General features: G+C 38.2%; 3 protein-coding genes and 1 long non-coding RNA gene across 9 annotated transcripts; all 4 read right to left on the bottom strand.

The window, feature by feature from the left end:
- Positions 1-18,982: 18,982 nt before the first annotated feature.
- Positions 18,983-24,057, bottom strand: LOC128530562 (E3 ubiquitin/ISG15 ligase TRIM25-like). The gene is made up of 2 exons (XM_053504586.1): positions 23,900-24,057; positions 18,983-20,211 (listed from the first exon to the last, which is right to left on the bottom strand). The coding sequence occupies exon 2, from the start codon at positions 19,949-19,951 to the stop codon at positions 19,322-19,324; it is 630 nt and encodes a 209-aa protein (XP_053360561.1). The 5' UTR covers positions 19,952-20,211; positions 23,900-24,057; the 3' UTR covers positions 18,983-19,321.
- Positions 24,058-25,602: 1,545 nt separating this feature from the next.
- LOC128530545 (E3 ubiquitin/ISG15 ligase TRIM25-like) lies at positions 25,603-37,067 on the bottom strand. 3 transcript variants are annotated; one of them, XM_053504557.1, is made up of 10 exons: positions 36,379-37,067; positions 36,165-36,260; positions 31,444-31,677; positions 31,185-31,344; positions 29,638-29,697; positions 29,365-29,391; positions 29,160-29,222; positions 28,205-28,270; positions 26,791-26,826; positions 25,603-26,044 (listed from the first exon to the last, which is right to left on the bottom strand). In XM_053504557.1, coding segments are annotated over exons 1-10 (1,335 nt in total). In that variant the 5' UTR covers positions 36,970-37,067; the 3' UTR covers positions 25,603-26,042. The 3 variants fall into 3 exon arrangements, with proteins under 3 accessions (XP_053360532.1, XP_053360540.1, XP_053360548.1); XM_053504565.1 differs by having other exon boundaries at positions 36,165-36,254; XM_053504573.1 differs by lacking the exon at positions 28,205-28,270.
- A 1,163-nt stretch (positions 37,068-38,230) lies between these two features.
- Positions 38,231-39,986, bottom strand: LOC128530577 (uncharacterized). Its single transcript, XR_008361135.1, has 2 exons — positions 39,441-39,986; positions 38,231-38,729 (listed from the first exon to the last, which is right to left on the bottom strand). It is a non-coding gene; the product is annotated as an uncharacterized LOC128530577 (long non-coding RNA).
- A 2,018-nt stretch (positions 39,987-42,004) lies between these two features.
- LOC128530521 (E3 ubiquitin/ISG15 ligase TRIM25-like) lies at positions 42,005-61,193 on the bottom strand. 4 transcript variants are annotated; one of them, XM_053504520.1, is made up of 14 exons: positions 60,404-61,193; positions 58,934-59,029; positions 56,893-57,126; positions 52,962-53,121; positions 51,171-51,221; positions 50,974-51,036; positions 50,415-50,483; positions 47,675-47,755; positions 47,466-47,546; positions 46,678-46,758; positions 45,500-45,580; positions 44,629-44,691; positions 43,600-43,665; positions 42,005-42,413 (listed from the first exon to the last, which is right to left on the bottom strand). In XM_053504520.1, coding segments are annotated over exons 1-14 (1,719 nt in total). In that variant the 5' UTR covers positions 60,995-61,193; the 3' UTR covers positions 42,005-42,411. The 4 variants fall into 4 exon arrangements, with proteins under 4 accessions (XP_053360495.1, XP_053360512.1, XP_053360520.1 ...); XM_053504537.1 differs by lacking the exon at positions 44,629-44,691; XM_053504545.1 differs by lacking the exon at positions 46,678-46,758.
- Between the last annotated feature and the right edge of the window lie 2,943 nt (positions 61,194-64,136).

Below are 64,136 nucleotides of genomic sequence, written 5' to 3'. Positions count from 1 at the left end.
GCATGTAAAGGGAAAAAAGCAGTGGACCTAAAACTGAACGCTGTGGAACACCAAACTCCGCTAGAGAACATTCAGAATAATCACCATTTAAGTCTACATACTGATACCGATCAAATAGGATCTGAGCCAGGAGAGGGCTGTACCCTTAATTCCTACTACATTTTCTAATCTGTGAAGAAGAATACTATGATCAATGGTGTCAAAAGCTGCATCGAGGTCGAATAACACAAGTATAATGACGGAACCCTGATCAGAGGCCACTAGGAGGTCATTTACTACTTTAACGAGTGCTGTCTCTGTACTATGATGAGGCCTAAATCCTGACTGTTCATGTAAGCTATTTCTATGTAGATATGAGCATAGCTGCTCCGCTACTATCTTTTCCAGAATCCTAAAGATAAAAGGGAGGTTTGATATTGGCCTGTAATTGGACAGCTGACAGGGGTCAAGGTCAGGTTTCTTAATAATCGGTTTAATAACTGCTAATTTAAAAGATTTTGGAACATAACCAATGCTGAGTGAAGAATTAATTACTGTATTCTCAACAGGGGTTCTGTTATTGCTGGTACTATCTGTTTAAGAAAATGTGTCGGTATAGGATCTAATATACAGGTTGATGAATTTGCAGAAGAGATGAGTGAAATTAATTCATTCTCTTAAAGCGGAGTAAAGTATTCTAGGTTCTGATCTGACATGGCTAGATTAACATCTGCATCAATTACATTGTTTGGTTTCAAAGCCTCAATTTTATGCCTAATATTTACAATTTTATTATTAAAAAAGTTCATGAAGTCCTCACTATTACACGATGTTGTTGTGGAGATTTCTGCAGTGGTCTTATTTCTGGTTAATTTGGCTACAGCATTAAATAAAAATCTAGGATTATTTTTCTTATTTTCTATAAGAGTGGAGAGATACGTTGATCTAGCTACACTAAGAGCTTTTCTATAGATCAGGATACTCTTCTTCCAAGCTATTTGAAATACTAACAATTCAGTTTGACTCCATTTACGTTCTAATTTCCGAGCGGTCTGTTTTAAAGTGCACGTGTGATCGTTATACCAGGGAGCGAGTTTCTTATCTATAATAATTTTTCTTTTAACTGGAGCTACATTATCCATGTCGACTCTACATATTCAGTCACCTGATCGAGTTCTGTGGGGTCAGACGGTGGTCTAATCAAAGTTGGTAGTTCTGGGAGATTACTGATAAAACTCTATTTGGTAGTTGATGTGAATGTACGTTTAAAATGGTAGCGCAGCGCTGTGCGTACGTTATTACTATGACACACTTGAATTGAGACAAGATAGTGATCTGAGATAACTTCAGACAAGGGACTTGTAAATAAATTTCTTATACTTAATTCCAACAATATTATCAAATCTAAAGTGTGACCTGCTTTATGAGTGGGTCCTACTACACACTGATTTACTCCTACTGAGTCCAGTATAGACATAAATGCTCTACGCACAGGGTCTTCCGGATTCTCAAAATTAATATTAAAATCTCTGTCAATTAACGCTTTGTCTACAGAAATGACTAGGTTTAAAAGGAGATCTGCAAATTCACTAAGAAATTCAGAGTACGGCGGAGTACAGAGTAAATATTTGTAGCTATAACTATAGAGAAATTCAAATGAGTTAAATTTGTGTTCATGTTTTTGTATAATGGTCAAGTTATCATGGTGAATAACTGCGACGCCTCCTCCTCTACCAGTTAACCAAGGCTGGTGTATGTAGCTGTATCCAGGAGGACTTGCTTAATTTAAAGCTACATACTCGTCCTTTTTAATCCAGGTTTCAGTTAAACATAATATATCAAACTCCTGGTCTGTGATAGTTTAATTAATAATAACTGCTTTAGATGCGAGAGATCTAATATTTAACAGTCCTAGCTTCAGATTAGAGGTACCGGCTGCGCATTCCGTATGATCCAAGTTTGTGGTGTCTATGTTAATTAAATTACTAAAACTGACTTTCTTAGTCTTTCTAAATTTTTGTTTAGCTCGGGGAACAGACACAGTCTCAATATAGTGAACCCTAAGTGACGACTCTATGCAGCTAGCAGACGGTTGGTTTAGCCTGTCTGTCTGCTCCCTGGCCTGGGCTCTGGATTGCCACCAATTAACTAGGCCTCTTCTGAGACTATGAGCTATACTGCAGGAAATGAGAGCAGCACCTTCCCGAGTGGGATAGACACTGTCTCGCCCTAACAGGCCAGCTTTGCCCTCAAAGATCTTCCAATTATCTATGAAGCCCACGTTGTTTTCTGAGCACCACCTGGATATCCAGCGGTTCAGCGACCATAATCTGCTGTAAGCTATGTCACCACGTCTCATTGGGATGGGACCAGAGCATATTACTTTATCGGACATCGCCTTCGCTAATTTAAACACCTCTGTAAAGTTATTCTCGCTAACCCCTGACTCACGAAGGCGTATATCGTTAGCTCCAGTGCTCAGGCTCTCGGGATACACCTAAACACTGCCGCTGGTGCCCCTAAAGGTCTAGCTAATTTCACGTGCCTCATTATAGAGTCTCCTATAACCAGAGCTCTTTCAGGTTTTTCAGTGGGTGCATCACTGAGGAGAGCAAACCTGTTGGACACGTGAAGCGCAGAAGAGGTGTGCTCTGGTGGGCTAGCCTTAGCGTTAGCTTTGGCTGAACAAGTATGCCGCCGAGTCGTCACCCACTCGCCCCGCTGTGAGGGCTCTACTGCCGGAGTCGGGGGCAGGTTATCTCTGCCTTTGGCACCCAGACTGAGTCGGAGTTTAGTTGTTTTGAGCTAAATTCCGTTTGTTGTTCTTAAAAAAGAAGAAAAGCGCAAAAAAATGGGGGGAAAAAAAGGCGAAACCAAATAGTATGTGTCACGATCAGGGTGTAATGGCGGATGTTGTTCGCCGTGGGCGCATAAAGCAGACATAAAGGCAGAGGTGTTGTTTAACCAAAAAAATCTTTTAATAATGGTAGTATAAATAATAAAGACACAAAACAAACAAAGAAACAAACAAACTCAAACAATACTTAACATGGGGTTAAACATGGGCTCTCTGGCAGGACACAGACTAAAGGACACCAACAGGCTCTAATACCTGTTACACTATGTTTAAGCTCTGTAGTGAAACACAGGCTGAAGGACGCCCAGCAAACGCCCTGTGGCGAAACACAGGCTGAACGACTCCAAGCAAACGCCCTGTGGCAAAACACAGGCGGAAGGACGAAACACTTGACAGGACACACAAACTATGCGTGGAGCTGAAACAGGACGAAACATGACGAGACTAGATACCCAACGAGACGAGAGACAAGGAGAGAAGGAGAGACAAGAGACTGGACTAGGGCTAAAGACATGGCAATCAGCTAGACATGACTATTAGCTAAACATGATTAAGAGCACTTAACCATGGCAGTCAGCTACACATACATCTAGCTAAGCATGTCTTTAGCCTGACATGCACTAAGCTACACTTACCTAATAGCTAATCACACACTAAGGACTCGGGACACAGCAACACAGAGACAAGGGATACCCAGTGGCTAGGCTAGGGGACACTCAAAGGCTAGGCTCACCGGAAAACTAGGGAGGCAGGATACACAGAAATTAGAGACACAGGGAGACCAAATCAAATTTAAATTCAAATTTTATTTGTCACATACACAGTCATACACAGTACGATATGCAGTGAAATGCTTGTACGACCGCCAGTGACCTTAAAAAGAAAATAAAAACTATATATAAGGAATAAATATTAATAAAAAGAAATACGAAAGAAAATAAATTTAACTAGTAAAATAAACTGTACAAATAAGGGCATAATAAAAATATTACAAAATATAGAAATATGGGAATATAGGGGGGAGGGAGGAAAGTATATATAAAAATTTTAAAGTGGCAATGGCTGTGCAAATATGCATGAAAAGTGACTTATGAAAGTGTCATGTGCAATTGTTTAAGATATATTAATATGTATTGCATGAATATGTCCATGATTGTCCAGTCAATGTCATTTTTCTAAAATATTACTTCTGTGTGGTGGTGTGATTGAGAGACCTTATTGCCTGCGGGAAGAAGCTCCTCCTCAGTCTCTCTGTGTTGGCCTTCAGGGAGCGGAATCGCTTCCCAGACCGCAACAGAGAGCTCGTCTGTCCTGCATGGTGCTGTTTCCAAACCAGGTCGTGATGTTTCCCGTCAGGATGCTCTCTATGGTACAGGAGTAGAAATTCCTGAGCACCTTAGAGGGCAGTCTAAAGTCTCTCAAGCATCTGAGGTGGTAGAGACACTGCTGGGCCTTTTTCACCACGGTGTTGATGTGACAGGACCATGACAGGTCCTGCGTGATCACCGAGGTATCGGAAGCTGTCCACTCTCTCCACTGGGCTCCTGTTGATGATGGGGGTCTGGTAGTCCTCTGGCACCAGTTCTCCAGATTTACAATCTCCTCTAGGTAGGCCGACTCATCATTGTTGGTTATCAGGCCCACCACGACAGTTTCGTCAGCAAACTTGATGATGGCGATGGACTTGGTAGTGGCCACGCAGTCGTGGGTGTACAAAGAGTACAGCAGGGGGCTCAGAACACAACCCTGGGGGGCCTCCAGTGTTAAAAGTGAGTAAGGCTGAGACATGTCCGCCCTTTGTGTCTCTAGACTTTCCGGCATACTTAATGCCGGAAAGGCTAGAGACACAAAGGGGCTATGGCTAGAAGCATGGCAGTTAGCTCAATATTGATTTTAGTTAAACATGCTCCTAGCCAAACACACACCTAGCTACTTACCTACTCTAGCTAAACACACAAGAAGACAGGGGGACAACAACCACAATACTTAAAAGGCACATTAACACCACCACACTTGGCATGACTGAGTCAGCTCCACTAACTTAGATACACACAGAACATTTACAGAAAACACTGACAACCTGAGAGCCCAAGTCAACACAACTTAAATCAAAATATAAACTGAACAAAAAAAACAAAACAAAATGCCCACATAAATGACAGCAGTGTAACTAATAATGCTCGACCAGTTTCCCAGACTAAACAGCTATTTATAGATGGACTAATGGCTACCTCGGCTCAGGTGGGCACTCGCCTGACCGAGGTGCCTTCTGGGAAAATGAGTCAGCCAACAAAAACTACAACGGACAAACAGCGACCTCTAATGGTGGTCCCTTACAGTATGAAGAGGTAAAAACTAGTTGTTATTTATATTATTATTGTATAAACGAAAAAGCTAAATAATTTAAATGCTGATACAAACGCAAAACTTTCGCGGCAACGATACGATAGGTGTGCAGCCGATTCGGCGCCCCGGAGCAGTTACACAGCGATCAGGGGCGAAATTTCGAGGCGGAGGTGTTTGCGGTAGTGTGCGAGTGCCTTGGGGTGAAAAAGACCCGCACCACGCCCCTTCATCCTCAAAGTGACAGCCTCGTGGAACGCTTCAATCGGACTCTCACCACACAACTCGCAGTGCTTACCAGCCATCGGCAAAAGGACTGGGACGAAAATTTGCCTCTCGTGCTCTGGGCGTACTGCACAGCAGTGCAGGAGTCGTCACAGCTAACGCCAGCTGCCTTAATGTTCGGCTGCGAGATACGCACTACCGTGGATCTTGTGTTTGGGCCACCTCCCCAACCAGATTTCCCCACGAAGCCTGGGCTGGATTACTTTTGTGCCTTGAAGGACAAACTGTTCCGGGTCCACGAGTTGGTGCGTAACCACTTGGCGGACACCGGTGTCAAGCAGCGCCATGTCTATGAAACTCACAGCCGGGGGCGAGATTTTGCTACTGGAGAGCAGGTATGGGTGTATACCCCCGGAAGGAAGAGGGGGCTCCCGCCGTAGGCACATAGCAATGCCTTGCAGGAGGCATTCCTATGTGTTCACCCTGTTAGCGAAGTTTATTTAGGTTGGTGGCTTCGGCCATGTTTGTGTGTTGAGTAGGTGTGTTATCTCGTGCTAACCATGCTCTAGTTCATGCTTAAAGCTGAATGGTGTGGTTCTCGAGTGAATGTGTTTCCCATGCTAAAAAAATAAAGTACTCCCAGCCATTTGCATTGGGAGTTCACTTGTCTCTCCAAGATCCTTCTAGCGGTAAAAATGCTACAATATAAAAGCAGATATATCACTTTCTTCAGCTGAATATTTTTTATGTCTGTGAGGCAGGATACCCTATGGTATACACTATAGGGTTTTGGTTCAATTTGTGACGTGCTCAAGTTCACAGAAATTAATACAGAATAGCGAACCTGTTGCTTTCATTATTGGACAAAACGTTTTGCCATCATTGTAAGTGCACTTAAATAAAAGTAGAGACTTATAAAGGTTATGTAGCTCATACATTTTTTTTAAATAGTTTTTGCACAAGGTGTTTACCTGCCATGCGGAAGGTCCAGGCTCGATTACCAGTCAGTGCCCAAACCCCCCTGCCACTGGATGCAGTGCCGGTCACAAGCTGGGGTAAACTGGGAGGGTTGCGTCAGGAACAGCACCTGGCATAAAACCTGTGCCAAGTTGTGCGGACTGGATATTCCGCTGTGGTGACCCCTTGCAGCAGCAGCCGAAAGACCAACAACAATCTGACAATAACTGTGGCACACCCATTTTTTCTGATCGCACCCAGAGTCTGTTTTCTGGCTACACTAGTGTTACAAATGATGATATCTATAAGATATATGATAAGAAATGCCTACATTTAATATAAATTCTAAATTTGTACTGTAATTTTAGTACTGTGATTATGAATTCATTTAATGTTTTACTTAAATTTATCTGCTACCACATGAGCTGCCGCTCATTAATCCTTAAAGGATTGAACCAAGTCATGTTGTTATGTTGGATGGTGTTATATGTTGGATGAATTATATTGCTATTGGATGGTGGACTATTGTATATAAAAAGGACAATGTTTTTGCTTTCATTAAATTGAAATGTAAATATTATTCTAAGGTTGGATACAAATACTGCAATGTTAAGAAACCAAGATTGTTACAATGTTCATTCAAAAATGTTATGTCAACATTATTTTCACTGACAAATACAACCAAAGAAAAACAGTTGTCCAATGTCCATTTCAGAAGCATCAAATTATTGATCTGCATCAAGCAAAGAAAACATCACAATAATTGCAATTGGATTAATAATTATCTAATGCATTATTAAACTTGAAAGGATAGTGCTAAACTATCAATTTGACAGAAAGAATGTGATTAAGGAAAAAAACACCTTAGCATCATAAAACCTCCTCTAGCAACATAACGTACATTTTGTGGTTGTATGACACTGAAGCATTATCTACCCTTAAGCATAGTGTTTCTGTAAGTATACAGGACACATTAAGGATATGTGTTAAGCCCACAAGGTAGTATTTATTTTGTTACATTTTTTTTTTATGGGGGGGGATGTGTCAGTTTAGAGATGGTTAACAGAAAGACACACACACCTCATTATTTATGGCTTTAAGGTAACCTCTCTGACATCCCTCACGACCTTTTCTTAATGTATGGAAGTTGATTCATGTCAACTGAACAACTTCTTGTTGGTTTGAAATGTTTTGATATTTACTATGCTATGATAGATATCTTTGGCTAAAACAGGCTTTTTTATAGCCTACAGTGGTTGAACAGATATACATAACCTGTTTGTTGACATTTCAGAAGCATACAATCATTGTCCTGCATCAAGCAAAAAAAAACCCCCAAAAAAAAACATCACAATAATTGGAATTGGGTTAATAATCTAATGATTAAACCTTAAAGGATAGTGCCAAACCATCAATTTTACCATCAAAGAAATTATGAACGATCATGATCAGAAAAGTGCTTGGTGAAGTGAACACCTTAGCATCATAAAACATGTGCCTCCTCTGGAACATGTGAAGTCAGTGCATCTTTTGTGGTTGTATGACATTGTGAGGAAAGCATAGTGTTTCTGTAAATATACAGGAAAGATTAGGGATATATTTTAAGCCCACAAGGTGATTTTTGGTGATTCTGGTCTAGGCACAACTTAACACTTAATACTAAAATACCAAATGAAAGTGAGACATGCACCTCTGACAATCTGTAAAGGATCTTTTGAAAGAGTCAGCAAGTTCAGGGGTCTTGAATTTTGCAGCAAGTTGCTCCACCTTGGCATCACCCTCTGTTTGGTAAAAAATAACAACTTTTGTACAGACAATGTGGAAAAAATGAAGAAATAGCACAATTGCTTTGAAAGTTCTAACCTGCATAATCAGTAGCCATCCACACAAGTGCATTTGCAGACATGTTCATTGGCTTCAGCTCAATGTCCTTGGTAATGTTGTGGTTAGCACACACCTTTAAGACCCGGTCACGTCTCATTAGGACACGGTAAAGCTTTTTTACTGGGTGGAAGAGAATCTTCAGATCACCGACTCCACGCTCTTTCCACTGGCATATATCACGATCCCATCTAAATAGTTTTGCCCTCTGCTTAAAAAGAATCTCCTCATCTTCTTCACCAGATTTCACTTTGACCTAAGAATTTGAAATACCTGAACTTAGTGTTGTTTTAAATATAGCAAAAATAGCTAAACCCATGCCTATTACGCCAAGGGAAATAAAAACATTAAGATGATATTTGGTGCTCCATTTGATTGTAACAGGGCAAATTTGATTTGTTATTTGGACAAAATCCTTTCTAATTCTTAGACTGCACACCAAAAATTATATTGCTTATTTCATGTGGTTTTAAGTTCAACAAAAATCATTCCTGCACAAAATGAATTCAAGCAAGCAAACAAACAGGATTTCCTGCATATAAACATGTATCATCAAAACAAATGTGGTTTAAGGTATAAAATAACTAAGTAGAACCTACTTTAGGTAAAGAAGCAACAGGCTTAAAGTTAACATTTTGTCTGTTCCCCTCCTTGTCTTCTTCCTCGTTGTAGGAAGGTGTTGTTTTTGTTCTAAAGACTGCTGCCCTAGCAGTTGGCAAAAAGATGTTAGGGACTAAAGACAAACAATCAAACAAACAAACAAAGAAGGAAAGAAGGATGTTAGGCACAAAGATAAAAAGTAAGGAACAAAAAAACAAAGAACAAATAAAAATGTATGTTCTTACTTAACCTTGAGAAACCTCAAGGTGTCTTCCTACAGTATTACTATCTCAGGGAGTTTTTCCTTGCCACTGTCCTCGGGTTGCTCATCAGGGACAGTCTTGTCATTTTAATGTACTGTATACACATTCACACTTAATACAAACTTAATTCTTTTGATTGTGTAAAGCTGCTTTGTGACAATGTCAATTGTTAAAAGAGCTATACGAATAAAAGTGAATAGAATTGAACTTAAAGCTTATTTACATCATGGCTTAAAATATACACGACCCGGCCAAAAAAAAAAAAAAAAAACCCTCACCATTTCTACAATGAAATTTTAAAATGCTGGAATTGGGTTAAGATCCTTTAAGACATTATCAAAACCTGGAAGGATAGTGCTCCCAAGGTCAAATTGACCCTATTCAATGGGCATTATTCAAATTGACCCTATTTGATGAAATCTTAGTGTGTGCGACTTATGTACTAAATTATATAATGTGTATACGGGTCATTGATGGATAAGACTTAAAAAAAAAAAAAAGCCTTAAAAAAAGTCATCTGGGGCGACCGTAATATATCTCAGAATTCACATTTTTATGTATCATTAAGACTAGTTGAACTCGTATCAGTAAGTAGATAAACTGATGAAGAAAGATAAACTTTGGTGCCCTTTCATTTTATGAAAACCATTATTTCACAAGTTTATTCTATAATATCAGAGTCTCCTTCATTATCCAGTTAAAATAAATGCTTATCCCTATAAAAGGAATGGAAAATGGCTGAATTTAGAAAAAAAAGATAAAATATACAAATAATTATACTTAAACAATTAACTCTATGTATATAATTGATGTATAGAATATGAAAACTACAAATATAGGACATATATCTATCATTTAAAACACTCAGCAGTGGTCGCCCAACATGATACTCGGTCGCCCCATATGCTGTTTTTAAGTTTACTCAAGTATAACAGGCTAACGGTTAGCCTCAGAAACCAAACTAGCTTCTTCTAGTGACAAAGCACTATCAAATTTATCATCAAAATATAGATTTGTGGAAAAAAATTATAATTTACAGTTTTGGGGTGGTCGCCCCACATGATGACCAAAAGTGACTACGACATCAAAGCCGTTAAAAAACAGCTTTTTCTTACTATATGAGAGAGACTGATTTACTATACAGTTGTTTCCAGGGGGTCTTCACTTGTGTCTGGCGGATGCAGTATCCCATCCTTGAGATGTTTTTTAAAATAAAGGTCCCAAAATTGTGGTTTGTTGATGGTCGCCCCGGATGAAATGGATAGAATCAACATAATTCGGACAACATTTGTTTGTATATCATGATAAAAATATATGTGCAAATGCTTTATAGTTTTGTCAATGGATGTTAAACATGTTTAAAATTGTGCCAACTAGGAAAAGGGATATATTTAAGTTGATTTAAAGTGTTTTTAAACCAGTTGTCCTAACTAAAGTCAAGGCCGGACGGTCGCCCCATATGGTGTTTTGGCACTTCGGATAGCAGAAAAATGATGAAAAACTTAAAAATTTGGAGAAGTTAGAGTGGTTTAGTAGGTAAAGAAGATATAACAAGTAGATGAGAAATTTTTATGTATTTTTTAGTTTTTTTCTGCAAAATAAAATTAACCCGGACAGAAAAAGGGGGCGTCACGTCATTGACCCATACACTGATTATCCACAAAATTCAAACCATTAACATTAAACTGCTTAGGTTTTGTGTCCCCTTGTGCCACTCAGGCAGCTCTGAACCTTTAACACCTCTTGGAGTGTGAGGTGGTGTCTATCACCAGTACATTGGCCACAGATGCAATTGGGTACTGTGGGGTGCAGGGTGGGGGCTTAGTGTATTGGACTGGTCTTAGTCACATTGAGATCTGCGGAGTTTGGAGGCCCAGTACACAGTGAGCTGTGGTGTAAAGGGTGTTCAGGTTTCTTTCTGTGATAGCCATCATTACTAGTTGGCTGCATGGCTTTTCTTTTCCCTTCTCTCCACAGGCATGAACAAATCTTGTGTGCCCATTATCACTGTCACAAGTTTATTAGTGCATAATTGCTAGTCAATGTTAATATCAAAATTTTATTGCAGCTTGGTAAATGTGACTAAAACCCAAAGTGTATATTTTATTTATTGTACTCGGTTAACTACAGAAAAAAATAAAAAACACTGGCCACACTAATATTGTTTGACTAATATATTGACAGACTTTTGCTTTGATTTTGAAATTGCGGTTGCACATGTTCATAAGCTTATGCAATGTCAATTTATTTCCATCTAGATTTGCATTCATTCCTCACCAAGATCTTGTATTGGTGATGGGAGAGTTAGACCACTGTGTAAAGTCTTCTTCAGCACGTCGCAATGACTCAATGGGGCTAACGTCTGAACTCTGTGGTGTCAAATCCATGTGTGGAAATTATGTCTCATGCTTCCTGCACCATTTGTTTACTATTTGAACCCCATGAATCCCATTTTCATCCTGGAATATGCCCTTGGCATAAAAAAAAAACACTAATGGAAAAACCTGGTCATCCATTATAATCAGATAATCAACTAACCTTAATGTGTGGTCACATAACATTGCTGAGCCTAGCCCTGACCAAGAGAAGCGACAGATCATAACACTGCCCCCCACAGGCTTGTACAGTAGGCAATATTTATGATGGGTGCATTACCAATAAGTGTATTTCTTAAGACTTATACAACTGTTCATCCCTTAAGTGCTCTAATTTTCAATATTAATTATAGCCACACACACACACACACACGAGAAGTGATCTCCAATCGCAGTCATTCAATCAGTTAGGGTTAATTTACTTGTTGCAGCTGATAATCACTGCAGTAATTATCTAATGGAAGGCTCTTACCCATTTTCTTAGTTAAATCCATATGCTGATTTTTACTGGCCGAGCTGTGTGTTATTTTGGAATTACTCAGAAAACTAAAAAAACAAAGAAGTAACGATTCAAGTAATGAAGTACTTGAACCAATTGCACCCTGATGTGAGGTTTGTGGCTTCTCTCAGGGATCTTAGTTTGAGTCTAATCGATAAGTTAGGATTTAGTATTTCTTTTTGTCTTTTTTTGTTCGTTCGTTTGCTTTGTGCATGTTTTGTTGTAAATGTGTTACAATATTCTAAGGATATTGCATCATGAAATGTTTTTAAAAAAACAAGTTTCTGTAAGGGTTTCTTGGTTCACTTTCTATGTTACTCAGTCTAGAATATGATGTGCAGGCACACCCAACTCATTTTGGGTTCTGCAAGTCTTCACTTTATAGAGCCAGAAATAACTACATGTTTAGTTTAGCTGATATCTGTGTAATAAAAAAATTGAAAACCTTTTTAAATTCTGAAAAATGTCCTAACACCCCTGTTCATGTGTAAAACTAAGGAAACTTTTAAAATCATACCTTTCTCGTTAAAGGAAAATCCTCCAGACTTCATTGCTAAGTCTTCAAATGTTAACTTACTTAGGGAAGCAAAGGCAAAAGCAGAAAGGGAATCTGTGGAAAAGGAATAGAGACATGAAAACAAAACTCAAAGTCAAATGGCCAATTCTTGAAGAAGCATAGCAAGTTTGATAAACCATGCTTGTACAGTACCTCAAAATTAATTTTGTGAGAGTCAGCATTAAGTCAAAAGTTATTAAAGAGTTTTAATAATAATAATAATAATAATAATAATAATTCATATGCAAACATTTTTTTTCTCCTAACAATATATAGAGCATCTTAATATCATGGAAAGATTTTTTTTTTATTTCTATTATTTTTTTATGAAACTCATATTCTAGATTTATTATACATAAATTGCAAGATATTTTGATTATTCACAATGCCTCAGTTACATTATTAATAGTAATTAAATAGTATTAAATTAATATTATTAATATATTAGAATTAATAAAACTAATATTTATTTTGGCTTAAATACTATCAGCATAAAAAGTTTACTTTTTTACCATGAAGAAGCAAAAAAAAAAACTACTTTTTCGAATTATGGCATTAGAACAATGAATAAATAAATTACTTGATTAATAAAAAAGCTTGACCTTGATATGATTAAAGTAAGGTCATATCTGTAAAGTAGGAACTGATTTTATTTGTTAGCTATTATATGCTGTATTTATACATTTGATTTTACATTTATTTGCTTATTGTGTTGAATGTAATTTGGGACAATATGTAAAAATTAAGGAATAAAAGTTTACCTTCAGTTGATATTTTCTTCAAGTCATCATACAAAAATGTTTCTACTTTCTCTTTTAGTTGAGAGACAGACTTTAGTACTTTCTCAAAAGTTAAAGGGCTGTGTGCTAGGGTTGGGAAAACTGCACATCCGGGATCAGCCAAGACAGACTCGAAACTCTACACAGACATAGGTAGATAATAAAAACTATAGAATACTTGGATGACATACGTACAAGGCAAATAGAACTGGATCATCATTGACCTTAAAGGGACCTGGCAACATGCATATGAACCTGATTAACATTAAATTCTTAATACATATGGTTTCATATGATGTTGGCCCCGCCCCCTTTGCAGCTATAACAGCTTCAACTCTTCTGGGTAAGCTTTCCACAAGGTTTAAGAGACTGTTTATGGGAGTCTTAGACCATTCTTCTAGAAGCACATTTGAGAGGTCAGTAATGTTGGACGAATCTCAAATAATCTCAAAGAGATTTTATCGAGTTAAGGTCAGGACTCAGACTGGTAAATTCTTCCACACCAAACTTAGTCATCCATGTCTTTATGGACCATACTTTGTGCACTGGTGGGGATGGCCTCTTCCTGTTCCAACATGACTGCGCACCAGTACACAAAGCAAGGTCCATAAAGACATAGATAAATGAATTTGGTGTGGAAGAACATAACTGGTAGGTCCTGATCTTAACCCAATATAACACCTCTAAATAGAGTGGAGATTGCGAGCCAGGCCTTCTCATCCAACATCAGTGGCTGACCTCACAAATTAAAATCTATACACAGTGAGGTCAATAAGTATTTGATTACCCTGTGATTTCTTAGTTCTCTTACTTAGAAATCATGGAGGGGTCTACAATTTTCAGCATAAGTGCATTTCCACTGTGAGAGACAACATCTAAAAAGAAAAAGTCCTGTGGTCAGATGAGACCAAAGTATAACTTTTTGGTCTTAACTGGGGCTGGAAGCATCATGCTCTTGGGGTGCGTTTTCTGCACAGGGGACAGAACGACTGCACTCTATTAAGGAGAGGATGAACGGGACCATGTATTGTAACATATTGGGCAAAAACCTCCTTCCCTCAGTCAGAGCATTAAAAATGGGTCGTGGTTGGGTCTTCCAACATGACAATGACCCAAAGCACACAGCCTGGAAAACCAAGGAGTGGCTCCGTAAGAAGCATATGGATTGTTTAAACGCAAAATAACTGGCCTTTGAGGGTCAGAAATTTGGCTGTTAAGCAAGTGATCAAATACACAGTAATTCACAAATGAATTGTTAAAAAAAAATCATACAATGTGTTTTCAGGATTTTTCTTTTTAGATTTTGTCTCTCACAGTGAAAATGCACCTATGCTGAAAATTGTAGACCCCTCCAGGATTTCTAAGTAAGAGAACTTGTAAAATCACAGGGTGATCAAATACTTATTGACCTCACTGTAAATACACATTTTAATTAGAATCTACTTTTTGGCGTTGTGGCCTAGGTGATGTTACCTGGAGGTACTGGATGGGATCTTCTGTCTGTGAAAGCAACTCCAACTCATCATCTCTCTTCTTCTGGTCTGCAATCTCCTGCTCCAGTTTCTTCATGACTTCTTCAGCTCGATTCACTGCAGCTTTCTCCTGAGTTCTGATCAGCTCTGTTGCCTCAGACCATCTTCCCTCAATGAATATACTCAGCACAGCAAAGATCCTCCCAGTTTCCAGTACTGCTGTTTGTGCTGAGTGCTGTTAGGGGACAAACAGAGAGAGGGTGGTTTTAAATTAGTAGTTTTACTAAAACTCCACTCCGTGAGTGAATACATTGTATTGTATTAGAGTGAGATGAGTAACCATAAAAGGTCAACGTAAATCTTCACTCAGCATTGGATATGTTCCAAAATCTTTTAAATTAGCAGTTACCAAACCAATAATTAAGAAACCTGACCTCGACCCCTGTCAGCTGTCCAGTTACAGACCAATATCAAACCTCCCCTTTATCTCTAAGATCCTGAAAAAGATAGTAGCGGAGCAGCTATGCTCATATATACATAGAAATGGCATACATGAACTGTATCAGTCAGGATTTAGGCCTCATCACAGTACAGAGACAGCGCTCGTTAAAGTAGTAAATGACATTCTATTGGCCTCTGATCAGGGTTGTGTAACTATGCTTGTATTACTTGACCTCAGTGCAGCTTTTGACACTGTTGATCACGCTATTCTTCTTCACAGATTAGAAAATGTAGTGGGAATTAAGGGTACAGCCCTCTCCTGGCTCAGATCCTATCTGACCCATCGTTATCAGTATGTAGACTTAAATGGTGATTATTCTGCATGTTCTCTAGTGGAGTTTGGCGTTCCGCAGGGTTCAGTTTTAGGTCCACTGCTTTTTTCCCTTTACATGCTTCCTCTGGGCAACATAATCCGTAAGCATGGTATTAGTTTTCATTGTTATGATGACGATACACAGTTATATGTCTCAGCAAAACCTGATGAGAAAAAACAGCTTACTAAAATTGAGCAATGTGTGCAGGACATAAGAAATTGGATGCTAATTAACTTCCTTCTGCTAAATCCGGATAAGACAGAAGTTCTAGTCATAGGACCGCATACAGCTAGGAGTAAAATTTTAGATCACACCGTAACTTTAGATGGCCTTTCTGTTCCATCAAATGCAACAGTGAAAGACCTTGGTGTGATTATTGATTCCAGCCTTTCAATTGAAGCACATGTAGATAATATTACCAGGATAGCATTCTTTCACCTCAGAAATATTGCCAGAATGAGAAATTTATTGTCGCTAAACGACGCAGAAAAACTAGTTCATGCTTTTATCACCTCTAGGTTGGACTATTGTAATGCCTTACTGTCTGGTTGTTCAGCTAGATGCATAAATAAGCTTCAGCTAGTCCAGAATGCAGCAGCGAGAGTCCTCACCAGAACCAGAAGATATGAGCACATCACCCCTATCTTATCTTCACTCCATTGGCTCCCTGTGAAATTTCGCATTGATTTTAAAATACTACTCTTGACATATAAAGCATTAAATGGTCTCGCGCCGCAGTACCTGAGCGAACTGCTAGTGTCTTACGATCCGCCACGCCTACTTTGATCAAAGGATGCAGGCTGCTTGTCAGTACCGCGTATTATGAAAAATACAGCTGGGGGCAGAGCTTTTTCTTACAAAGCCCCAAAGTTATGGAATAGTCTTCCAAATAGTGTTCGGGACTCAGACACAGTCTCAGTGTTTAGGTCCAGGCTAAAAACCTATTTATTTAGCCAAGCATTTTTATAAATAGATTTTCCATAGGTAAAGGAGCAGATCTGGGGGACTCATGGACGTAGAGTATTATGGTGAACTGGTACAGTATGTTTGGATGCTGTCCTCCTCACTCTCATTGATCACTCAGGTTTGCTGACGGTGAGGTGATTGTTTGCTTTACATGTCAGGAAGCCCTCATATTTGTGTTTCCTTCTGGCTCTCCCTTTTAGTTATGCTGTCATAGTTAGTCCTGCCGGAGTCTCTGCTTGCACTCTACAGTTAATATACATTCACATTATACATTGTGTGACTGTGACCATACCTAACTGCCATCTCTCCTCTTCTTCTCTTTCCCCCCCTCTTTCTTTTTCCTCTCTCCTCCTGTCCCCCCCTTTCACTCTTTCTCTCTTTCTCTGTCGAGCTACACATGTCGTTCCTGAGCTGCCAGTGATCCAGACTCCCTCTGCCCTCCGGACCTGTCTAACCCATCCTGGTGCCCCGCTTCTGGCTGAAGATCTCGTCACATGGATGCCCCGTGTGTCTCACTGGGATGCGTCTGGTGTCTGGGAATGATTCTCTCTACCTAGAAAATGGTTCTAGCCTTGACTGGTGTTGGCAACTGTTTCTCTGGGGACTTGACAGTTCGATAGTTCATGACTGGAACTTCTTACAAGTCTACCTGGGTCTTCAATAACTACCTGGACTCCATATTAACATCAATTAACATCAGCTATTATAGCTGAACTGCCTCCCACCCTACACACTGTATAAATGCAGATCATTTACTGCTTTCTGTTTCACCCAAATGAGGATGGGTTCCCTGTTGAGTCTGGTTCCTCTCAAGGTTTCTTCCTATTACCATCTCAGGGAGTTTTTCCTTGCCACTGTCGCCCTCGGCTTGCTCACCAGGGACAAACTGACCATTTTGATTCATACAAATTCACATTTCATACAAACGTAAATAATTCTTTTGACTATGTAAAGCTGCTTTGCGGCAATGAAAATTGCTAAAAGCGCTATACAAATAAAATTGAATTGAATTGAATTGAATTAAATGCACCTCAACTCAAAACCCCTACTTTATGAACTTGAGGTAGTCTACTCAGCCATCAGTTTCTCCCAGTTTAAGCAGTTACTTCAAATCAACATGGCTGTGAAGTGAAGTAAAGCCAGTGGGAAGGAATTAAAAGTGCTATCTTTGAGTCAACCATCTTACTCAAATAAATTCTCTTGTCAAATTTAACAGTTATTATTATTGCAATAATTAATTGTTTGAATAAAATATACATCACTCATTACAGTTAGCTGGGTAGCTTATTGCTAAGAATAGTCACAAACAGAGACCTTTTTTCATTCAATACATGGAAGTTAAAAACAACCATTTAATAAGCTTTGACTTACCACTTATGAGATAGATCAAATGCAGCATAAGTGCACCAGCATAACCGAAACAGGTCTTTCAGGTCCAAACTCACCCTATGAGTCTCCACAGCCTTCCTCAGATCTTGAAGCTCCTTTTCTCTCTCCTGAATTCTCTGCTTAGATTTTCCCTGAATCTCCAACAACTGCTTCTACACAGTAAATACCACAGCACATAACTAACCCTGAGTATGTTAAAGGCAGTGGCAATTTCTTTTAAGACTGCAAGGGAAGCACAGCTTTCCCTCTAATGTCACAAAATTAATGGTCAAATTATATACTATTGTATTAACATTTCATTGACTAAAATGCATTAGAAAACGTTCATCTCAAAGACGAGTTCGTTCAGAACAGTTAGATACAGCAGGTCGGCTGACTTGATTTTCTTCTCATACATTCCCGTAGCGTCACAGTGCATTTCCCCGTTAAAGCCCAGCATCCATTGACTTCAATGCGACTGCTTGGAACTTTTTAGTGCTTTAAAACTAGATGGTCATTGGATAAATGCTGCGATTATGTCCCGCCAGGACGCTGGGCTGCTGCATGATGATTGGAGGAGCTGTTTAAAGGGTGGAACCCCTTTTTTGATTGACAGCATGTCTTAAGTATACATCAGCGCTACAGAGATTCAAGTTCAGTCCCATTGTCAGGTTATAGTACAAACTTTTGGGGGGCTCCAGCACGTAAATCCAAATAAAAAGTACTGAAAAGAAAACAAAACTCAGGCTTTATATCCCAGCTTACATCTCGCATTCGCGTTCATCTTCACACACACCGGACTGCATTACCCACACTGCATCTCCCGCACTGGACTACACTCCCGTAAACAGCTGTCGTAAATCAACCTCTCTCTTCCGCAACAACATGCTCTTTGTCGGCGGCGCCCGTGCGATCGACGCACTTATTCATATGAGTAGGAAAAGATGCAATATTATGGTTTCATTATTTCATTATCATTTTTTATATATTTGCGTACTGACTGGGCCGGCCCACACTGGCCATGCGGATTGCAGGTGAAGTGCTACGATGAACTGCTGCACTCTGTATTGTTTGCTGGTGATATAAACCATTTTTGTTTGTACAAATCATTCTTTAAATAATTTTAAAAAACATATTATAGCCTTCTTGATTTGACTGCTCAGTGTTTCAGCATTGTAAAGTTAGTTCGTTCATATAATTAAAGTAGCTCGTGGAAGGGGAAACTAGCCAGAATTTACGTACAAATAACATGAATGAATTTTATGATAAAGTCCTAATATGAGCTTCCCCTGTTTCAAAAGCTAGCAGCCACCACTGGTTAAAGGTAATAGAGTACATGAAAGAAAAATGTAAGAACATTCCATTATGAACTGGTTTGTATGGTTTCTATAGTAGTTGAGGTTGAAAGCTGTAACACTTTGTTACCTGTTTTTCAACTCTTTCTGCTGCAGCTGATACTGTATCGTGTCCTTTATGCTGATCCATGGTACACAACAAACAGATACACTGCTGGTCAGTGCGACAGAAAACCTCCATCAATTTGTCATGCTGAGAGCAGATCTGCTCCTGGAGTCGTCTGGAGGCTTCCACCAGCTTGTGCTTCTTAAAGGCAGGAGATTTATAGTGAGGCTGGAGGTGAGTTTCACAGAAAGAGGCCAGACACACCAGACAGGACTTGATGGCTTTGTGTTTTCTCTCAGTGCAGGAATCACACTCCACATCTTCAGGTCCAGCTGAGAAGGAAGCAGCAGGTGCAGCATGGAGAATTGTCTTCTGCAGTGTCTCCACTACTTCAGCCAGCATGGTGTTTTTACTCACAGCAGGTCTTGAAGTGAAAGTTTCTTTACACTGAGGACAGCTATAGACTCCCTTCTGATCCTCCTGATCCCAACAGGCATTAATACACTTCATGCAGAAACTGTGTCCACAAAGAAGAGCTACTGGATCCTTGAGTAGATCCAGACAGATTAGACAGCTGAACTGACCACGAGCTACAGATATGTCTGCCTCGGCCATTTTACTGAGAAACACACTCAAGCACGGTCACTAACAGCAGCTCACACTCCCTTTTTATATTTCTGTAAAACAGGTGTGTCTAAAAGAGTGACACACCTATTTGCAACCTCAAACACAAAGATCACTGCTGCAGTAATAGATTTGTTTAACTTTCATTTCTGCTACAATAAGAGTTATGTTGCCAGGTGTGTGAAAGATCCAGACAGACAGGACAGCTGAGTTGATCCCGAAATTCTGAAAGGTTAGCTTATGCCATTTTACTGAAAAACAAACACACACACACACACAACCTTTAACACTTGCTCACACTTCCTAGTTTATGAGTGAATCCGTAAGGTAGCATAAAGAGATTGGAAATGACCTTTAATAAAATGTACTCATTGCCTTTAATTTTAATTGAATATATACATTATATAGATCACATCTAAAACTTTCTTGCACTGATCTGTCAACTAAAAGGTACAGAGTGCTCACCTCTTTTGTCAGCCCCTCTGTGTGTGTGTCTGTACCAATGCGTGTCTATTGTTTTAACAGACTTCGTAAGGTCTAACTCGAATTCGCCGAGTGTTTGTTTTTCTCTCGCCTTGCCAATTTAAATATTTTCTAATTAAATTAAATTAAATTAATTTTAATTCGATACATACACAACCATGCGCAGTGAAGTTAGTTTGATACTCGCACATTAGACAGACATTCGAAAGCAGCATTTTAGAAACCGTCAACAAATTTCTGTACAAATGAAATGTGGTATTTGTTACTTGGATACGTACAATTTTTTTAATTAAATAAACATATGGCATGTCATTCCATACAATTATTTTTACATAAAAAATAAAATAAAATAAAATAATACCTTCTAGGTCATGTGACCCTGTGACCCCAAAGTAGTACCAAGATAATCAGACCCACAAGGCGCTCATCTTTTTTATCCCCCAAAATGTCATTGATTTATATTTACATTTTTATTTTAATAAATCTCTAACTTTAATAGTCCCTAGGTCCTGTGACATTGACTTCAAACTAGTACCAAAATAATCTACTTCGACAACCCCACAAAGTACACTTCTTTGTATTCCAAGGTATGTATTTCTTAATTTTTATTTTTTAATTTTTATATAAAAAAATTATATTTCCTCAATAGCTTCTAAATCATGTGACTCTGTGACCCCAAAACTAGGACCAAAATAATTTAATCAGAGACCCCCACAAGGTACACCTCTTTGTATCCCAAATGTGTCTTATTAGTTATTAGTGTCTAACACTTTTTTGACTGTTGTGACAAATTCACTTATATATATATATATATATATATATATATATATATATATATATATATATATATATATATATATAAGTGAATTTGTCACAACAGTCAAAAAAGTGTTAATAGTTATATATATATATATATATATATATATATATATATATATATATATATATAAGTGAATTTGTCACAACAGTCAAAAAAGTGTTAATAGTTTAAAATAAAAACTATTATATATATATATATATATATATATATATATATATATATATATATAAACTTAAGTCTGTATACATGCATTTTTTCTAACTTATCTAATCTCTTCCTTACTAACAGTAACACCTTACCCAGTTTGTAATCAGAAGTCCAGATCCTGGAGGAATTAAAGAAAGTGATTTATTATAGCCATAAATTTGGGATACAAAGGATTGTGATCCTTGGGGTCAACGGCTGGTGAAATGGTGATTTAACGAAATAAAAATAAAGTTAAAGTTCAACAGAGACATATTTTGGGATACAAAGAGGTGTACCTTGTGGGGGTGTCTAATGAGATTATTTTGGTACTAGTTTAGGGTCACATAACCTAGAGGTTATTGAGAAAATAGTAATTTATAAAAATAAAAATGTAAGTTTAAGTAAATAAAAATATATTTCTGGATAACAAGAGATGTACCTTGTGGGAGTGTTCAATTAGATTATTTTGGTAATAGCTGTGGTCACATAGTCACATAACCTAGAGGCTATTGAAGAAATAGGCTAATGACCTGAAATTAATATAAAAATCAACAAAGCCATATCATGGGATAGAAAAAGGTGTACCTTGTGGGGGTCTTCAAGTAAATTATTTTGGTCAAAGTTTGGGAGCACAGGGTCAAATGATCTAAAAATTGATGTCTAAGAGAGATAGTAAGCCGACATAAGAAATAAAAAAGTGAAGGTTAATAAATATATATTTATTAAAAGAGTCACTTGTGTACAAGAATGAGACAAACTCGAGAGTAGCATGGAGTTTTAGCAAACTTTAGTAATTAGAGCACAAAAAAACACCACACAGTACCACACTGCTGTAAAGTCCGTTTGAATTTCGATGTTCGTTTGATATTCAGCTTTTTCGCTCCTCATGGAACAGGAACGTTCAGAACTAATATTGGGTCTTGTGATATGTTCACCTATTTGCCTTAAATGTATTTCAAGAAGGAACGTTCACATTTCTATATGTTTGAAGTCGATATAAACAAAGAATATGTATTCGGGGAGGCGCATAACCCCGTTAAAAGCGGAGCTGCGCTGTGTGCGGCTTAGGGACCGTGTAAAGATTACATGCACTCTGTGAAAACGTAGAAAACTGCAAGCACAGTCAGTCATTAAGTGATATTGACAGATGTCACTTACACAGCTGTACTGCAGCTAAAGTACATGCATGATATTGTTTTTTACAAAAATCAATTAAAGAAGAAATCCATTTCACTTTTACCCATAATTCCTCCTTTGATATGCATAACTATCCCAGCTTCATGTCACAAGAGCTTTTTCCTCAGTTAAACCCCCATATGGACAGTTATATTCATTTATTGTCATTTTAATCGATTATTACCACAATAATCAATTAAACAGCAAATATTTTGCACTTTTACTCATAATTCCTTTTGTGATATGCATAACACTATTCCAGCTGATTATTGTGGCAATAATTGATTAAAATGACGATAAATGAATATAACTGTAAATAGAGGGGTTTAACTAAGGAAAAAAACTCATGTGACATGCAGCTGGAACAGAGTTATGCATATCACAAGAGGAATTATGGGGAAAATGGATTTGTTATTTAATTGATTATTGTAGCAAAAATGTATTAAAATAACAGTAAATTATTATAACTGTAAATAGAGGGGTTTAACTGGGGAAAAAGCTCTTGTGACATGCAGCTGGGATAGGGAGAGACATATCACCAGAGGAATGATGGGGAAAAGTGGAATAGATTTCTTCTTTAATTGATTATTGTAAAAAAAAAAAAATCCATACACTTCAGCTGCAGCACATCTGTGTAAGTGGCATCTGCCAATATCCCCATAATGACGGACTGAACTTTCGTTTTCTACGTTTTCACAAAGTGCACGTGATTTGTACACGGTCCCTAAGCCGCACACAGCGCAGCCCCGCCGTTAACAGGGTTATGCGCCTCCCTGAATACATATTTTTGTTTGTATCGACTTCAAACATATCGAACCATGACAGTATCTCTGTGAAGCACATTTAAGGCAAATAGGTGAACATATCACAAGACTCAATATTCGTTCCAAACTTTCCTGTTGCATGTAGAGGGGCGGCAAAAGCTGAATATCAAACGAACATCAAACGGTATTGCACTGTGGAAACCAGTAACACAAACAGAGAAAAATAATATTTACAACAACAACAAAAAAAAAAAATAGCACATTGGACGTTGGGAGCCACGAGCGGAGCTTAAATCAAAGAAATAAATGAAACAAAACACATAACTTATGCGCGGCGGTCAATCTAAACTAATAAACAAAACGAAAACAAAACCAGCGCGTGGGAAGCCCGCTAACTACACCGACTAACCCAAAAACATAAGTACAACAATTAGCTCTCGCTTCTATCGAGTGTGTCTAAACAAAGTCTTACTCAACGTGCTGCTTGTGTACACCCTCGGACATACTAACCTGGACTCGACAGCGCGAATCGGAGGTACGTCCAAGAACTCGTACTGGGCGCAGTCAGACCAAAACAATACACGTAGAGAGAGAGAGAGAGAGTTTAGCGTAACACACCAATTACAAATCACCGCCACGATATTCGGAACACCAGAAGTATATAGCGTCGCCGTAAAAAAAAAAAAAATATATATATATATATATATATATAGTATAAGAAAGAAGTCGCGCCGCTGGCTGCGGGTTCTTATACTAGGCTAGGGCTGCCTCCATGGTTCCCACGGGAATCGCAGTCGCGCTGGAAACAAAGATTGACAGGTGCGATGTCCAATCCCAGGACCTGAAAGACCTAGGAACCAAAACACAAGGGACATACCCGAAAATACTACAGGACGTAACACAGACTAATGCTTCGGGTTTAAAAGCGGGTTTAAAAAGGTTTTTGTGAAGTTTACATTAATTCACAATAATTAGTTTCCAATTATTGACTTGGCTACATAAAATAAGAGAGACAAATGGCAATAGAAATAAACGTAAAATATATATAAAATCTACAATATGTTGTAATTCTGTTACAATAAAATAAAGTATAAAATAGAAATATATACAAATTTAAAAAGAATGACCTGTATAAATAAACTGTATATAAAATGTGCAATATGTGCAAACAGCAGCAGTAAGGGTGGTCATGAAGTATGAAAGGAGATTAAGAGAAGTATGGGTAGATTCCATTTCTAAAGTTCATAGTTAAACCCCATTTATGTGTACATAGAACCGGAAAGGTACAACATGAATCATATTTTTTTATGAATCATCGTTTATATAAAATAAAAAACTCAATCATAAAACATTTCAGGAGAAACAGCAATACCCTTTGATAATTAACGTACTCTATTTTAATTGCAAAGGTTGCTAATTAAGAGGTTACGTACTGTAGTGGCGTATGGTTGCATGGTTGGTGCTAAAGAAACATAAACAATACATTTATAATATAATAAAGATGCAAGAATGTTTAAGAACAAAAAAAAAGAAAGAAATATGTACATATGAAATTTATTTCCATTGTGGGATCAGGGATGTAAAACGTAACGTACGATGCTAAAGAAGCACAAACAATACATAAATAATGTAACAATGCGATAATATAGGCTATTAATAATATTGTTAGAAAGGAAGTACAGTAAGAGAGAGACACATACACTGGCATAAAAAGGGGAAAGTTGCATTGATACCAACAAGAACACAATCGATAGAAAAATATAAACACAGTGGACCTTCTTTACATTAAAAAAAAGAAACTGCTATTTTACCTTAAAAGCTCATGAACAGACATTGATTTATGAGGTTATTAAGTAACAATTAAAATGATAAGATTTTTTAGCATCAAAAATTTGTTACATAAACAAGGTTTAGACAGTCGCATTACTTTAAGAAGCTTGCCAACATAAACAAAACTAAATATTTTGCCTTCAATTGTCAGCATACACATTTTAAATAGTTGTACTGTAGCTTGTGGATGTGAGTTTCAATCATTTAGGCTTTAAAAGCTGAGGATAAGCCCAGACTTGTCATGTGTCCAGATCGAGCTTTCGACTTGTTAGGAACCAGTCATTTGGCTCATACAGTGCAAGAAATAATTTTTGCCAGCTTGAAACTGAAGAACCTGCATTAGCCAGTGTGCATGGAAGAAACATACATTGTAAACATTCCTCTCTGGTCATGAAAACAGAACTTTATTTACGAGGTAACAGTTAAACACAGGTTTAGGTTCAATTATACAAATATACATAAAATTGTCCAGCCAAACATGTTACATGACACAAATAGTTTCAATCAGCCAACACATTTTTAACTATGACTTAATACTTTATTTTGCACTACAGCAATAAATCCAATGTAACTAATAATTAAATACAGCACAGTCAGGTCTGCACAGTACTTTTGCATACAAGTATATAATAAGGTTGTAAGTATAAAATTTTATCAGTATCAAAAAATGAAAGATAAACATTTTAAAACTCTTACTCATTCTTACAGATTACACTTCAAAAAAAGAAATGACACTTATATGACCAAAAGAAAAAGATGCTTTAGGCTTAGGAGTGCAAGTTATCACAGGATTCCACTGATTGTTGATCTTGCATTTGCCAGGTCCTGAATTAGGGATAAGAGATAAAAGTAATGAGTATAAAGAAGAGCTTCAATAAAAGTCTAGGGTTAAACATAATCATGTATGATTCGATCTACACCCAGACACTTACAAGAATTTAACCTTTATGTATGTTGTATATGAAGTGGTACATACATTCATGATGTTATCGAACTTTAATTGTGTTTAAAATGCTTAACCCATAAATACACCTGGATTTAACTAGGCAGACAAAGGTAAATATTATTAGATAGGTAAAAACCTTCTGTTGGTTAATTACTGCAGTGATTAATATGGCTGCCAAAAATATTTAACCCTAACTGATGCAGTGAGCAGCTTATTCATTACACATCCATATCAGAAGACATATTTTGTGGTTGTGGCAAAAATGTTACTCTGAAAGGTGTAAGAAGAAACACAATATGTTTAGAATACTACTAGCCACCACAATAGACTTGCATGTACAGTTTACATATTTATTACAAAGCACAAATTTTTGTTAGCTACAGTAGCTAATGCATTTTGCCTTACAGTAAAATTGGCACCTAGAAAGCTAGCTAGTACACTGCCCTGTAATGTCAAGTCCTACATGTAGTTTTAATCATCCATTAAAAGTCCTTTTTTTGTGCAACCATTGCTAAATTCATGTAACGTAAATCCAGTTGATTTTGTTATTATTACAAAAATATACTGTATAAGAAACAGGTTGGTTATATTAATGTGAAAGCTATAATATGAGAGAGATGCTTACATGGAAAATCACTGCTTAATTTGGGAAGAGCCCACCCTATAGAAACAAATACAGAGTTATAGCTATAATAAATAAAATTATATAAAGCAGGGGTCGGCAATTAAGTTTGGCCTCGGGCCAGATTTTTTCCAAGCCATTACATGGCGGGCCACGACCAAAACATTGGCTAATTTATTGAATTAATAGGGGAGGATGAATGGTAGGCGCTCGTAAAATGACAGAACCGAGATCCGAGATAAACTGACACATCTAAGATGAGATAATCGTGCTAATTCCGATCCGGCTAGGTTGGTTCTTCGAGCACACCTGTTGTTGATGATTAGTATGGCTGGATTGAGTTGTCTACTCACTGATCACAAGCCCTGCTATTGGTTGACGAAATGGAAAAAGAGCGGCTCTATTTTTTTTGTAACACGTGTTATGCGCAGAAATGCCCCCCTGCCATGGATTGCCCCCCCCCCCCCCCCCAAACATAATCGCTATTAAATATTATATTAGAACATAAATTTAGAGGTTAATGCTTTACAAATTACATGAGACAATGAAATAAAATAAGCAATATGAAAATAAATGTTGTATATGAAAAAATAGAAATATTAATATTTTTGAAATACATGTATACTTTTATATTGTTTGTTATAAAATTAGTTTCGTTTATATAATTTATCATTATAAAATATTTATTTTTATTATATATAATTATTTATTTGCATATTCATGACAAACCCCTGAAAAATAAATGTGCAAGATGCAAGAATATGTGCAAGATCCTTTTCTTTTCCCACGTGAGTCAGTCCGCGTCAGTCGTGCTCTTTAACCAATCAGATGTGACCTCGCCATTTCAACCAATCATAACCCAGCAGGAGCGCGGGCTAAATCCTGTTTACATGAAATGAACCTGCTTCCGAGCAGGTTCAAGCTTACGGATATGTTGCTATGACAGCAAATGCGAGAAGCGCATCGAAGAACGAAACAATCCAAGATCAGGACAAATTCACAACAATCAAATCCAGCTAACTGAGTTAGAGACAGACGAAGAACGGACCCCTGGGTGCTCGCAAAGCACAACAAGACGTCATTGGTTTTTGCATGTTGAGCGTTCGCTCTGCACCTCGCTGATGCGCTTATTCACCCTCGTATCCAGATATAACAAATAAGAATTTAGATAGATTGCAATATTTCTGTTCTGAAAAATGAGGTTTCCAAACAAAGAGCTTTTTTGAGACTGTCAGTCCGATGTTTAAAAAAATATCATTTATTTATTTTCATTATCTAGTTTAAACAATCTCACGGGCCAGATGTTTTTGCTTGCGGGCCACATGTGGCCCGGGGGCCGCTAATTGCCGACCTATGATATAAAGGTTAAAGTAGTGACATTTTGCTTAAAACCTAAAACACAAATGGAGATGCATACATAGGTCTTTTCTGGACTTCCTCTTATTGGATATTGTGGCGGGAGATGGATGGTGATGGTCTCCCACTACAAAAACACATTAAAACACTGTTATACAGTAGCTACATTAACTTAAATCACAGGTAAGTTTACTGTGATTATAATTTTCTTTCTTCTTTTGTGTGTGTGTGTGTGATAAACAAGGCAGGGCTAATCACATTTTAGAAAGGAAAAAAAAGTTCTAAACTTCAAAGCTATGCTTTAAAGTGACAATTAACAGGAACATTCATAAAATTGTACAATCAAAAGTACAATATAAACTGACTGAACAACACTTATTAAAAAGATGCATTATAAAAAAACTGAAAGTAGAAATTACAGTACAGCTAGGTTTAATAGTGAAATTAAGAGCAATTCCACATGCACAATGTAATGAGAACTCACTGTCTTGGGAGGAGACAGCTGTGTGTCCATAAGAAAAACACTTTTTAGTGAAATTAAGCAGGGAAAAAAAGTGTCTACCTTTGCTAGAGAACAAAGATTTAGCAGGACTGGAGAATGGTCACGTGGTCTGATGAGTTCAGATTAAACCTATTCCAGAGTGATCAGGGTAAGCACATTAAGGTAAAAAGGGAAGCGCATGGACATCATGCATAGTGCCCCAAATACACTGCAATGACCAGGTCCTCTATTATTTATGGACTTTCTTCCCTTATGAAACAGCCATATTCCAGGATTCAAGTTGTGAAAGTGTGATTTTGGAAGCATGAAGAATCGTTTTTACAAATGAATTACTATTCAAGTAAAATACACCTACTGGAAAATGCTGGAAAATGTACTTATGTACACTATGTAAGTAAATGTTCATTAAAATATTTTTAAAATGACAGTTGAAAAATTAAAAAAAAAAAAGAAGAGACAGGAATGTATATTGAGAAAGAGAGAGAGAGAGAGAGAGGCACTGAGAGGCTCTTACATGGAGGTTCCCTGATTTGGGAAATAGAAGTGGTAGGTTGACTGGAAAGTGGTCGGACCCTTCCTGCAAAAATACAAGGAATGTAAATACATGAAATACAATTACAGCTACAAATGCTACAAAAGAAAGAAAGAGTGTGTGTGTGTGTGTGTGTGTGTGTGAGAGTGTGTGTGAGAGAGAGAGAGAGAGAGAGAGAGAGAGAGACCTGGTGGGATGAGCAGGCCACGCCTCACTGAAAGAAAGAAAAATGTTTAATTAAAAATATATATTTATTTTAAAAAAAAATAAACAATAAAAATGTAACTGACAACTGAAGCCATAAAATTGTCTGTGAGTGAGTGAGAGAGTGAGAAAGAGCAAATTAATGAATTTGGCAGCGTTGTTAAATCAGTTAGGCCAATAAAGCACTTTGCACTTGAAGGAGAGAGAGAGAGAAAGAGAGAGAGAGAGAGAGGTGGGGAATGGGAGGGGGACTTACGTTGTTCAGTGTTTTGAGGTTTAGGAGTAACTGGGGGTGGTACAATCTGGACAATCTTCACTACAATAATACAATTAAATACAGTTACAACAACAAACATTTCAAGTACAACAATGCCAACAATGTTTTTTAAAAAAATACCATTTATTTATTTATTTATCCATCTATCTCTCCATCCAATCGCTTATCTAATCTTGAGTACAGCGTCGCGAGGATCTGCATGTCTGTGGACCGTGGGAGGAAACCAGAGTACCCCGAGGAAACCCCACCAAGCACAGGGAAAACATGCAAACTTCACGCACACAGACCAGAGACAGGAATCAAACCTGGAGGTGCGAGGCCACAGTGCTAACCACTATGCCACTGTGCTGCCTTAAAGGAGACCAATTATTTGGTTTAGAGACTCCACTAAATGAGTTTAAGCAAAAACATTTTTCCGCAAATTTTATATAAAACACTCTTCAGATGCTTTTATGTTTGGCTAACCAAAAAAGATTTAAAAAAAAAAAAAAAAAAAAAAAGCTGAGCTTTTCCAGGTCCACTTAGGAACCGAATTTATTTAGCCTAGAACAGACTCAGCAGACTTGTATTGTGAAAAACAGCATGTTAGAGTTAAATACAGAACACACTGATTCTCTGTTGTTGACTGTAAAAAAGAACACCAACCTCTTATTTCACTCTCCTCCGTGAGGAGTGGGGAAACTGGTTCTCAGTTTTTTAAAGTGGAAACGTTCCAGCAGCCACCCTAACATAACTACACATTTAACATCGGACTGCTTTCTAAACAAGTGGTTTTATTTCAACTTCCTGTAACAGATCCTTAAGCTGTGAGGGTTGCTGTGAGGCTTGCTATTTTAGTACTTCCGTCCGAAACTTGAAACTTTTTAAGCTAATAATCAGAATGAATTTTCAATCTGAGTGAGATGGGGTGTAAACCTTAAAAAATCTATTCAATATGCAAAGCTTATCTATTTGATCTTCTCTTTCATTGGAATAAATACATATAAATATATGTATTTATATTCTGTGCATGTTTGCCTCACATGAGGGCAACATTAGGTAATGTTTGCTTCTGTTCCTGATTGGTAACCTCTGTGAGAACACCTTTTTTTTATTGGCTCACATTCTACAACTAGTAACGCATCTAACTTAAATCTTAGATGAGACTAAATTCCTGTAACCAATCATAACAAAGAAGGTAAAATTTATCAAAAGTGCTGGGAAGCCTAACTTAATATACTTATATATATATATTTTTTTGTTATATTTCCAGCAGATTAAATCATTCACAGTGTGCCTGTCAAAAATTATTATATTCTGATGTAATATGTAATATTGTAATAGTTAAGCTGAAATCTTAAATCAGAATTATGGTTTTTGGAAATAAAAAAATACTGTCCATGTAAACATAACTTGTGTTTTTGTGCATTTTTTTGTGTTTCAATGTTTATTTAACACAGATGGATTTGTATGTATTTATTAATTAAAGTTTTTATCATATCTGGCAAGCTAAATGTGTTTTAAGCCAGAATAACATGACCGCTTACCTCCCCTTGAGATCTTCTCAAACTCAGTTTTACAGTACTCATCTAGTTTCTTTCCCAGTTGAGACACAGACTTTATTACATTCTCAAAAGTTAGGTGAGAACATAACGAAATGGTAAGCAACGCTGGGGGTCCAGCTGGAGTCAAGACCGTCTGAACACTCTACAGTAAATAAAAAGGAAACAAGCCATTAAGTGAAATCATCTACAGAATCACTTCTAATCAATCTAAATATTCTGCAGAATTTCACCAAGATGTTACCTGGAGGTACTGGACAAGATCTTCTGTGTACAAAACCTCTTCCATCACAGTGTCTCTCTTCTTCAGCTCGGCAACCTCCTGATCCAGTTTCTTCATGATTTCTTCAGCACGACTCACTGCAGCTTTCTCCTGAGTTCTGATCAGCTCTTTTAATTCAGAACGTCTTCTCTCAATTGATTTGATCAGATCAGTAAAGATCTTCTCAGTTTCCTGCACTGCCGTTTGTGCAGAGTGCTGTTAGTAGACACACAGAGAGAGAATGTTTCTGAATCAGTGGTTTTACCTGAACTTTACTCAGCGAAGATATGAGATTAATGCTGTATTCAACTTGATTATAGGTTGTACTGTAATTCCCAAATCTCACTTGGTGTAACTTAGTGTAGTCTATTAAACTATCAGTTCCACCCATTTCAGGGAGTTACATCAACTCAAAAATAAGATAAAAAAAGACAAACACAAAAGCTATCAAGTAATGAGGTGGGAAAGGTAACAGTGCTCAATGCAATTGGAAACTTTATTAAATGAAAGACAACCAAAATTAGAAAGCATAATGAAGAAATAACAGAATACAAACAGGATTTAAAATTGAGATACAAACAGAGAAGATGGTATGCATGAACAACAAACAAGATAAACAAATGCAAAAACAGCCATATTGTGAAAACCAGGAGCTAAGATAATGACACTAATGATAACCTAAAGTAACATAATCATGACTATGACATACTTGAAGCTTAGGTGCAAAGAAAGCTTGACATAAGCAAAGCTGCCATGTGGCAGCAGGGATCATGTTCAAATGTTCAAGCAATGTTGTTAAGCAAGCACAACATCCTGTTACCAGACGGGCCCCTTCTTTAGCTTGGAAGATGGTCAAAGACCTGCTTTATGCTGCTGCGACCTTGACCCTTGGGTCAGGCCTAGAACCTAATATATCAATGGCTTCCGAAGGGGCCCCAGTGGCAGGGGGTCCAACCCATCACATCCTGTAGCCTCAAGTAAGAAGCCTACAAACTGACCCTCTAAAGTGGAGATACCCCATCATGAATCAATGCCCACCTAGTTAAGAACTGTGATGGCCCTCTTAAATGCAAGGTTTGTGGGCAGGTGGCTGTGTCCTCCAGGAGGGATCACCAGCCCAAGCACTCACTAAGTGGGTCATTATGAGAGGAGCCTCCATTACTGCTTTGCTTGATGCAGAAAATATGATCTCTGTGGCTCACCAGTTATTCCATATGATCCATGGCAGATGTAAGGGACTTATAGTAGGAAAGGCACCATGGTCATCTCTTTGTCAGCCAGTGAGTGCACAATGGCATGCCTCATTTATGCAGGCTTAGCCCCATGGATAGCTCATCAGCTAATGTTCAAGGAGCAGGGCTTCAGAACTCTGCATGACTGGCAGCTTCTAATCACTTACCTTTCCCGGGATGCCATTCACCTATAAAGGGCTACTAGATCGTCAATCATGTCAGCAGTGTGCTGATTCTGTCCTGTAGAAAGACTATACTGAAGCTGTCTTTTACCCCAGAAAATCTGGTCTCCGCCAAACCTTACCTGGCTCCTTGGCTGAATTGTCTTCCTTATCTAATTTTTCCTCATCCATATCATCACTCATCATCACGCCAAGGAATGAGCACACTGTCAATAAAGCACCAAGCACACTGCTGACATGATTGACGATCTAGTAGCCCTTTATAGGTGCATGGCATCCCGGGAAAGGTAAGTGATTAGAAGCTCAGCACCACCACCCAATGAACTCCCCTGCCTTTTCTTTTCTAGTTATTTTATTAAAATAAGTGTATGTGAGCACTTTTCCTCACATACCCCTGGTCTGGGCCAAAAGTTTTGAGAATGACACAAATATTAGTTTTCACAAAGTTTGCTTCTAAACTGCTTTTAGATTTTTGTTTCAGTTGTTTCAGTGATGACCTCTGAACTTCTACTGGGAATGCTCTCAATCAACTTCTGGGCCAAATCCGGACTAATAGCAACCCATTTTTTCATAATCACTTCTTGGAGTTTGTCAGAATTGGTGGGTTTTTGTTTGTCCACCCGCCTCTTGAGGATTGATCACAAGTTCTCAATGGGATTAAGATCTGGGGAGTGTTCAGGCCATGGACCCAAAATTTCAATGTTTTGGTCCCCGAGCCACTTAGTTATCACTTTTGCCTTATGGCAACGGTGCTCCATCATGCTGGAAAATGCATTCTTCTTCACCAAACTGTTGTTGGATTGTTGGAGAAGTTGCTGTTGAAAGGTGTTTTGGTACCATTCCTTATTCATGGCTGTGTTTTTGGGCAAAATTGTAAGTGAGCCCACTCCCTTGAATGAGAAGCAACCCCACACATGAATGGTCTCAGGATTCTTTACTGTTGGCATGACGCATGGTAGCACTCACCTTTTCTTCTCCGGACAAGCCTTTTTCCAGATGCCCCCAAACAACGGAGAATATGACTTTGCCCCAGTCCTCAGCAGTCCATTCACCATACTTTCTACAGAAGATCAATCTGTCCCTGATGTTTTTTTTTGGAGAGAAGTGGCTTTTTTGCTGCCCTACTTGACACCAGGCCATCTTCCAAAAGTCTTCGCCTCACTGTGCGTGCAGATGCGCTCACACCTGCCTGCTGCCATTCCTGAGCAAGCTCTGCACTGGTGGCACTCTGATCCCGCAGCTGAATCCTCTTTAGGAGACGATCCTGGACTTTCTTGAACGCCCTGAAGCCTTCTTAACAAGAATTGAACCTCTTTTCTTGAAGTTCTTGATGATCCTATAAATTGTTGATTTAGCTGCAATCTTAGTAGCCACAATACCCTTGCCTGTGAAGCCATTTTTATGCAACGCAATGATGGCTGCACACGGTTCTTTGCAAACATTATGCTTTGGGACTGTTTCTATGCTAAACATACAGTACACATTGACTTTGCTGCACTGTGCTGGATGAGGCTATGTGATGTAAAATTTTGGATGAGAACCTCCTAAAGATGGGTTGTGGATGAGTCTTCCAGCATGAAAATGACCCCAAACATACTGCCAAGGCAACTAAGGAGTGGCTCAAGCACATTAAGGTAATGGAGTGGTCTGGCCAGTGTTTAGACTTTAATCCAATAGAAAATCACGGAGAGAGCTGTAACTTCGAGTTGTCAAGCAACAGGCAAGAAACCTTAAACATTTAGAGAAAATCTGTAAAGAACAGTGGATCAAAATGCTTTCCAAGATGTGTGCTAATCTGGTAAACAACTACAAGAAACATCTTCCCACTGTGCTTTCCAGTAAGGGTTTCTCTACCAAGTACTAAGTCATGTTTTGCTTGGGGATCAAATACTTATTTCCCTCATTGAAATGCAACTTAATTTATAACATTTGTATCATGTGCTTTTTCTGGATTTTTGGTTGATATTCTGTCTCAATCCTTTACCATAAACCTATGATAAAGTTTTAGACCCTTCATTTCTTTGTAAGTGGGCAAACTTGGAAAATCTGTAGGAGATCAAATACCTATTTCCCCCACTGTATTAGACCTTTTTAAATCCAGCTCCACTCACTTCCGGTATCTTATCGTGCTAATTTCAAAATTCTTTTACAGACATTAAAAGCTTTACCTAAATTTGCTCTCAGTCATTGCAATCTTCCTCAGCTGTCCTTCTATCAGTAAGAGGCTTTAATCTTAAAACAATGGATGCTAGAGCATTCTCTAGTGAGGCTCTGGAACAAAATTCTTCTTGCACTGTAACTCCATCTCTGAGTTTAAAGCATATTTTTCAAATAGCTTATCAACTTTAACATCTGTTTTATATATCATAATTTATTTACTTATTTATTTTATTGCTTATATTAGTAATTTGACTTACATATTGATCACTGATTGACTCATTTTATTTCATTTCATTCCATACTACAAGTCTTTATTAAATGCTGTTGTTTTTAGTTTCTTACCTTTTATGTCCAATATAAAGTGTCCTTAGATGCTTCAAATGCACTTATAAATAACATTTTTACTACTACTAATTATTATTATTATTATTATTATTATTATGTGTTGTTATAATTTATTGTCATAAGGCTTTTTTGTATCAATTTTACAAATACATTTGATTAATCTATCAAGCTAAAGGCCGATAAAAGGAAAATCAGACACCTAAAATCCGTCTTAAAGATTTAAGTCTTTTTTTTATGCTCTTCATGCGCTTTTTTGCTCTTGAGATCTTTTGGGGCTTTTTGACTTCATGAGGCATCTGTCTATGTGTCCGTCAGACAGGCCAATTCAGATTTGTCTGTCTAGGTCTGTCTTCAATAAACTAGATTAGCTTTTTCTCTACTCAAGTTTTCTTAGTGATTTTTGTTTAAAAATGGTTTAAAAGTCTTTAAAATTTGCCATGACATGAGGCTGAAGCTGAACAACAGGGTAAAATTTCACAGGAACCTGACAGGGTTTAACTCATGACTGAGAGAGCTTAGCTCAGGGCCTAGATCATGGAAAATCTCAGGCCTGACAAGCCTAACGAGGCTTAATTTAGGACTAACAGGGCATGTACTGTAGGATTTGCTGGTTAAAACTCCATGTCCACCTCAACTAAAGATGCTAGAAGGCGAATTTGGCAGGAGCATGATGAATGTATGAACAAAGGAACTGACAGCATTCCAGGTTCTGACGTACCATTTATAAGATACGTGAAATGCAGCATAACCAAACTTGAAACAGCTCATTCAGCTCCAAATATACCTGGTGAGTCTCCACAGCCTTCTTTAGCCTCTGAAGCTCCTTCTCTTTCTCCTGGATTCTATGCTTGGTTTTTCCCTTCATGTCCAAGAACTGCTTCTACACAGAAACACAGCATCATATAGGATCATTATTACGTAAGTAAACTGCTAATATTGAGAAAATATTTAATCATTCCCATGACTAGTGGTAAGAGATGGCTGTAAGACATTGTTACCTGTTTCTCAGCTCTTTCTGCTGCAGCTGATACTGTATCATGTCCTTTATGTTGATCCATGGTACACAACATGCAGATACACTGCTGGTCAGTGCGACAGTAAACCTCCAGCAGTTTGTCATGCTGAGAGCAGATCTGCTCCTGGAGTCGTCTGGAGGCTTCCACCAGCTTGTGCTTCTTAAAGGCAGCAGATTCATAGTGAGGCTGGAGGTGAGTCTCACAGAAAGAGGCCAGACACACCAGACAGGACTTGTTGGCTTTGTGTTTTCTCCCAGTGCAGAAATCACACTCCACATCTTCAGGTCCAGATGAACACTGAGCAGGAGGTGTAGCTTCAAATCCTGTCTTCTTCAGAGTCTCCACTACTTCAGCCAGCATGGTGTTTTTACTCACAGCAGGTCTTGTAGAGAAGGTTTGTCTACACTGAGGACAGCTATAGACGCCCTTCTGATCCTCCCGATCCCAGCAGACATTAATACACTCCATACAGAAACTGTGTCCACACTGTAGAGTCACTGGATCCTTAATTATATCCAAACAGATTGAACAGCTAAACTGATCCGGAAGTCTTAAAATATTTCCTTCTGCCATTTTACAGAACCTTGTTACGTACTAAAAATACACTTACAACAGTGCAAATCTCCTGGATCAGTTTGTAAAAGTTGTGTGGAAAACGGGCGTATAACAGGGACAGACCAGTTTCACCTTCAAGTAAGAGGAGGGTTGCCAGGTCTATATTAATGTCTATTAAATTAACTACTCACAAATATCAGTCCTATTTTAATAGTTTAAAAAAATCTATCTAAAACTCTATATTAAACAATGGAATTTATAAAGTACCCCAACATATACACGTTTTTCTTAATCAGTGTTTTCATCAATGGCTAACAATCACATTTATAATGAAGAAGCAAATTCCTATGTAGAAAATATGAGCTGTTATGGTAATTTCCTGTGCATTTAGTAAACAACCAACTTTTTATTTATTAAACAAGACAATAAATAAATAAATGAATAAAACCATTGATCAAACACATTCCAAAAAGTTTTGGAAGAAATCTGGCAACTCAAAGAGAACGGAAAGGGTGAAGGGAAACAATAGCGTTATATAACAAGTATGTTTTTCAAAGAGAAACAATATTGGCACGATTTTGGTAATGGATGCAGTCCCTAAATCCATTACTTGAAATGATGACAACTCCATCGATAGTACATGGCAAAATTACTTGAAGTGTAGTTTAAATAAACAAACATAAAAACTTCCTCACTTTGCTGGCAATGAGCGTTTATATAGCCATAAAGATTATGTCCCACTCCCTACATAAAGCTCAGAGTGAAATGTGTAACGCTGAAAGTATTGACTCTTACAGAAAATCCTAATGTAACCACACTAAAGTAAAAGTAACAGTACACCCTAAAAAATGCTGGGTTAAAAACAACCCAATCTGGGTTGTTTTAACCCAGCTGCTGGGTAACTATTGGACTAACTACATGCTCGGTTAATTTAACCCAGCAAAATGGGTTATTTTTTTAACCCAGCAAAATGGGTTAAATATTCAACCCAAATGCTGGCTCATATTTAACTATAATGCCGGGGTAATTCTACCACATAAATTAGTCAAATGTTCTACCCAAATGTTGGTTAATTTTAACTGGAATGTTAAGTTAATTCTACCTCACAAATAGGTTATTATTATTTTCATGTTTTACAGTGAATCTGTAAAAAAAAAAAAAAAAAAAGAAAAGAAAACTACCCATGTCTATTTAAACAGTTAAATTACTTTGATATACTGGTTTATTACAAAAAAAAAAGTTTTGCAAACCATACATATATGCAATAAACAACATCGTATTAAATGTTCATAGAAAAAACGTTTATTTTTCAAAAGCACAAGAACAGATAATCAACAGCGACATCATTACTATACTATTACTCACAAGGGCAGAATGGAGTAATAACACAAATAGGCTGAGGCAGCTTCTACAGAGCAGGATCTCTCTGTGACTTTAGATATCTTTTCTGCAGAACAAAACTATCCAGCCCTGGTTCCGTTTTAACATACAAACACTGTCTATGACTTTTCAAGTAGGCCTCGCTATTTCATAGCAACATTACAAAAAGTCCTATACAGGAGCACACTGCTTTAAATAGTTAATGTCAAAAATATAAAATGCCTTGAAGCACACATTAACCGCCCCAAGTAGTGTGCATTGCTCCAGAGCCTGTCCCACCAGAATGACGAATGCCTGAGAGCAGCGCTGGTCATCATCTCCCAACGTCAGGATGTACAGTAGGGGTACGGCCTTGACACTTCAGCCTGCTGGAGGTATTCCACCATGTTGATGCCAACCTTAAAAAGAAATGAAAGAAAGTTAAAAATTTGTTGAATAACAAATAATAAACTGAATAGGACTATTAATTTAATGTGTAATAGGATTTATACCAAATTAAAAAAAATGACAAAGCTAGGGTATAGGTAACCTGAAACAAAAACATGGAGACAGCTACTACCAAAAATAAAATAAGCAAAATAAGCATGGCTTTTGGGATAAAGCTCATATATATATATATTGATATATTGATATATATATATATATATAAAGGTGTAAAATATTGTTATAACTCGGGAGAAACGCGGGCGACTTTTGACCGCGGAGTAAATTACTAGCTAGTGAAAAACGGGAGGTTAGCAGGTGTGTATATTTGTGAGAGGGTCAGTGTTTTGTAACACCCCAGCATTTTATTGTCTCAAACAGTGAGATTTATAAAGTTCTAATGTTAACTAAATGCTAGCGTCATGCTAATACTACAGTTAAAGTTTCATCACCCTGCAAACATTCTACAGAGAAAGATAAAAAGCTCAGACATCTTATCCGTTTCTTTCACACACAGGTGGGGTTCTTTGGCTAACTATAGCAGCTATTGTCAGCTAAATTATCTTACCTCAGACCAGCCTGAAAGTTTAAGTGTAACCTTAACACGGTAACAGCAATAAATCTTACATATAGTAATATTTTTCAGTCATATGTGACTTAGGTGAGTGAACATTGTGAATACAGACCTTGTATTTAACTCATTTTCCCTTAAATGAACCGTCATCAGCGGTGTGGGAGCTCAAGAGAGACACGAAGCTCTGACTGACAGCCGCTGAATCCACCGGTGAACTTTGGGGGAGGAGCCAATCAAACTTCAACCCAGCAGCTGGGTTACACAAAAACTACCCAACTCTCTGTAAATAACCCAGAAAAATGACCCAACAGAGGCAACCCAGCGCTTGGGTAGAAAAAACAACCCAGCGTTTTTTAGAGTGTAAAAATAAAGTTTACTAAAGTACTGTACATTACAGCAGCAGCTGCGATATACAGGGAAGCCAAAAATTCTGAATCCATCCACTCAAAAAACTAATGCTCTAAAATTTTGCTACAGCCTTTCTATATGATAAATCCTGTCTTGCACACCAGCCAAATTTTATTTCCTGTTGTTAAATTCAAAATCATCCTCTAACCCTAACCATCCATGTCTGAAATGTAAAGTAAGATATCAAATTTTGCAAATGTCGCACTATTACATCAGTCATTCTTGAGAACTGAGACAAATCATGTCCAGCTCAAAATATTATATATATATATATATATATATATATGTATATATATATGTATGTATGTATGTATGTATGTATGTATGTATATATATATATATATATATATATATATATATATATATATATATATATATACATACATACACAGTGGTGTGAAAAACTATTTGCCCCCTTCCTGATTTCTTATTCTTTTGCATGTCTGTCACACAAAATGTTTCTGATCATCAAACACATTTAACTATTAGTCAAAGATTACACAAGTAAACACAAAATGCAGTTTTTAAATGATGGTTTTTATTATTTAGGGAGAAAAAAAATCCAAACCTACATGGCCCTGTGTGAAAAAGTAATTGCCCCCTGAACCTAATAACTGGTTGGGCCACCCTTAGCAGCAATAACTGCAATCAAGCGTTTGCGATAACTTGCAACGAGTCTTTTACAGCGCTCTGGAGAAATTTTGGCCCACTCATCTTTGCAGAATTGTTGTAATTCAGCTTAATTTGAGGGTTTTCTAGCATGAACCGCCTTTTTAAGGTCATGCCACAACATCTCAATAGGATTCAGGTCAGGACCCAAGATCGCTTCAGCTTGAGTTGATGAACAGATGGCCGGACATTCTCCTTCAGGATTTTTTGGTAGACAGTAGAATTCATGGTTCCATCTATCACAGCAAGCCTTCCAGGTCCTGAAGCAGCAAAACAACCCCAGACCATCACACTACCACCACCATATTTTACTGTTGGTATGATGTTCTTTTTCTGAAATGCTGTGTTACTTTTACGTCAGATGCAAAGTTCAACTTTTGTCTCGTCGGTCCACAAGGTATTTTCCCAAAAGTCTTGGCAATCATTGAGATGTTTTTTAGCAAAATTGAGACGAGCCTTAATGTTCTTTTTGCTTAAAAGTGGTTTGCGTCTTGGAAATCTGCCATGCAGGCCGTTTTTGCCCAGGCTCTTTCTTATGGTGGAGTCGTGAACACTGACCTTAATTGAGGCAAGTGAGGCCTGCAGTTCTTTAGATGTTGTCCTGGGGTCTTTTGTGGCCTCTCGGATGAGTTGTCTCTGCGCTCTTGGGGTAATTTTGGTTGGCCGGCCACTCCTGGGAAGGTTCACCACTGTTCCATGTTTTTGCCATTTGTGGATAATGGCTCTCACTGTGGTTCGCTGGAGTCCCAAAGCTTTGGAAATGGCTTTATAACATTTACCAGCCTGATAGATCTTAATTACTTTTGTTCTCATTTGACAAACATGCAAAAGAATACGAAATCAGGAAGGGGGCAAATAGTTTTTCACACCACTGTGTATATATATATATATATATATATATATATGCCTTACAAAACTTTTGGGTAGTTTTTACTGTATGTTTTGGGTTTGATCCATCTACAATATAAGTTCTGCAGCATTTAACTGAATTTAAACAGAAAGTATAGCCCTATAAAATTTCAGAATTTGTCCAATTACTTCTAACAGCAATCAGGTCATCAATAAAAACAAGTGACCCGGTTCCACCAGTTACCCAGCAGCCATGTTTGACAGATGTGGTACTGTATGTTTTGGATTTTAAGTTGTTCTTTCCTTTCTCCGTATTTTTCTCTTGCAGTACAAGTTAATATTGGTGTCATCAGTCCAAAGAATCTAGCAAAAGTTTTCTGCCAAAGTCTCATCAGGCCTTCCTAATTCTGACTCATACCAAGAATCGGTATTTACTTTGTAAAACCCTCGCTTTACTGTAAACTTTGACAATGACACGCCTACGCCATCAAGAGTGACTTGGTTACATGTTGTGCCAAGAGTTTTTTCAGCATGCACAGAATTCTGTGATCTTTTTAAGTTCTGTTCCTCTGAAGTCTTCCAGGGCTTTTACTGTTGCTGAGTTTGCCTTACTTAATTTTAAGAATGAGGTTTTTGCCATTTCTCTGATGGGTTAATTCATTAATTATTTTTAGCCTAATAATGGCCTTAACTTGCATAGAAGCCTCTTAATTATTAATAATTTCCAAATGAGAATGTAACACTCAGAAGCAGACCTGGCCGTGCAACTGCTTGCCAGCCATTTGTTCCTTTATTTTTGAAAAAGTGTGTGTGTGTGTTTGAGTGTATAGAAATTGCTATGATGCTGGTTAAAGCCACACGTTTGTGATTTATAAATACTATTATATGCTTTAGTCATCAGTTAAATGCCACTTATATATTTTTATTTTCCATTTTTTCCAAAGCTTTTAAAAATCAAAGCAATCTTGCATTATTTGTAAGTATGCCATTTATCAGTAGAAATATACAACATTAACTTCTTAAGTCCTATAGATTACACTAATAACTTCGAAATAGGAACAAGGCTTAAATGGCCAAAAGAAAAAGAGTGATTGTAGACTGAGGAGCACTGCAGACTGCAAGCCATCACAGGATGCCACTAGTGGGTGATTCGCAGGTCCTGTATTAAAGACAAGAGATAAGAGTAATGAGTATGTAGGATGTAAATGTAAATGTAGGAGAGCTGTAATAAAACCTAGTGTTAAACAAATAATCCTAATCTACACTACTGCTCAAAAGGTTTTAGATCACTTGCAAACTTCTTTGTATTTGCTTAGTGATTTTCTTCTACATTCTACAATAATACCAGGGATCTCAACTATGAAATAACACAATAACAGTAACTTATTACTGAAGCAGATCTTGCAAGAACATTATTGTAACGCGCATTTGCAAAACCCATCAAGCACCATGATGAAGACCTTCCCAAGAAAGAAAGACCGAAACTTACCTCTGCTGCAGAGGAAAAGTTTATTTAGAGTCACCAGCCCCAAAAATCACCAATTAACAAACAGCACCCTCAGATTAGAGCCGTTATGAAGGATTTACAGATCATAAGTAGCGCCGCAGACACATCTCAATATCAACTGTTCAAAGGAGATTAATGCATTTTTCTGGACGCCTAAGCATTGCTTTACAATGTAGAAAGAAATAAAAATTAGAAACGATCATGGCGTTAGAAAGTGACCCCATTCTTTTGAGCAGTGGTGTATATTTAAAGTAAAGACATGGCTGTGTGACTCTCTTTTTGAAGATCTGACAGTATGAGACAGATAAAACAGAAGTCCACTGCAGTCTTTTGATCATTATCAAAATCATCAGTCTTATTTATTGAAATAGTTAAACTGGGAATTACAGTCATAATGTAGGGGCTAAAGCTTAAGGAGTCACAACCCGTTTATCATCATGTGCGCACACGCACACACACACACGCACGCACACACACACACGCACGCACGCACATACACGCACACAAAAACACACAAAAACAGTTATCCCATTTAGCCTTTTTAGTGCAGCTGTTGCTAAATTTACATAAGTTAAATCCAATTGATTTTGTTATGATTACAGAAAACTATTTAAAAAAGATGGATTATGTTAATGTAAACGATAGAGCTATGCAGTAGGGTAATATACAGTAGGTTCATATGATTAACTAAAACTTCCTACAACTACCTAAAGTAACAGAAATTAAATGTTATGTATGGCATGGTTTGTGTGTGTGTTTGTTTGTTTGTGCCTGCCTGTTTTTGTGTGTGTGTGTGTGTGCGTGTGTGTGAGAGAGAGGGAGAGAGAGATTTGCTTACATGGCTTTTCTCTGGGATTCCTTAATGTGGACGTTCTGGCACGAGGAATCAAGCGAGTGGCTGCAACTACAGTACAAAAACACAATTAAACTCTGTCACAGCTACATTTAATAAGATCAGAGTGGATAATGAACACAACTTTGACTTTAGCTTTGATTGCAGTGCACAGTCCATCATGTGTAAAAATGTTTCCTTATCCTCCCAAAATCACACTTTCACCACTTCCTGGAATATGGAATATCATCAGGGAAGAAAAACTCCACAGATGTGATAACCTGGTCATTCAGTACTTTCATGTCGTCAGCTGACTTTATTTCATTGCCATACTTCAAATATGTTTAGCTGATAGACAATCGCTTGGACTTTATGGCTTGGTTTGCGCTCTGTCATGCACTGTTAACTGTGGGACCTTCTATAGACAGGTGTGTGCCAAATCGTGTCCAATCGACTGAATTTACCACAGGTGGACTCCAATCAAGCTAGTAGAAACATCTCAAGGATGATCAGTGGAAACAGGATGCACCTGAGCTCAATTTTGCAAACGCTGTGAATACTTATGTACATGTTATTTATTATTATTTTTTTTAAATAAATTTGCAAAGATTTTAAACAAACTTATTTTAAGTTGTCATTGTGGAGAATTGTTTGTAGAGTTTTAAGGAAAATAATGAATTACATCTATTTTGAAATAAACCTGTAACATAGCAAAATGTGGAAAAAGTGAATCGCTGTGAATACGTTCCGAATGCACTGTAAATTTAAATAGTTTCTCTGTCAGTCATCTTTCTCTTCTTCCTTTGTCCACTAGAACAGCTAGCTATAACAGGTACATAGCTTGGTTTGCTAATAATTAGTTATTGTCACAAAATATAGCTAAAGCTCCCCCCCCCCCCCAAAAAAAAAAAAAAAAAAAAAAAATACTACTAGCTACAAGAACAAACTCACTTGTACATGTATAGCTGGCATAAAGTAAATGTTGTCTATGGCATGGCGTGTGTGTATGTGACAGAGAGGGAGACGGATGCTTACATAGACTTCCTCCGGAACCCCTTAATGTCATTTTGGTGGAAGAAGGATTGTGCTGGACTGCAACTACAAAAACACAAACAGTCTTACATCTAAATTAACCAAGATCAGAGGTGGATAAAGAACACAACGCAAAATAGAGAACCTCCTGGTCAAATATAAATTCAACTATATAGAAGTTCTAACTTACTTATTTATTTCTTTTCTATAACACTTTATCCTGTGTACAGGGCTGTGAGGGGCCCAGGAGAGTAAGGGCACAACCCCTGGACGGGGTACCAATTCATCACATGGTACACGCATACATACACTCACTCTCATGCTCATTCACACACTATGGGATATTTGGGAATGTCAATTAGCCTAATCTGCATGTCTTTGGGCTGTGGGAGGAAACCCAAGGCGGAAATCAAATCCAGATCTCTTCCTTTCACTATTAAACATAGCTCTGATTTCTACTGCATCTTTAATAAACATTTATGATTTTTCCCCACATTTCATTTAAATCTCTTTAATTGCCAGGCAGTGGACTTGAGTATTCAAAAGTATATTTTTCATGTTGGATGGCAAATTCCTGCAGGCAAAGATTAAAGTTTATGTCCAAATAACAATTAATAATTTAAATCTTTGTCACACATTTGTTACTGCACAGCGAAATTATTTTTATTAGTATATCTCAGCTTGTAAAGCTGGGTCAGAATGCAGGATTATGATACGGTTCCCCTGAAGCAGACAGGGTTAGGGGCCTTGCTTTAGGGACCCAACAGTGGCAACTTAGTGGACCTTGGGCTTGAACCACCAATCATGCGATCAGAAATATATAGTCCTTTTTGCTCTGGTGATCTTCATCTGTCATAGAGAGAGAAAGACTTACCTGTTCCTGTGCTTTGAGGATTAGGGGTAGAAACAGGAGCAGACTCATGGAGAGCAGGTGGTATAGTCTGGATACCACTTACTAAGAAAACAAAACAAACAAAAAAATAAATACAGTTGCAAGCTACAAACATTAAACTTAATACAAACAATGTCAATCAACTGTGATAGATTGGGCCCATGTCCAGGGTGTGACCTGTTCCGTGCCCTAAGTCTCCTGTGATAGGCTTCTGCCTTCAAAACAATGTACACATCATACTGTAATGTTGGATGCTGGTTCTGGAGAACAATTATTTTTCTTTCATGTTTAACATGTTGCATGACAATAATAAACCGAACCCAACCTATAAGTTAAGGACAACTTTAACTGCCTCCCCGACAACAACAAACTGCCCCACCTACTGGGTTTCAATTATTGTCCAGCTGCATAACCCAACTGTGCTTGAGATCATAAAATGATGGCCAGACATTCTCCTTCAGGATTTTCTGGTAGAACAGGAGGAAAACATTTAACTGTTCATGAGGTACGTTGCCTGGGGGAAAAAGCTGTTCTTGTGCCTGGATGTCCTAGTCTTCGATGCTCTGTAGTGCTGACCAAATAGCAAAAGTTCAAAGAGAAAATGGCTTGTATGTAAGGCATCCAGTGTAATTTTTTGTGCCCTTTTCTTCACTCTGGAGATATACAGTTTTTGAAGGGCGGGCAGGGGAGCACCGATAATCCTTTTAGCAGTCCGAACGGTCCTTTGTAGTTTTCTGACGTCTGATTTAATAGTTGAGCCGAACAAGTTATTGAAATGCACAGGACAGATTCAATGACGGTCGAGTAAAACTTTATGAGCAGCTCCTGTAGCAGATTGAAATACAACCTCTGATGGGCCTTTTAACAATGCAGTGAATCAGCTCTCTTTTTAAATTTGCGTAAATTTCAAATCTTTCCCAATATAGTAGCTATCACATTTCCCTTATTTTATATTTGTGTTTTTTGTACTTCTGGGGGATTATTTTTGCTTTTTATTAATAAATACCGTAAATCTCTTACATCGGCGTGCACGTTTATCTGCCTTTTCATCAAAACAAAACAGCGATGTGAGCAGCTTTATTTTAATCATAAATTCACAGCCACATTCCAGCCATTTGTGGTCAAATAATTATTCGATGCATAGAGAGAGAAAGATTTACCTGTTCCTGTGCTTTGAGGATTAGGGGTAGATACAGGAACAGCCTCAGGAAGAGCAGGTGGTACAGTCTGGATACCACTTACTAAAAAAAAAAAAATTAAATACAGTTACAAGCTACAGACATGAAAATTAATACAAACAATATCAATCAACTGTGATAGATTGGGCCCATGTCTCGTGCCCCAAGTCTCCTGGGATAGGCTTCCGACCCCACAACAATCTACACAGCATAAATAGATAAATAGGACATTTTTAACTGCTTTTCTAACCCCAACAAACTGCCCCATCTACTGGGTCACATTACATTATATCACGCCCACACACAAACACGCATTACCAAACATGCACCACTGTCGCTGTTCATGCTACTATTATTACTATTGTGTTTTTTTTTTTTTTTTAATGAGGGTCACTTTATCTTTTATCAGAACATACCGCGAGAGGGTACAAGTTGTACCCTGGGGCACAAGAGGTCCAACCAATCTCAATCTCAATCAGTCTCTTAGGATCGTTGTAAAGCTGTCAAGCCGTGCCCTAGACCCGAGTTTTGCCACAGTATGCGCCACTCACATTTTCTTTAGAAAATGTACCTCTCTAGTTCATTATTACTCTTTATATACTATTGAGTCTGTTTTCATCATCTCTCCTTTTATTTGTTTATTTATTTATTTTAAGTTTCTACTCCTGTTATTTTCTTGTGAATTATTTCTAAGCTTTGGCAAAATGAAATGTAAATATTTGTCATGTCAATAAAGGATCTTTGAATCTTGAATTTTGGGAGAGACTTACATGTTTCTGTGCTTTGGGGTTTAGGGGTAGAAACACAAGTAGAATAAGGAAGATACAGTCGTAAGGGCTGGACTCCCATCACTGAAAAAAATTTTGATTTCAAAATAAAAACAAATGAAAAAAAAAGCAATTAAATTATTGTCTGTGAGTGAGTCGGACAGAGAGAGAGAGAGAGAGAGTGTGTGTGTGTGTGAGAGAGAAAGACTTACATGTTTCTGTAGTTTGGGGTTTAGGGGTAGAACCACAAGCAGAGGAAGGAAGATGAGGTGTTAAGATCTGGACACCTGTCACTGAAAAATATAAACATCTTTGGACATTTAAAAAATATATACTAAACATCTCACTGACAACTGAAGGCATAAAAGTATTGTCCCCAAAAAAGTTGCCCAGGTCCTGAAGCTCCAAACTGACTGGCTGTTGCTAATATGTTCTTTTAATGAAATCCTGTGTTTTCTCTATTTGTGCATAACTGCCTTCACTGTTGTTGGCTGGAGTCCCAAAGCTGACACGTCAATTATTTTGTTTCATAATAAGAATCAGAATGAGCTTTTTTGCCAAGTAGGTTTGCTCATACAAGGAAACTTGTTTTGGTGACAGACAATTCCAGAGATGACAACACCACAAATAAGGATTGAAATAGGATGTGGGATAATATCAAATAAATATCAGTGTTATTGCACAGTATTGCACCTAATAATATTGCACATTTTTTTTATTGCCCGAGAGGAGGATATTTAACTGTTTATGAGGTAGGTTGCCTGGGGAAAAAGCTGTTCTTGTCCCTGGATGTCCTAGTCTTCGTTGTTCTGTAGTGCCGACCAGACAGGAAAAGTTCATAGAGAAGATGCCTTGGATTTGAGGGGTACAAAGCGATTTCCTGAGCCCTTTTCTTCACTTCGGAGATATACAGTTCTTGAAGGGCGGGCAGGGGAGCACTGATAATCCTTTCAGCAGTCCGAACCGTCCTTTGGAGTCTTTGGATGTCTGATTTTGTAGCTGAGCCAAACCAGACAGTTATTGAAGTGCACAGGACAGATTCAATGATGGACGAGTAGAACTTTGTGAGCAGCTCCTATAGCAGATTGAATTTCCTCAGCTGGAGAAGGAAATACAACCTCTGAGGGGCCTTTTAACAATGAAGTCAATTTAAATGACCCACTTTAGGTCCTGAGAGATGGCGGTGCCCAGGAAGCAGAATGATGGACACTGCTGTCACAGTGCTATTCATGATGGTTAGTGGGCAAAGTGCAGGAGGTTTTCTCCTAAAGTCCATAATCACCAATCATGTGATCAGAAATACATGGTCATCCTGCTTCACTCAATGACTATTGCCCTGTAGCTCTCACCTCAGTAGTGATGAAATGCTTTGAACGCCTGGTCAGAGACTTCATCATTTCTTCACTACCCGACACACTGAACCCACTACAGTTTGCATATCGTCCAAATCGTTCCACAGACGATGCCATCTCTCATCTACTCCACACATCACTCACTCACCTGGACACTCGGAGGGGGAATTATGTTAAAATGCTCTTCATCGACTACAGCTCTGCATTCAATACCATAATTCCCTACACACTCACCACCAAGCTGGAGCACCTGGGACTCAGCTCATCTATATGTCAGTGGATCTCCAACTTCCTAACTGGCAGACCACAGGCAGTAAGGATGGGCGGACATGTCTCAGCCTCCATCACTCTCAGCACTGGAGCCCCCCAGGGGTGTGTTCTGAGCCCCCTGCTGTACTCTTTGTACACATATGACTGTGTAGCCACTACCAGCTCCACCACCATCATTAAGTTTGCTGACGACACTGTCGTGGTGGGCCTGATCTCTGATAACAACGAGACGGCCTACCTGAAGGAGATTAGGAATCTGGAGAACTGGTGCCAGAGGAACAACCTCCATCTAAACGTCAGTAAGACAAAGGAGCTGATAGTGGACTTCAGCACTAAGCAGGAGAGGAACTACCAGACCCCCGTCATCAACGAGAGCCCAGTGGAGAAAGTGGACAGCTTCAAATACCTCGGTGTTCACATCACGCAGGACCTGTCATGGTCCTGTCACATCAACACCGTGGTGAAAAAGGCCCGGCAGCGTCTCTACCACCTCAGACGCTTGAGAGACTTCCGACTGCCCTCCGAGGTGCTCAGGAACTTTTACTCCTGCACCATGGAGAGCATCCTGACGGGAAACATCTCAACCTGGTTCGGGAACAGCACCATGCAAGACAGACGAGCTCTACAGAGGGTGGTGCGATCAGCTGAGCGCATCATCCGCACCGAGCTCCCTGACCTGCACTCGATCTACAGCAGGCGGTGCTGGACCAAGGCCAGGAAGATTGTGAAGTCCAACCCCGAAGGCCAACACAGAGAGACTGAGGAGGAGCTTCTTCCCACAGGCGATACGGTCTCTCAATCACACCACCACACACTACTGACACACATATGGTCTTTACACACATACACTGGACATTCTGGACATTCGTTTACACTAGTGGCCACTGCACAACTACACCTGGTGGTCACAAGTCACAAGTCACTTTAAATAAATCACTTTTTAAGCATTTTTTGCACGGCACTAGACACTTTAAATATGTGAATTGCACAAACAGTGGACATTACATTACCATTACAACTACCATTCCATACAAAAATTACATAAATATACCTACCCGTTCAGCTGCTCTATATTGTTTTATATTTGTTTTATATTTTGTTATACATTCTTCAAATATTTTTTATATTGTATATTTTTAGCGTATTTACCCTATATTTTAATTCTCATATTAGTCTTCTATTTTAGGTCGTGAGCAGTTGCCTAAGCATTTCACTGCATATCGTACTGTGTATGACTGTGTATGTGACAAATAAAATTTGAATTTGAATTTGAAATTTGAATTTGATCTGGTGATCTTTATTTGTTATAGAGAGAGAGTGAAGGACTTACATTTTCCTGTGCTTTGAGGATTAGAAACAGGAGCGGACACAGGAAGACCAGGTGGTACGGAACCACTTACTGAAAAAAAAAAAATAAACAAACACAATTAACAATCTCGTGCCCTAAGTCTCCTGGAATAGGGTCCCAGCCCCCACAACAACGTACACAGGATAAGCTGATTAGTAGGACAACTTAAACTGCCTCCCCATCCCGGCAAACTGCCCCACCTACTGGGGGACCACAAGCAGAGCTACACACTAGCAGCACAGCACACACACCTCCCACCAAGTGACATCACATCATATCACACACACACACTTTAGTGTCACTTTCTCTTTGACCGCAGAACGAAATGTCTATAGTCTTATCTTATATATTTAATCATTATTACTCTTTTTATACTATTGTGTTTTTCTCTTCTCTTCTTTTTATTGTTTTATTCATCTATTGTTTTTTTTTTTGCTATCTTATCTTCTTGTGACTTATTTTTAAACTTTGACAACACAAATGTAAATATTTTTCATGCCAATAAAGCACCTTTGAATCTTGAATATTAAGAGACACTTACAGGTTTCTGTGCTTTGGCCTTCAGGGGTAGAAGCACAAGCAGGCATGAACTGGAAACCTCTCACTGAAAAAAGGAACATTTTCGTTTTTAAATTAAAACAAATAAACGCAACTGAGAACTAAAGCCATACAAGTATTGTCTGTGAGTGAGTAGGAGAGTGAGAAAGAGAGAAAGAGAGACTTGCACAAGAAACTTACATAATTTTGTAGAAGAAGGAAGAGAATGTGGCATGAGCTGGACATCCCTCACTAAAAAAGTGAATATTTTTGTAAATAAAAAAAAAAAAGAAATGAAAGAAAACATCTCACTGACAACTGAAAACATCAACGTATGGTCTGTGAATAAGTGACTAAGTGAGTGAGTGAGTGAGAATTAAAGACAGACAGAGAGAGAGAGAGAAAAATCTCCCCTAAACCTAATAACTGGTTGTGCCACCCTTGGTGGCAATAACAAGATTCAAAGAACTTTATTAATCCTAGAGGGAAATTGCTTAAACTGCAATCAAGCAAAACTGGCAATTACTCTTTCACATCGCTGTGAACAATTTTGGCCCATTCTTCTATGCAGAATTGTTTTAATTCAGCCACATTGGAGGGTTTTCGAGCATGATTAATGTCCTAATTGATGGTCTGTTTAAGGATCTTAATCAAATTTAAGTCCAGACTTTGACTAGGCCACTAAAAAAACCTATTTTTTTTCAAGCCATTCACATGTGGACTTGTTAATATGGTTTGGAACTGTGCTTGGTCATGAAATGATGGCCGGATATTCTCCCCCAGGATATTCTGCAAGAGCACAGAATACATGGTTCCATCAATTATGACAGGTTGTCCAGGTCCTGAAGCTCCAAACTGACTGACTGTTGCTAGGATGTCTTTTAATGAAATTCCGTTTTCTCCAATCGTGGATAATGGCTCTTACCGTGGTTTGCTGGTGTCCCAAAGCCTTAACAATAGGTAACCCTTTCCAGACTAATACACATCAATTATTTCGTTTCAGAATCAGAATGAGCTTTATTAGCAAGTATGTTTGCACATACAAGGAATTTGTTTTGTGACAGATGCTTCCAGAAATGACAACAGACACAACAAGGAGCAAATAAATAATAATAATCCAAAAAAAAAAGGAAAAAAAGAAATTGAATAGAATGTGGAATATCAGTGGTAATATCACCTAATTGCACATAATATTGCGCATATTTTTTATTGTCCTTTGGTCCTTTGTGGTCTTCTAATGTATGATTTCGTAGCTAAGCCATACCAGACAGTTATTAAAGTGCACAGGACGGATTCAATGACAACCGAGTAGAACTGTGTGAGGAGCTCCTGTCTCAGGTTGAACTTCCCTAGCTGGCGAAGAAAACACAACCTCTGCTAAGCCTTTTAACAATAGAGTCCATGTGACTGTCCCACTTCAGGTTGTTGTGACTGCATAGTCATACAGTCAGCTGCTAAAACTCGCTTCGTAGACTCATCACGGTCCTGAATGAGGCAGATGACTGTAGTGTCATCTGCAAATTTTTAAGAGCTTGACAGAAGGGGCCTGTAGAGGTGCCATCATTTATGTAGAGGGAGAAGAGCAGTGGGGAGAGAACGCACCCCTGGAGGGCACCAGTGTTGATGGTGCAGCTGTTGGACATTTTCCCAGTCTCACTAGCTGTTGCCTGTCTGTCAGAAAGCGTAATACTTATTTTTCATCTGTTACATTTCTGGCAGTTTAAAAGCTTCACAGTGGGCATAAATGGTGCCTGTCAAAAATCATCATATTCTGATTAAGTGCTTTTAGCTTGTGAGCACACATCAGGTTGAATAAGCACCCATGTAAATAGTTAAGCTGGAATCTTTAATCAGTATGGTTTCTTTCAAAATAAAAACATACTGAAGCTTTAGTTTGCATGTCATTGTGATGTGCTTCAATGTTTATTCAATACAGATGGATTTTTATCTTATGGATATCTTTATTTAAGCCAAAATAACATGACAGCTTACCTTCGATTGAGATCTTCTCAAACTCAGCTTTACAGTACTCATCTAGTTTCTTTCTCATTTGAGACAAAGACTTTATTACATTCTCAAAAGTTGGGCGAGAAGATAACATAACGGCAGGCAAGGCTGATGGTCCAGCTGGAGTCAAGACAGACTGAAAACTCTACAATAAGTGAACAAGGGAACAAGAAAATGAGTGAACTTTGATACCATAGTAGACTCACTGCAATCTCTGCATACAATTACACACTTTACATAAAAAAATAAAAATAAATTAAAATAAATAAAAAAACAGTTAAATCCAGAAGTCACCACACATCTACTGTATCTTTGAATGTACCTTTTGGTTAAAACAGAGACGTGATGTGATTCTGACCACAAACTTAAATACATTTTAAGTTTCCAAATTTCCCACAAGTCTAAAATATGGTGGTGGCCAGCGGAACTGGCTGGCATTACCTGCCAGCACAAACATGAATTTTTTAGGGTTTTTTTTATTCTCCTTCATCTACCCATATGTGAAGAGAAATATAAAGTAAAAATAAAAAAAAACTAAACACTTTTTGGTGTACAAACATGGCACTGTTTGTCAGAGAATACACAGGAGCATCTTAATAAATTACCTTTTTAAGCATTTATTTCTTTTAAAGCTTACAGCTAATGAAATACCAAAATTCAGTATCTTCGAAAATTAGAATATTGTGAAAAAGTTCAATTTGAAGACTCATGGTGTCACACTCTAATCAGCTAATAAACTCAAAATACCTGCTAAGGTTTCCTGAGTCTTTAAATGGTCTCTCAGTCTGGTTCAAAAGGCTGGCTGTTTACAGAGTTCTTAATCCAAGCACATTAATAGAAAGTTGAATGGAAAGAAAAAATGTGGAAGAAAAATGTTCACAAGCAACAGGAATAACTGCAGCCTGGAGAGTATTGTGCAACAAAGTCCATTCAATAATTTGGAGATTCCAGAACATGGGCTACAACTGTTGCATACCTTGTGTCAAGCCACGCTTGAAGCATGGATGGCATCAGGGGCATCTTACCTGGTCTAAGGACAAAAAGGACTGGACTTTTCCTCAGTGGGGCTCTTTTCAGATAAAAGTAAATTTTGCATTTAATTCGGAAATCAAGGTCCCAGAATCCAGAGGAAGAGAGGAGAGAATCAGAATCCAAGTTGCTTGAGGGCCAGTGTAAAGTTTGCACAATCAGTGCGATGTCATCTGCTGGTGTTGATCTACTTTGTTTAATCAGGTCCCAGGTCAGCACAGCTGTCTACCACAAAATTTTAGAGCACTTCATGCGTCACTTCTGCTGAGCTTTAAGAAGTAGTTGATTTCATTTTCCAGCAGGATTGATCCCACACTGCCAAAAGTACTAATACCTGGTTCAAGACCCATAGTATTCCTGTGCTTGACTGGCCAGCAACCTTGCCCAACCTACAGTAAACCTCATAGAGAATCTATGGGGTATTGTGAAGAGGAATATGCGAGACACCAGACCCAATAATGCAGAAAAAGTTGTAGGCTGCTAGCAACCTGGGCTTCCATAACACCTCAGCAGTGCCACAAACTGATCACCTCTATGCCATGCTACAGTACATTATTGAGTGCGGTACATGTTTGTACTTTTAAGTAGTCTAACATTTCTTTTTTTGTTGTTGTTGTTCTTTTATATTTTATTTGGTCTTACATAATATTTACATTTTTTGAGATATAGACTTTTGGGTTTTCATTAGCTGTAAGCCATAATCATCAAAATTTAATGAAATTAACACTTGAAGTACATCTGTTAAAGCACTTTTTGACAATTTGATCAAGAAGTTCCCAAAAATCAGTACACAAGATCCTCTGAAATTACAAGAGCTTGGAGATATAATGATCCAATTTTTAGAATTTTGGTACATCCAGCATAGAGCAGATTAAAACTGTCTGAGGTCCTTCGCATTTGCTTTTTAGCCAAAGTGTCTGCCCATAAGACTGGTGTGGCATCATCTTCTGAAGTTCCTCCTACAAGAAGTGCCAATAATCAGCCTGTTGATGTAGAAAAGCAGTGTCCTATATATAAAAACAAACCTCATCCTCTAAGACACTGCCGTGGGTTCAGAGCCAAGACCCTAGAAGAGAGGCAAACACCATACTATATGTGCTTTGCCTCCACCAGTCACTTGGCATAGAATTACAAAGCAGTAATTAAATGAAAGGAATGTGAGAGTGATGAACATGTGTCGGCACTTTAACCTAGTCCTCCTCTATGGACCAATAAAGGACCCACCTATCAGATCATGGCGGGGAGGAGGACAAATCCCTCATGATAATGTCTCTTCACAATGCACATAGATTCGAGGAGACATCTTATAAAAATGACTTATAAACTTAATCAGGTGAAAAATAATCAACTTTTTGATGGCATACACAGCTACTTGGCTTTCAAATCAGCTGTGGTTGGTTTGATTAGCTCGGCATGAAAAGAACTTTCCTGGAGCACTTCAGTCCTTGGTAGTGGACCTAAAGCAAACTATCAAGTATAGGTAGCAAGGCATTGACAAAAGATCTCAGAGATAATGTCAAGAGATGGACTCAAAAAAAAAAAATCCAAAGGCTCCATCACTGCCTAGAAGCATACAGTAGTGAAGTCTATTATGAAGAAGTGGACAGTATTTAGTACAACACAGACCCTCAGGAGTGTACACAGATACAGACTGAATCAGGACACCACTCCAAACTGAATGAAAGAGCCAGGAGGAAACTGGTCACAGAGGATACCAAGGGGCCTACAGCAACTCTAAAGCAGTTGCAGGTGCATTATTTGGTCACAAAAACAAACTTTGTGTCTGACAGAAATACAATACAGATCACTACACAAAATATAGCCGTTTCTACAGTAAAGCATGGATGTGGTAATATGCTGTTGTGGGGTGTTTCTGTGCAGCAGGAACTAAAGCACTACTTAAGATTGATGAAAAAAAAGGGTGGGGCAAAATCCAGTCAAATCCTTAAGGAAAATCTGATGCCTTCTGACCACACAGTGGTTGAAGGAGGAAAAGGTGAATGTCCCCGCATGGCCTTGTAAAAGCTCAGATTCAAACCCCATTTAAAAAAATCTCTAGATTGACTTGAGGACTGCAGTCCGCAAATGGTCACCAACAAATTTAACTCAACTTCAGCAGTTCTGCTTAGAATAGTGGGCAAATATTGCAAAGTTAGTACAGACATATCCCACTATACATAAGGCTGTGATTAAAACAGAAGGATGTTCAACAAAATACTGACACAACGGGGTGATCCTTTTCCAACTCAGTGACTCTGTTTTTATTATGCTTTTTTTCTATTTTGTCCTGACATGTTGGTGGTATATTTTTCACTTGGATGTTAAAAGTTAAAAGATAACATTAAAGTTATCTTAAATAAGATGACTTGAGTGTTATCTTATTCAAATTATTATTGAACATGAATATTTACTTATATTATTTACTTATATAAGTAAATAAGTATTTACTTATCCAGCTGAGTAAATACAGCTGGATAAAATAAAAACTGGGTCTATCTATCCTGCACACATTACAATTAAATAACCTTAATTTGAAGATTGCCATGTTAACTTAATCATGTAAATAAACTTTATAAACAAAATATATTACTCATTTTTTTTCTGTCATTTCCAGCCACTTGTTGCAACTTTCCACTCCAAACTAAACTTTGACTCATTCAGAAAATCAACTTCAGGACCTAAATAATCTGCCTATTTTTCCAAATTGGAAATATGTTTCATTAAGTTTTGACATAATCTTTAAAACTGCTACATATGAACGTACAAGTACAGTATGCCCTCAACATCTGGTTGTAGTGATCCATGTATCCATGTATCTCTTAGGGACTCAGCTTCTAAACATTTCTAATTGATTTGAACATTCTGCAGATTCTCACAGTGATGTTACCTGGAGGAACTGGATGGGATCTTCTGTGTATGAAAGGTCCTCCATCTCTTTGTCTTTCTTCTTCAGCTCTGCAATCTCCTTCTCCAGTTTCTTCATGACTTCTTCAACTCGACTCATAGCAGCTTTCTCCTGAGCTCTGACCAGCGCTGTGAGTTTAGAGCGACTTCTTTCAATAGATTTGATCAGATCAATAAAGATGTTCTCATTTTCCTTTACTGCTTTTTGTGCAGAGAGCTGTTAGGAGACAGAAAGAGAGAGAGAGAGAGAGAGAGAGAGAGAGAGAGAGAGAGAGAGAGTTCCAGAATTAGGCTTGAGACAACACCCAGCCCTGTATTTACTAAGTGTCTTAGAGTAAAACAAAATTTTCAGATTAACACAATTTTTGTCCTACTTTTAGGAGTAGGAGTAGGAGCTATTCATCAACATTCTTAAAAGAGGAAATGTCTACCAAAATGTAGGTGAGCTCCAGGGGGGCCCTACCTGTTCAGGAGTAGCGAGAAAATTGTGTTCAGGCAGAGACAGGCGAGGAGGCGAGAGCATTTAGTAACAATAAGTGACATGGAGCTCATGAAAGATCCATTTTCTTCATCAGTATGTTGTCTCCACAGACTGCTACTCTATGTTTTTTTAGTAACAGCAAAGATGCAGCTTTAAAACAGTGGCAAGGTCAGAAATAATAAATCAAACTTTGCTCTTGTTGCACCATAGATCATGCGCAGATTCATACATTTTCCGACCACTCCCCAGGTGGATATCTGGCAAACTGACAGGTGGCATTTATGCTTTTACAAATTGTTGTCCACTCACTTTTTACCTTTAGGGGTAAAAGTAGGGTAAAATTTGCCTTTAATTATTTCTTTACATTTTACAACCTCCTTCGCAAGCAAGACGCTCTCATTCTTTCTCTAGTTTATCCTTATTTTTTAAGACAAACAATAGATGAGATTAAAATTCCCATCAGATTAAAAAAAGTCAGAGATAAAACACTTGCTCCTTGGTACAATAGTCATACTCGCGCCCTAAAGAGAGCAACCCGTAACCTCGAGCGAAAATGGAGAAAAACTAAATTTTTTGAACTGCGTTTAAAGACAGTATGTGCAGCTATAGACAGGCTCTAAAAACTGCTAGGACCGAGCATCTTAGCCAACTGATAGCAAGAAACCAAAACAATCCCAAGTTCTTATTTAGTACAGTAGCCCGCCTAACAAAACCTAAGATGCCTGCAGAGAGTACTCCACAACATTTTAGTGGTGAAGATTTTATGGACTTCTTTAATGAAAAAAATCAATAGCATAAGGAAGAAAATAACGGAAGTTCAACCTCTAATAGCATCTCATGATCTAGTTCAGCCTAAAGTTTCACATTTAGTTTTACAGTGCTTTACAGGTGTAGGACAGGAAGAGCTGTATAAACTTATCATCTCAGCTAATTTAACAACGTGCCTGTTAGACCCAATACCTACTAGATTTTTTAAAGAAGTGATGCATACGGTCGGAAAGCCACTTTTAAACATTATTGATTCTTCATTATATCTAGGTCACGTCCCTAAACCTTTCAAGTTGGCAGTTATTAAGGCGCTTCTTAAAAAATCTAATTTGGACGCAAATGAAACAACAAATTATAGACCGATTTCAAACCTCCCCTTTATATCAAAAATATTAGAAAAAGTGGTATCAGCTCAAATATGCACATTTTTGCAGTTTTGCATAAGTTTTGTCTGTGTGCATAAAGCTTTCACACGACTGGCGCCGATTACACCATTTCACTGTTAAACCATTTAAATTATACCCACAACTCCAGGGAAATGATTAACACGCATGAATGGAACTTGTTATCCGTTGATTTCATGCTGTGTGTGGGGAACTGTATAAATCTGAGCATGACCTGCAGTGCTGTTAGAGCAAAGTGTTATTTATTATCGCCAACATTGTCGGCTGTCACAACGCGAATCATCACTGTTATTAAAAAATAAAAAAATGTAGAGTAGCAATCACTTGCAGACACACCAAACCTCAAACAGTTCTTCCAGGTCCAAACTCACCTTGTGAGATTCCACAGCCTTCTTTAGCTCCTGAAGCTCCTTCTCTCTCTCCTGAATTACCTGCTTGGATTTTCCATGAATCTCCAACAACTGCTTCTACAAAGAAACACAACGCATAACTCAATTGAGCTGACATTTTATAAACTCCACAGGAGTACAGTGAAACCTCAGATTATGAGTAACGCGGTTTACGAGTGTTCCACACGACAAGCAAAAATTTTTAATAAATTTTTACTTGGAAAACAATCTTGGTTTACGAGTACCGAGTCTCATGTATCAAACATGCGCTTCTTGTTTTGACACCGAGCATCACACGATCACAACTGAGCCAACGGTTTTTCTTTCTCTCTTGTGCTGCGAAATTGTGGGTAATCGTCTCCCCTGCTGGGTCCTAGTCCGTGTCTCTCACTGGTATAATCAACATCCGTGCACACGTGTACTGTTTACTCTAACACTGTGACCACATGTGTGTGTGTGTGTAAAACGTATTATTTTGTGTCTGTGTGCGTGTGTGTACAGCGCACATGTAAAGCAAAAGCAAGTCTCATTAGAGAAGTTAAAGATAAATTTTCTCTCTCTCTATCAGCCTGCTCTTTGTGTTTGTGTACACGCACATCATTGGACACCGTGCCCCACACACACACAGACACACAGACCCCTCCTACTTTCGCCTTCACAGACACACACACTCTTTCTCTCTGCTCTACGCAGAAACACTCCTCTGCCGCGATTCTTTTCTAAGGTAAAGTGCAGGTTAATTTGTTTTATTTTTACTTTACAGCAGTGATTCCGTTAGTGTGTCGCTCAATCGAGTGTCATTAGAGAGATTTCTTGGTAATTTTTCCAATAAACCAGTGTTTCCGTTGTGTGCGAAAAGAGTGGAGGAAGGGTAACTGTTTAAGATGAGAAGGGAGAGAGGGGAGCTTACTTTACATTCACAGTCACACACACACACACGCGCGCGCACGCACGCACAGCGCCTGCGCGCACAAGCGGAAACGCTTATCTGTCGGGATTTATTTTTACTTTTTTTTAAAGGTAAAGTGCAGGTTAATTTGTTTTATTTTTACTTTATATGTTGTGTTAATTAACTTTATGTATTTATTTTTTTAGGCTGTGGAAGGAATAATTTGAGTTTCCATTATTTCTTAAGGCAAAATTCGCTTCGGTTTACGAGCATTTTGAAATATGAGCCCACTTCCGGAACGAATTATGCTCGTAATCCAAGCTTACATTACATTTCTTATTTCAATGAAATTAAACAAAAAAGCTTTTATGTCTAATAAAACTAAAGCTAACTAAGCTAACTAATAATAATAATAATAATAATAATATCTAATAGTTATCATTATTATTAATATTATTATAATTAGATAGCTAGTTAAGCTAACTAATAACACTAAAACTACATTAAAAATGAACACTGAAATAATTTACAAGGTGTAACTAAAAACTGTGAGACATTGTTACCTGTTTCTCAGCTCGTCCTGCTGCAGCTGATACTGTATCGTGTCCTTTGTGGTCATCCATGGTACACAACATGCAGATACACTTCTGGTCAGTGCGACAGTAAACCTCCAGCAGTTTGTCATGCTGAGAACAGATCTGCTCCTGGAGTCGTCTGGAGACTTCCACCAGCTTGTGCTTCTTAAAGGCAGGAGATTTATAGTGAGGCTGGAGGTGAGTCTCACAGAAAGAGGCCAGACACACCAGACAGGACTTGATGGCTTTGTGTTTTCTCTCAGTGCAGAAATCACACTCCACATCTTCAGGTCCAGCTGAACACTGAGCAGGAGGTGTAGATTGTAGTCCTGTCTTCTTCAGAGTCTCCACTACTTCAGCCAGAACAGTGTTTTTACTCACAACAGGTCTTGGAGTGAAGGTTTGTCTACACTGAGGACAGCTATAGACTCCCTTCAGATCCTCCTGATCCCAGCAGGCATTAATACACTTCATACAGAAACTGTGTCCACATGAAACAGCCACAGGATCCCTCATCAGGTCCAGACAGATTGGACAGCAGAACTGATCCTGAAGTCCTAAAATACTGGCTTCTGCCATTTTACTCAAAAACAAAGACACTCACAATGACTTACAACAACACACACACACACTTCCTGGTTCAGTTTGTAGAAGTCTTGTTTGAAAACAGCTGTGTCAGATGGAAGGGAAAGTATTAAACAGATCCGCGCGCTGCACGACCTCGCGCTGAACTTTCACCTTTCAGAGAGAGTAAAAGTCGGGTTGCCAGGTGTTTAATAAATAATAATTACATTCTATTTCAAAAGTATTATACCATCAGCATGCTTTATCATAAACAATGGAAATCTGGTCCTCTCTAGTTCTTTAAGACTGTGTGTAAAAAAAAAATATTACAATTTAGTTTCGGTATGAACTTCTCTGCGCTGTTGCTGACTACCGGTCTCTGGTATTTTACAGCGCGCGAAACAGCGCCCCCATGTTATCTGATGGAAATGTGGTGAAGGCCGGTATTGCACTTTAACCGAGCTGGAGTTGTGTGTGAGGTCATCACTTTTGTGCAAATGACTGGTTTCCAAGAAATCATCCGTTTTTAATGTCTGCCTAATTTCTGCTGCAGTGAGTCAAATGCATGATTTTCAAGACCCCTAAAGTTGTTTTAGTTCAGCAAGAAAAAAAAAAAAGGTTTGGGCCTACAATTTACACCTTTATCTAGTTCATTTACAGGGAAAGAAAATATATTTTGTGTAAAAGCACATGTGTTGCTGTACTGCAATTTGGAAAATATGCTCCATCACTTCCCCAGATCATAGAAAGGCAGTGGTTCATGACATATTATTACATATTTAGCTCAAACGCAGAGCTCTATGCTTACTAAATATGCCCATATAAGTATTATTATTTAATCGAATTATACTGCACAATACACATACCAGATGATATTAACACCTTTATTTAGATGGTGCGCAATTACATCTGTAAAAGTGACAGAGGCTCATACCCAAAAAAGGAAAAATCCAAATAACCTTACAGATCTTTATTGTAAAGGGTTTAAACAATGTTTTCCATGTATGTTCTATTAACCATAATCAATTAATTAACATGCACCTGTGGAATGGTCGTTAAGACCTTAACAGCTTACAGAAAGTAGGCATTTAAGGTCACAGTTCTAAAAATGTAGGACACTAAAGAGACTTGTCTACCGACTGTAAAAAACACCCAAAGAAAGATGCCCAGGGTCCCTGCTCATCTGCGTGAATGTGCATTAGGCACGCTGCAGGGAGGCATGAGGACTGCTGATGTGGCTAGGGCAATAAATCGCCATGTCCGCACTGTGAGACGCCTAAGACGGCGCTACAGGGAGACAGGAAGGACAGCTGATCATCCTCGCAGTGGAAGACCACGTGTAACAACACCTACACAGGATCGGTACATCCGAATATCACACCTGCGTGACAGGTACAGGATGGCCACAACAACTGCCCGAGTCACACCAGGAACACACAATCCCTCCATCAGTGCTCAGACTGTCCGCAATAGGCAGTCCATGAGGAGGAGATGCACTGCAGTACTTCAAGCAGCTGGTGGCCACACCACATACTGACTGGTACTTTTGATTTTGAGCCTCTCTTCATTCAGGGACACATTGTGAAACATTTTTAGTTTATGTCTTATGGTGTTGACTCTTTTAGTGTTCATACAAATATTTACACATTAAGTTTACTGAAAGTAAAAACAGTTGAAAGTCAGAAGACGTTTCTTTTTTCGCTGAGTATATATATATACACACACACTACTGTTCAAAAGTTTTAGAACACTTTCTAACTCCATGATCGTTCCTGATTTTTATTTCTTTCTACATTATAAAGGAATGTAGAAAATAAATCACTTAACAAAAAAAAAAGAAATTTGCAAGTGTTCTAAAACTTATGAACGGTAGTGTGTGTACAGTATATATATATATATATATATTTTATTCTTAACATTTTTATTATTTTTACTTTTATTATTTGCATTATTATTATTATTATTATTATTATTATTATTATGTATACATTTTAAGATATATAAATTGCTGGCCATTAGGAAAGTGTCCCCCCTCTGAACCCCCCCAGAATTTTCCAGATTTTCTCCATAATTTACTCATGGTCAATTTCCACCCCCAAATTACAGTAGGTCTTCCCTATCACATGACAGCTTTAATTTAAGGATGGTGAAGGCTAGCACATGCTTCTTTCGAGGCACACAAAGCCAGCCAAATGCATGTTGAACTTGAATCAACCGAAAAGTAAATGTGTCTTGTGTCTGTGTGAATGGACTGCTTTGAGGTGGTAGGATCAGGACTTTCTTCACTAGGAAACAGTTAAACACAGTTACAGGTGTACTCAGAAGTATCACAATGAGACAAATATACACATTTAAACAAAATTTTACAGCCAAGCTTGTTACATAACATAAATGAATAATACAGTATGTAAAAATGATAATTAGTAAGTAAATGCAGATTATATCGCTTCTTAGCTTGTCAAATGCCTCAGCTCAGTAGGTCGACTTTGGGTGGGTGGCTCCCCACTTCCCACTCCCCCCACTCCCCACTCCCCCCACTCCCCACTCCCCACTCCCCACTCCCCCCACTCCCCACTCCCCACTCCCCCCACCCCCCACTCCCACTCCCAGCAGCCACCACCATGCATATCTGTTTGGGCTAGTTAAACAGTAAGTCACAGCAATAAAAACGATTTTATTAGTGTTGTTTACGTTCATCGGTTAAACAGTCGCCCCCATTTAGTGCGGGATGCCTTCTGCATTTATTAGGCTTTTGTTAAGGGTGGCCAAATTATCAGCCAAGGTCTTCTACTCTCCAAAGCAAACAGAATCAAAATGTATGTTTATACAGTATATGTTTTTATATTTTGTTTTATTTTGTGAATTGTGAGTTCACAAGAGAGTGTGAACTCTAAACAGAGACAAACAGAATAAAAGATAATAATAAAAACACAATTGACCTATCACATGGCCTGATGCTTGTAGAGTGTTTTGGGGTTTCTATTAAAAAAAGTGTGCCTATGTGCCAGTTTATCTTTGAAAAATCTGTCACAAATGAATCTGTCCAAGTATCTCCCAGGTGGGAGGTGATTTTCTCATACAGTACAAGACCTTTACACTCCACTCTCATTGTGCAGAAAATACTTTATGTACTGTAAGGCTGCAACTAACAGTTGTA

Source organism: Clarias gariepinus, chromosome 1 (assembly GCF_024256425.1).
Source record: "Clarias gariepinus isolate MV-2021 ecotype Netherlands chromosome 1, CGAR_prim_01v2, whole genome shotgun sequence".
In the NCBI taxonomy this organism is placed as follows: Eukaryota; Metazoa; Chordata; class Actinopteri; order Siluriformes; family Clariidae; genus Clarias; species Clarias gariepinus.
The sequence above is the reverse complement of the archived record's forward strand: the minus strand, read 5'-3'. Positions and strand labels throughout refer to the sequence as shown.

What these genes read in the sequence shown, in the direction of transcription:
- LOC128530562 (XM_053504586.1), bottom strand. Translation starts at nt 19,951, where the DNA reads ATGGCCGAGGCAGACATATCTGTAGCTCGTGGTCAGTTCAGCTGTCTA.
- LOC128530545 (XM_053504557.1), bottom strand. Translation starts at nt 36,969, where the DNA reads ATGGCAGAAGGAAATATTTTAAGACTTCCGGATCAGTTTAGCTGTTCA. An exon ending in ATCTTGTCCAGTACCTCCAG is followed by an intron (nt 31,345 to 31,443) that starts GTAACATCTTGG and finishes TATTTACTGTAG; the next exon opens with AGTGTTCAGACGGTCTTGAC. An exon ending in CCAAATCAGGGAACCTCCAT is followed by an intron (nt 28,271 to 29,159) that starts GTAAGAGCCTCT and finishes GTGTTTTTGTAG; the next exon opens with TGGGAGACCATCACCATCCA.
- LOC128530521 (XM_053504520.1), bottom strand. Translation starts at nt 60,994, where the DNA reads ATGGCAGAAGCCAGTATTTTAGGACTTCAGGATCAGTTCTGCTGTCCA. An exon ending in CAGGACGAGCTGAGAAACAG is followed by an intron (nt 59,030 to 60,403) that starts GTAACAATGTCT and finishes GTTTCTTTGTAG; the next exon opens with AAGCAGTTGTTGGAGATTCA. An exon ending in TCCTTCTTCTACAAAATTAT is followed by an intron (nt 51,037 to 51,170) that starts GTAAGTTTCTTG and finishes TCCTTTTTTCAG; the next exon opens with TGAGAGGTTTCCAGTTCATG.